At 43.3% G+C, this 70,134-nt stretch overlaps 4 protein-coding genes across 5 annotated transcripts in view; 1 reads left to right on the top strand and 3 right to left on the bottom strand.

The window, feature by feature from the left end:
* ATP5MG (ATP synthase membrane subunit g) overlaps window positions 1-2,948 on the bottom strand; it is a 7,182-nt gene extending 4,234 nt beyond the window's left edge. Inside the window, exon 1 of the mRNA XM_032868625.1 lies at window positions 2,816-2,948. Coding sequence (XP_032724516.1) covers window positions 2,816-2,867 — 52 coding nt within the window. The 5' untranslated portion in view covers window positions 2,868-2,948. The remainder of the gene's footprint in view (window positions 1-2,815) is intronic.
* Window positions 2,949-9,467: 6,519 nt separating this feature from the next.
* On the bottom strand, window positions 9,468-48,366 carry UBE4A (ubiquitination factor E4A). The gene is made up of 20 exons (XM_032868619.1): window positions 48,255-48,366; window positions 41,634-41,795; window positions 36,868-37,041; window positions 36,190-36,302; window positions 35,010-35,162; window positions 34,326-34,485; window positions 33,872-34,074; window positions 33,476-33,667; window positions 32,240-32,573; window positions 31,162-31,282; window positions 28,615-28,919; window positions 26,793-26,925; window positions 25,613-25,800; window positions 23,020-23,120; window positions 22,791-22,904; window positions 18,627-18,801; window positions 13,676-13,856; window positions 13,109-13,256; window positions 10,856-11,013; window positions 9,468-9,719 (listed from the first exon to the last, which is right to left on the bottom strand). The coding sequence occupies exons 2-20, from the start codon at window positions 41,752-41,754 to the stop codon at window positions 9,590-9,592; spliced, it is 3,204 nt and encodes a 1,067-aa protein (XP_032724510.1). The 5' UTR covers window positions 41,755-41,795; window positions 48,255-48,366; the 3' UTR covers window positions 9,468-9,589.
* A 5,334-nt stretch (window positions 48,367-53,700) lies between these two features.
* CD3G (CD3g molecule) lies at window positions 53,701-62,252 on the bottom strand. Of its 2 annotated transcripts, none has more exons than XM_032868621.1 (7): window positions 62,135-62,252; window positions 57,093-57,116; window positions 56,406-56,627; window positions 55,676-55,807; window positions 54,997-55,040; window positions 54,519-54,602; window positions 53,701-53,880 (listed from the first exon to the last, which is right to left on the bottom strand). In XM_032868621.1, exons 1-6 carry the CDS (start codon window positions 62,187-62,189, stop codon window positions 54,537-54,539), a joined length of 543 nt encoding a protein of 180 aa, XP_032724512.1. In that variant the 5' UTR covers window positions 62,190-62,252; the 3' UTR covers window positions 53,701-53,880; window positions 54,519-54,536. The 2 variants fall into 2 exon arrangements, with proteins under 2 accessions (XP_032724512.1, XP_032724513.1); XM_032868622.1 differs by having other exon boundaries at window positions 54,523-54,602.
* A 1,296-nt stretch (window positions 62,253-63,548) lies between these two features.
* CD3D (CD3d molecule) lies at window positions 63,549-67,497 on the top strand. The gene is made up of 5 exons (XM_032868624.1): window positions 63,549-63,763; window positions 66,011-66,223; window positions 66,660-66,791; window positions 67,089-67,132; window positions 67,352-67,497. Exons 1-5 carry the CDS (start codon window positions 63,709-63,711, stop codon window positions 67,415-67,417), a joined length of 510 nt encoding a protein of 169 aa, XP_032724515.1. The 5' UTR covers window positions 63,549-63,708; the 3' UTR covers window positions 67,418-67,497.
* The last annotated feature ends 2,637 nt before the right edge of the window (window positions 67,498-70,134 follow it).

The raw sequence follows: 70,134 nt of genomic DNA, 5'->3' as shown, positions 1-70,134 counted from the left end.
GGTATCACGTACATCCTGATATGTGATTATAGCACTTCACTTTTGTAATATTCTTTCTCAAAACCCATAGCTCGACTAATCATGAGAAAAATACCAGACAAATCCAGACTGGAGAACATCTTTATAGGACACCTAGACAGGTATCTATAAAAATACTTAAAAAAACTGTCAAAGTCATGGAAAGTAAGAAAAACTGTCATTAAAGTGTTACATGTCAGAGGAATCTAGGGAGATTAACAACTCAGTACGATGTGGAACCTGGATGGGCTCCTGGAACAGGAAGAGATTAACGGTAAGATTGGTAAAATCTCAATAACGTCTCAAGTTTAGTAACCATGAAAAAAATTTAAACTCTTATGACTTCTTTGGGGAATTCTGATGATAAAGTTACTCATTTCTGTTAGCTTCTTTGTGCCCCCAGGTGAATCAGCAGATATAGTCAGTAATTTTTTTTAAACATAAACTCTCTATATATAAAAAAATAAATTCTGTGCTGAACATGGGGCTCGAAATCACAACCCAGAGACTGAGAGTCATGCTCTACAGACTGAGCCACCCAGATGCTCCTATAGTCAGTTTTTTTTAAAAGATAAGATTATGTATGTATGTATGTATTTATTTGACACAGAGAGAGAGAGAGAGAGAGAGAGTCAGAGAGGGAACACAAGCAGGGGTAGACAGAGAGAGCAGGCTACCCGTCAAGCAGGGAGCTCGATATGGGACTCAATCCCAGGACCCCGGGATCATGACCTGAGCCTAAGGCAGATGCTTAACGAATGAGCCACCCAGGCGAGCCCCCCCCCACCTTTTTTTTTTTTTTTTTGGAAGATTTATTTATTTGATACAGAGAGCGCATGGGGGAGAGAGTGCACAAGCATGGGAGCAGCAGGCAGAGGGACAAAGAGAAGCAGGCTTCCCCTGAGCAGGCAGATGCCTAACTGATTGAGCCACCCAGGCACCCGGTTAGTAGTTTTTTTTTTTTTTAAAGATTTTTTTTTTTAAAAAAAGATTTCATTTATTTATTTGACACAGAGAGAGAGAGAGAGATCACAAGTAGGCAGAGAGGCAAGCAGAGACAGAGAGGAAGGGAAGCAGGTTTCCTGCTGAGCAGAGAGCCTGATGCAGGGCTCCATCCCAGGACCCTGAGATCATGACCTGAGCTGAAGGCAGAGGCTTTAACACACTGAGCCACACAGGCACCCCAAAAGAATTAATTTTTAAGTAATCTCTACGCGGAGCTTGAACCTGCAACCCAAAATCAAGAGTTGCAGGCTCCACTGAGCTAGCCAGGTGTCCCAATTTTTATTAGACATTTAACATTCACATTTAATACACTGAATTATGTTACAAAGCAAAATATATTTCACATTTAACAGCCTGGACCCAGCTGAGTAGTTCTTTCTGAGTACTTCTGGAAGAACAACAACTGTTACTTTTAATTACAATAATACAGGAAAGAGTTTGCTTCTTAATAAAATTTCCTTTTGGTATCACTCTTCTTTTGCATTTTATTACTAAATTAGTTTGCAATCCCACCATCTCAAAAATGTGAATGCCATGCCCCAGGGGAAAAAAAATTCATCCGAAACTTAAAAAAAAATGTTGCTTCGAATCACCCACAAAAAATTGTGAAGCCACAATTCCTTCTCTTTTTATTCATGTAAAAAAGTGTAGAGCTCTATCAAAACAGGTACCGTGATGATCTTAGTAACACTGCAAACTTAAGCTCTTTAGGAAAATGTGTAAATTAGTCGACTGTGGGGTTGTGTAGGAGAAGAGGCTCAAACATTATTGTATTTGGCACCCTAAGGCCTTCAATAATCCACTGGCTGCTGATGGGAGCAAAGGAAAAAGATAAATCGATCATAGTAAAATAGGTTCAAAAATATCACATATATTCAGAAAATTCTTTCCATTCCCATTTCAGAATCAAATTTGAGTGAAAACTATCTAGAGATATGTGCTTCAACCGCTCACCAGAATATAGCACTCCAGAGAAGACGCTCCCCTCATTTTATTTCATCTCACTTTGGAAATAAAAGGGAAGAGCTTGCTACCCAGCAGACAACTGCGGTATTTCCTGACGGAAGAGGCTACTTCTCAGGGCTGTTGACTATTCAGGGTCGTTCTCAAGTACAGCGGTCTGCCAGTAAGACATCGTTTTTTTTTTTTTTTTTTCCCAAACTGAAAAGCTCCATGAATATTAACGCTAGAATGATAAAGATTACTGTTCATACACCTCCCTTTCTATGTTTGTGGGAGCAGGGATACTCGTCCACAAAGTCCAATTCCACCTAAAATTTCCATTAGATTAAAGAAGCATTTCATAATCTGGCCAGGACAGAAGGCAAAGTCGACGTTCAAAATGCATGCCTACCCCTAAAAACCTATGTAGACTTCCAGATACCCTATTTGAGAGCCAGACAACCTGGTGCGGCCGAATTTACTGTACTTTCACCTGCCTCTGCCCTCCCTTCCCCTCGTTCGGCCGCAGGGCCCTACCCTCCACACCCCCACGCCTCGACATCTAAGGGGGCGTCATGGCGGCAGTGGAGGGCGACTCCAGCCTTCCCACACAGCCCTCCCCTCCTTCACTGTGGCGGTTAGAATTCCGAGCTTCTTGAGTATACTGAGAACCCCAGCTGCAGGCCAGGCGGACGGAAAGGCTAGAGGAGTCGCAGCCTGGCCCCTGCTCTCCCCCACGAGCCCCCCAACACCGGCCGTCCCGCCCCGGCTTCCACGGGGCCCTCGAGGCACCACCGCCCGCGTCGTCCCCTCAGACCCTCCCGCTCCGGCAGTCCGCCGCCGCGCTCACCGTTCACCAGCGCCGGGGCCTTCTCCGCCAGGTTACGGACAAACTGGGCCATAGTTCCAAGCTGGAAGGTCCGTCGCCCCGGACGGCCGCTGAATGTCACCCCCCCTCTCCCGGAAGGACCCACCGCAGGACCCCGTTCCGCTTCCAAGGTCAGGCCTCCTCTTTCCGCGCCGGTCCAAAGTATTTAGGCGTCCTGTTACCTTTCCGGAATCTAGCTAGCCACATTATTGTCTTCAGCCGCGGAGGAGAAAGAGCAGATGAAAAGGTGAGGTCAGAGAACATGTGGAGAGCGGTGGACTTCGGCGGAGGAACAGGCATCTCTTGGGGCAGCCGCTCACAGAGGCCCGGGAGGCCGGCCCTCGGAGGGCGGGCGCATGCGCTGTGGGCCTCCCGTGCCGGCCTTGGCGCGGGCCGGCCCCGGAGTGCGTGAGGTGTTGGCGATTTTCTGAGAAAACGTGGGAAGTTAGGCCTGGAGGGCGTCTGTAAGGTTTTCCTAGGCCAGGACGACCGTCTTATAAGGGCAGACAGCCCAAGCATGTGGAGAGTTATGGGCAGAGCCGGCGCCACATAACCTGTCATGTGATTCATCCTTTGCCTTTCTTCAGCGGATCTTTCCTAGTCCCGATCTCCCCTTCATTTTTTTTTCCCCGTCTAAAGCATTTTATTTTTTAATTTATTTTATTTTTTATAAACATATTTTTTCCCCAGGGGTACAGGTCTGTGAATCGCCAGGTTTACACACTTCACAGCACTCACCATAGCACATACCCTCCCCAATGTCCATAACCCCACCCCCTCCCAACCCCCCTCCCCCTCCCAACCCCCCTCCCCCCAGCAACCCTCAGTTTGTTTTGTGAGATTAAGAGTCACTTATGGTTTGTCTCCCTCCCAATCCCATTTTGCTTCATTTACTCTTCTCCTTCCCCCTTAACCCCCCATGTTGCATCTCCTCTCCCTCATATCAGGGAGATCATATGATAGTTGTCTTTCTCCGATTGACTTATTTCGCTAAGCATGATACCCTCTAGTTCCATCCATGTCGTCGCAAATGGCAAGATTGCATTTCTTTTGATGGCTGCATAGTATTCCATTGTGTATATATACCACATCTTCTTTATCCATTCGTCTGTTGATGGACATCTAGGTTCTTTCCATAGTTTGGCTATTGTAGACATTGCTGCTATAAAGATTCAGGTGCACATGCCCCTTCGGATCACTACGTTTGTATCTTTAGGGTAAATACCCAGCGGTGCAATTGCTGTGTCATAGGGTAGCTCTATTTTCAACATTTTGAGGAACCTCCATGCTGTTTTCCAGAGTGGTTGCACCAGCTTGCATTCCCACCAACAGTGTAGGAGGGTTCCCCTTTCTCCGCATCCTCGCCAGCATCTGTCATTTCCGGACTTGTTAATTTTAGCCATTCTGACTGGTGTGAGGTGGTATCTCATTGTGGTTTTGATTTGTATTTCCCTGATGCCGAGTGATATGGAGCACTTTTTCATGTGTCTGTTGGCCATCTGGATGTCTTCTTTGCAGAAATGTCTGTTCATGTCTTCTGCCCATTTCTTGATTGGATTATTTGTTCTTTGGGTGTTGAGTTTGCTAAGTTCTTTATAGATTCTGGACACTAGCCCTTTATCTGATATGTCGTTTGCAAATATCTTCTCCCATTCTGTCAGTTGTCTTTTGGTTTTGTTCACTGTTTCCTTTGCTGTGCAAAAGCTTTTGATCTTGATAAAATCCCAATAGTTCATTTTTGCCCTTGCTTCCCTTGCCTTTGGCAATGTTCCTAGGAAGATGTTGCTGCGGCTGAGGTCGAAGAGGTTGCTGCCTGCGTTCTCCAGGATTTTGATGGATTCCTTTCTCACATTGAGGTCCTTCATCCATTTTGAGTCTATTTTCGTGTGTGGTGTAAGGAAATGATCCAATTTCATTTTTCTGCACGTGGCTATCCAATTTTCCCAACACCATTTATTGAAGAGGCTGTCTTTTTTCCATTGGACATTCTTTCCTGCTTTGTCGAAGATTAGTTGACCATAGAGTTGAGGGTCTATTTCTGGGCTCTCTATTCTGTTCCATTGATCTATGTGTCTGTTTTTGTGCTCCCCTTCATTTTGTATCGGGATCGGAGTCCAGTCCCTCTAATTCCCTAGTGAGTCGCAAGGAACTATGGAGATGGGAGCAACAAAACATTTACTGAGGGAGGGCCTCCAGTATGCCAGGCCTTTTGGAATTTAAGAAAGCCTGTGTTAGGCAGTGTCCCCCATTTAAGACTGGGATTGATAAATGGCCACATAGCTAGTGAGGGGCAGAGTTGGGATCTGACAAGATTGCAGTGTAAACAGGTAAGAGGCGAATGCCCTTAGGAGTAGTGGTGATCTGGAAAGATTTCTAGGGAAGACGTATAACAGAACAGCTCTGTACTACAGGGTTGAAACTTTAATACGACTGGGAGAAAAGATTTATCTAGGGAAGTGGCATTTGATGTGAGAAGCATAATTATAAGTAATGTACCCTGGAGAAGCCTGAGCAAATCTGATTGATGAGATAGTCAGGTGGAAAGAAAAATTGGGGGTGACATCAAGGAGCCAAGAGCATCGTTTCAAAGGCAATGATTCAGGTGCCAAGTACTCCAGAGAGAAGTCACATTAAGGCTGGGAAAGTTAATTTACCAATATGGAAATATTAGCTACAGCAGTTTCCGAAAATTAGGATAGAAGCCAGAGTATGTCTATAAAGGACTGTAAGTCGGAAAACCAAATAAGGGGTGATTGTGTGGGTCAGTCCTTAGGCATCTGACTTGATTTCACCTTAGGTTATGATCTCAAGAGTTGTGCCATGAGCCCCCCGTTGGGCCCTGCGCTGGGCTCAGCCTGGGCATGGAGCCTGCTTAAGATTCTTTCCTTCTCCCTCTGTGCCCTCCTCCACTCAATAAGACCAAGTAAGGATGTAGAACTTAAGGTGGACGCTGAAGATAGAGAAGGAGGATTGATAAAATATCTGAAGAGAGAAGAAAGAAGATTGGGGGGGATTAGTCTTGGAACCGTGGGGCCTCTTCACAGATGGGATGATGGGAGAGAAATCTGAAAGTGGAAATTCTGAAATATGTATCTTTCTATTTAAGTGGAAGACAAGATCTTCAGTGAAGGTCAGAAAGATTGGCAGAAAGGTTCAAGTTTGGATTGGTGCGGAGTTTCTGGACACACAGGGTTGTTGGGCAGTGTTAGCAACCACTGATTTGTGGTCACAGCACTCTAAAGATTGTGTCATTTTTCTCCAACAGTGGTCTACAGCTTGGATACTGGAACAGAAAGGAATGACTGGGTCAATCTAAACTGAAGTCCACAGGGAAAGGCTATAGAAACTAGGGGCAAGACAGGGAATGTGGGGGCACCTGGGTTGCTCAGTGGGTTAAAGCCTCTGCCTTCGGCTCGGGTCATGATCCCAGGGTCCTGGGATCGAGCCCCACATCGGGCTCTCTGCTCAGCGGGGAGCCTGCTTCCCCCTCTCTCTGCCCGCCTCTCTGCCTACTTGTGATCGCTGTCAAATAAATAAATAAAATCTTAAAAAAAAAAAAAAAAGGCAGTAAATGTTAAAAAAAAAAGGGAATGTGATAGTGAATGATTAAAATGAAAGACCTGGGGTTTAGGCCAGATAAAGAAAAGCGAAGCTGGACGTGAACCGATGAGGAAAAAATATGCCCAAACACTCTTCTGCGTAACTCGGGTCCAGAAGCCTGGTAAGGGAGGTTAGCTCGGCCGGGCGACCCACATTTGATACCACCTTAAAGAGAAGTGAATTGGTCAGAGTCCTCTCAAATTTCTGAGAAACTGCCACTAGCTTTTCATACTGTAATGAAGGAAGTGATAACAAAGGTTGTAAGTCATGTGTTCATTTATTAAATACAAGCTTTGAACAAACACCCCCAGGCAAGTTTGACAAGAAGTAACCTTCCTGGAATGTTTCAAAATACAGTTATGTTGATCAAATTTTATTTCAATCAACCTTTTTGTTGTTTTATTTTATACTTTTTTTTTTGGTCTAGGTTTTCCTGTGTAGCAGTCAGAGCATGTGCATTATTTCCTCACATGACACCAACAGTGCAGCATCAGCCTCTCTGGCTTGTAAAGGCACCCAGTAGACTTAGGCTCTGGGCAATGGCTGCTTAGCAACCAGCATCAAATAAAGTAATGAAGCTTTTGTAGACTGTGATACCAAATAGCAACTGGCACCTTCACCTGCACCATTAAAAAACCTTTAATGTTTGTTTTTACATATCCATTACAAACTATACTAAAAAACAAAACACCCAACAACAACAACAAACCAAGATTGCTTGATAAAGCCTACTTAAATAATTTTCCAAGTTGAGTTATCACCCTCTTGATAAGCAATACCAGAGCTGATAAAGAGTCTTCATTTTCCTATCATACTCCAGCAAAGCCAACACATGAAACTGGGTATATCAGAAAGTCTGCTCTAATAGATTTAGAGCTGTTTCTGAGTTCCAGGTAACAAAACATCTCTTTAAGCTTCTAAGCGCATATACACACCATGGTGTACACCAAGATGATAATTTTTTAGTCTCATTTTTGGGATGTTCTTAAATTACTTCAAGGAAAGAAAAAAAGGCACAGAGGACACTTGGTTTCCTTACCAACAGTGGCCTTAAGCTATACACTTGCCTTTGTGATGAGTTTAAAGATACTCAGCAGCATTAATGGTGCCGTAGCCATTCATAAAAAGTTTCAGGGAAAAAAAAAAAAGCTTGCCAGGAAAGGCTTACAATCTGAAGACCACAGAAGTAGAATACAGACACAGATACAAGAGGCAGCATAGAGGTTGTTAACTAGAAAGCTGCTGAGAACAGCTGCCTTCTGAGGTTTTGTGCCCATTTTTCCTCCAATTTCCTCCTATAAAACTCTGGTGTTTTCCCCACTTAAAAAAAAAAAAATGAAAACATCCCATTAGATTGGGTTTGGAAGATAATTTTAAGTAGACAGAAGCTATTTTATACACAGTTCATTCTCAGAAAAGTAAAGGAGAATAATAAATATGAAATGAAGCTCATTTTAAGAAAATAAACAAATCCTGGTAACCCAAGCCTTAAAGGCCCAGGTGCACATTGAATTAGTATCTTACATTTCGGCATTTCTAAGAGTCCTAGACTCCTTTTTCATTTATAAGCACAGCAACAGGCAACATCTACTTTATACCTAGTGTGGGATGCCCTCTGATGTGAGGTTTTCCAAGTGATGCCATCAAAAGCACATTAAGGACTGCTTATAGCAACTCGTGCTAGGATATCCTAAAACTACCATCTTACTTGAAAGAGGCCATGGTTAAAGATGAAAGTGCCCCTGTTTCTAGATCCTTTCACTTCCCTTGTCACTTACGATATCTTTAGGCTTACAGGGATAGCCACATAATCCAAAAGAGAATGTGCCTCACTTAGCAGTTGGTAAGCTGTGCAACTGAGTAGGGAGTACAAGCTCAACTTGCAAAAGTGGGGCCCATCCGCCTACTAACTCCAGGGGGCCATGTGGATATTTAAAACAGCTGTGGACAAGGTTGTGCTCAAATTCCTACTTTATTAATTGATGACCTAAGGCTGAGTTAGACGCAGCTCTTGGAAGTTAGGTCACAAGCCCAAACAAACATTAACTATATACATGTTATAGTCTCAGAATTTTGTCTAGAGTGTGTCAGTAAACATGGCCACACAATGCATACATCTTACTATGGAAGAGACAATATAAAGTTGTACTCAGTTTACACTAGACTAATATAAAAATGCACATGGTGTCTATATATACTGAAATATATTGTTGATAACAGTGTCTCAAAATGACATCTTTCATAGTTACAATATTTGTTCCCTAACTTTTCCACTCAAGCCTAGTCCTTGTGGCAACAGATTTCCATAAGATAAAGAGGGCCAAACAGCCTTCTTTTTTCTTTCACCTCAAAATTTTCTGAATTATCAAATATTCACGTTTGTCCTACCAATCCTAAAAATATTACGAAGCTAAGTTTTTTGTGGTGATGACAGCCCTAGGGGAGAATGTTTGTCCTCCACTGGATCTCTGAGTGATGAGATAATGCAAAATTAAATACTACCAACAGAAACTGCATTAAGATTCCTTTTTGAAAATCTCATCTATTCTATTCAAAAGCCCACTCAAACAAATCAAGGTATCTGCTTTTGCGTGAAAGGTTATTCTGTAATATAGCAGAACTGTAACAAGAAAAGGGCCGACATCCAGGTCACGAAGACCAGTAAATACCTCGATGACACAGGACTTTCTGATGGTGTCAGCTGTCACCAAAATATGTGACATCATATACTTAAAAGCTGGGCTCACCAAAGGTATTTGAGCAGTTCTTGACAGAGCAACAGTAAGGTGGCAGAAGGTTTAATAGTTGAAGTTAATAAAACTTAAGGAAGGAAAAGAATGAAGAGTAGGAAGAGAGAACAAAGGGTACAACTGAGTGGTCATTTCTAAACTTGGTGCTGCTATAATCAGCATCATTTCCTGCAAGCCAGGAGAGCATTGTAAAATTCTTAGGAATAAATCTAAATTATCATAATTTCAGCAAGAGCAGTTCTCTAGTTAAAAAAACAAAGAGAGAGAGAGAGAGAGAGAGAAAGAAAGAAAGAAAGAAAGAAAGAAAGAAAGAAAGAGGGAACGGAACCAAAAAGAGAGAAACCACAAACGATTGCTTATCTACATTCTGGGGTTGGTTGTTTTTGGTTTGTTTAGTTCACAGTATTTATTCAAGTTGCTCCTTTTGTTGTTGTTTCCTCTCTGCAAGCCACCGTTGGATTTTTTCTTTTAGTTCTGTGTTTGGCCGGATCTGGTCCATGGTGAGGGGACTACGGTTAAAGGGATCGGTTTGGTCACTGGGACAGAGAGAGAGAAAGGGAAAGTGGTTATTTCTGTAAGTTCGAACCGCCAAAGCCCAAGCTACAAAAGCGGGCCCTTCTCCCTCTGAGAAGCCAGACGTGCTGTAAGTCTGAGTCAGGCGCTGCCTTGAGGTTAGAAAGGAGGAGAGGAGATAAAGAGTGATTCAGGAGGTTCCTAGGTTCTGCAGATTATTTCGCTACTTTGTCTCTCTGTTCCTTAACAAACTTGATTTTCACATTGCTACTTAGATCATACTTGGTTGGATTGCAGAAAGCCTGCACACTCATGTCAGCATACAGAGCTGCTGGTAGTGTTACTGACAGTCTCTCAAACAGTCTAAGGTGTTAGGGGATAAAGCTTTGGAGAATGACACCTGATTTAGTTAGCTGATTGCTGCACAAGTAAACGTAGATTATGGTTTCCTGACAGGTAAGGGGGTTTACAGTATACTTCAAGAGCTGATTCTATCTTCTATCTGTATCCTGAGGCCACAATAAAATATAAATTTTCGCTGACATTTTGGAAAAGACAGACTGCCTACTACAGCATTATGCATGTAGTGAATGCTTAATACCAAATACCACAAAGTAGAAAATTCCCTTTTGCAATGTTTAAAAAATTGTATTCCCTTAAATTTGGGTCAACTTATAGAACTTCATTTTAAATAGGAAGAGCTTCTCAGTATCCATGTCAACCTAATGCAGCAGGCCCCAGCTGGACTCGCTGGCCACCGTGGCTGAGTGAGACAGCAGCAGAAGCTGGCTTAACCTATGCATGATGGCTACAGCGTACACCGGACTTAAACAAAACAAACTTCTCATATTTTTACACCTTAAACATAATTAAAACAAGTTCAAGTCTTCAGGTTGCCATAATTTATAACATCTGATAGAAATGATTTCTTCAAGGAAGGAGCAGGTAAGGGGTTAGGGCCACCATTTCTCAACAAAGTGTCTTGTTTTGGATGTTTAAATCCTTAACAGTCAACTGATATACCTCTCCCAAAATGCCTCCCTAACTCATTTATAAATCAACAATATGAATCACATCCTGGGTGTATTAGGAACTGGGGAAAAAGGAGAGCAAACACACACGTCTATTGTCTTGAGGCTGCTCTTTGGGGCTTGCATACCTGAGCAAATGTCTGGCAATGGTGGATCTATCCACAGTGACTCTGGAGGATGGCAGCACCACAGGGTCAGACATGAGTGTGCTCATGATGGGATCCAGGAACTCATCACAGGCATCTGCGTAGGTCTCCTCCTCCTGTTGCTGGAGGTCAGCTAGAGACTAAGCACAAACAACTGGTCATTAAGGTGAATTCACAGAGCAGCTAAATTCCAAATACTCAGTGACTATAACCTTAAAAGGCCATTGAGGACCCTTTAGAGTAACAATGGCAATTCTCAGCCTTTTTTTAAAAAAAGATTTTATTTATTTATTTGACAGAAAGAGACACAGTGAGAGAGGGAACATAAGCAGGGGGAGTGGGGGAGGGAGAAGCAGGCATCCCCCTGAGCAGGGAGCCCGAAGAGGGGCTCGATCCCAGGACCCTGGGATCATGACCTGAGCTGCAGGCAGCCGCTTAATGACTGAGCCACCCAGGTGCCCGGATTCTCAGCTTTATTTTCTAAAGAGGCAAAGGACGTTATAAAAGAAAGCTGAGCATTCAACCCCAACTCCCAAACCTCAGTGTGGCTCAGCGGCTGGCAGTCATGACCAGAGATGGGTTTAAGTGTTAACAAAGAAATGTATCACACACAAGATCCCCCCGGCAGCAGTCCTACTGTAAATGTCATCACTGCAAAAGGGACAGTGGTAAGAGAGTTATTTGCAGAGTCACTCATGCAGTCAGTGTATGAAAAGCAGCTTCTGCTTTTAGGTACAAACAGGTATGGGAGGAGTTTAAAAGTAGCTTCAACATTTTGATCCCTTCATGACTCTAGTTCCTCAGGGACCCATCTGGCTAAGCTCTAGGCAAGATGGAGCTCAACTCAATAAAAAAAGTAGTTCAGTGAAGGGAACATGCATGTTAACAAAGAAGGTTTTCTTTTTTTCTTCTTTTTTTTAAATAAGGAAGGTTTTCTATTATTAGAGCCTGTGCCATGATTTTTCCTTCTTTGTAACTAATGGAGCTCTGTCAAACTCCACCAAAGGGATTAGTTGAATATAAGACAGTATTTTCATCTACAAAATATATTACTATTCTCATATAAGCTAACTACTAACTACAAATATAATGAACAAAGAAAATCTAGGGCGCTTAGGTGGCTCAGTGGGTTAAGCCTCTGCCTTTGGCTCAGCTCATGGTCTCAGGGTCCTGGGATCGAGCCCCACATCGGGCTCTCTGCTCAGCAGGGAGCCTGCTTCCCCACCACTCTCTGCCTGCCTCTCTCTACCTACTTGTGATCTCTGTCAAGTAAATAAACAAAATCTTAAAAAAAAAAAAAAAAGAAAATCTACACAAATCAAAAGACTAAAAACAACTGATCTTGAATTCTATCTGAAAAAATTCTGCATTAACAATATAGATTTTCAAGTCTATTGGTAACACTGTGCAGAAAAGTTTTCATAGAAACAGTCTACAAAAGGCTGTATATTCTTCTCTCCTAGTAGAAGCTTCTTAAATCATTTTCTGTTCTTCCCTTTCACGTTGAAAAGAGAATTAAGAATATGGCAGTGATGATACGATGATATGATATGGTGATGGATGGAATTCTTTAATTACTGTCTTGTAAACCTGAAACTAACACTGTATGTGAACTAACTGGAATTCATCTTTTTTTAAAGGTTTTATTTATTTATTTGACAGAGAGTGAGAGATCACAAGTAGGCAGAGAGGCAGGCAGAGAGAGAGGGAAGCAAGCTCCCTGCCGAGCAGAGAGCCCGATGCAGGCCTCGATCCCAGAACCCTGGGATCATGACCTGAGCCCCAAGGCAGAGGCTTAACCCACTGAACCACCCAGGCTCCCAACTAAGTGGAATTCAAATAAAAACTTTAAAAAAACTCCCAAAACCCAAATAAGGCAGTTCTAGTTATGCATGAAGCAGGAAGAATCATCCGTTTATATTTACTCAAGGCAATACCCCCCCCTTTTTAAATTTTATTTATTTATTTAACAGATCACAAGTGGGCAGAGAGGCAGGCAGAGAGAGAGAAGCAGGAAGCAGGCTCCCACTGAGCGGAGAGCTGGATGTAGGGCTCAATCCCAGGACTTTGGGATCACGACCTGAGCCGAAGGCAGAGGCTTTAACCCACTGAGCCACCCAAGCGCCCCAAAGCAATACCCTTTTTACCCCTTGAAATAGGGTAACCAGCAGAACAGTTGAGTGAACACAGTGATTTCTACTGAATAAGTTAATAAACAAATCCTCCTTGCCTTACCTTGATTCTCTCTGCTAAGTTGCTGAAAGCCACAATCATATTCCCGGGCTTATTTATTTTCTTGAGGACTCGGACTGTCTGTGCAAAGAGAGTTGGGGAATAGGAACGTCCATCCTTGGGCACCGTAGCACAGAAGTTCTCCTCATCCCTGGAAGGTCAGCATCAGAAAGAAACTGAGCATCAGAGGAAAGTTCCTGAGGAACAAGGTTCCCCATCACTTACATGCCATCAATGTTCTTTTGATACAGAAAGATTTCTTCTAATTTTTAGGAAGGAAGTCTATCAAGTATTCTGTAACCTTAAAAAGAATACTGTTTTTCTAAACACTGGTTACAAGTAGTAAAGTTTACCTTTGCACAGATATAGGCAGAATGCTGAAAATTTTAAACAGTGTCCCAGAGGTCAAACAAAATTTCATGATTAAACCTACGTAAAATTCTTTCATCAACCAACTAGAAATGAACCATTTCTTTTCTATTTCCACATAATTACCAGTCATTCCATTATCCAAACCCCAAATTAAAACATCAGCATTCCCTCTGGCTTGCCCAATTAAATCTCAGGTACCCAAGATTTAAGTAGATTGTGCAGATATCTGATACGAGCTGCTGGGGTTTGAAGTCAAATTCACTGAAGTCCTTGACTTTTAAGGCCCCCATCTTGGGGCCAACCAGGTGCTGCAGGAAGTAGTTCAGCATGGAGATGATGCGCTCAGCCAGGAAAGGATGCACAAAAAGTGATTTGATCTCTAGAAAAAAAGGCAGTCTATGAAAGCTCAACCTATATGCCATCTTTTACTTATTATGTCTTAATGTTTCACTTGGAGACCTCTGGGGAATATTTTAAAAATTATGTGAGTAATACATTTTCATTGTAGGCATGTCACAAAACATTGGTGAGCAAAAACAAATTATCAAACTACCACCCAGAAATAAACACTGTTAACATTTTCAAATACATCTTTCTAGCTTTTCTGTCCATATTTACAAACATGCATATTTTTAAAACAAAATGATGATCGCATGTATATATTCTGTAACTTACTTTTTCATTAACCATATCATAAATATCTCACCATTTTGGTAAATATACGTCCCTGTGTGACAACATGACATGATAGCAAGTGGCTGGCCTGACGTGTCTATTTAAATTAATTTCAAAATTCAGTTCCGTAGGCACACTGACCTCACATCTCAAGTGTTCAATAGCCACACATGGCTAGTTTCTACAGTATGAGTCCAGATTTATAAGCTTTTCCATAAGACAAAGTTCTGTAGGGTAGCAATGATTTGTACTTTTTAAAAAGAATTTTCCTCTTCTTCCTCCTCGATTTGCATTCTTTTTAATGGCCACACAATTTCCAAATATGTGTTACTTATCTTTATTGCTAGACATTATTTTACTGCTAGCATTCTATTATAAACATCTCATATCTATTTACACAAGATTTTATTTTTTTAAATTTGTTTTTTGAAGATTTTATTTATTTGACAGACAGAGATCATAAGTAGGCAGAGAGGCAGGCAGAGAGAGAGGAGGAAGCAGGATCCCTGCTGAGCAGAGAGCCTGATGAAGGGCTTGATCCCAGGACCCTGGGATCATGACCTGAGCCGAAGGCAGAGGCTTAACCCACTGAGCCACCCAGATGCCCCGAAAGATTTTATTTTTGAGGAAACTCCATACCCAGCATGGGGCTCACACTAACAACCCTGGGATCAAGAATTATATGCTCCACTGAATGAACCAGCCAGATGCCCCACCATTTCACTAATTAACTTCACTATGTACATATTTTGTAGACTTATTACTTCCTTACAATGATGTTGTAAGGAATTGCTAGGGCACAGGACATAAACTCCAAAAATTAAAAAAAAAAAAAATTAACACATGCCTTGTGTTGGTAAGTTAGTTTTAGTCAGTCTATTGACTCCACTACTGACGAGAGTTTAGCTCATATTTCCTGTCCTTCTCTTCCAAATAGAAATCCTAGTATCTAATCAAATCTTTGGTTAAATAATTTAGTTTATGTCATGAAGACTGTAAAAATATCACTCACAGCAGAGCCACAGAGTATCCTAATAATTACATATATAAAATAATATATATACTAAAAAAAAAGGATTTATCTATTTGAGAGACACAGAAAGAGCAGGTGTGAGAGTGGGGGGAGGGGCAGCGGCAGAGACTCTTAAAGCCGACTCCCCACTGAGCACTGAACCCAATGCGGGGCTCGATCCCACAATCCTGAGATCATGACCTGAGCTGAAACCAAGAGTTGGACACTCAACCGAATGAGCCACTCAGGCACCCCGGTAATATATATACTTTTTAATGTAACTTTGTAAAAATCTGTTTGCTTATTTTCAGAGTACCAATCACTAAATCTTTCTAACCTCTCCACCAGAAATGTAAAACTCTCGATAGAATTTTTTTTTTTTTTTTTAAGATTTTATTTATGGGACACCTGGGTGGGTCAGTCAGTTAAGCCGCTGCCTTCAGCTCAGGTCATGAGCCTGGGATCGAGTCCTGCATCGGGCTCCTTGCTCAGTGGGGAGCCTACTTCTCCCATTCCCTCTCTCTGCCACTCTACCTGCTTGTGTTCTTTCTCTCTGTCAAATAAATAAATAAATAAGATCTTAAAAAAAAAAGGATTTTTTTTATTTGATACAGAGAGACACAGAGGGAGAGGGAACACAAGCAGGGGGAGTGGGAGAGGGAGAAGCAGGCTTCCCACAGAGCAGGGAGCTCGACGTGGGGCTCTGTCCCAGGACCCGGGAATCATGACCTGAGCTGAAGGCAGACGCCCAACGACTGAGCCACCCAGGCGCCCCTCGATAAGATCATTTCTAACAGTTCTTACTTTTTGGAAATGCTCCTTCTGGAAGCTCCCATCTGTCACTCCAGTCTGGACTCCTTGCTCTATCAGCCTGTTGCATGGTGGTCATACAAGCTCCTTTTACCACCATCCTGGACACTTTGTCTCCTATGGGATTCCACCTTCCTCCTCTGGATTTACTCTCTCACTTTGATGGAATATATATATATATATATATATTTTTTTTTTAAAGATTTTATTTATTTATTTGACAAACAGAGATCACAAGTAGGCAGAGAGGCAGGCAGGGAGAGAGAGGAGGAAGCAGGCTCTCTGCGGCGCCCCTGGTTTATATCTTTTTTAACTTCTCAAGGAACGGTACACTGGAAGTAAATCTGATGCCTTCATCCCTGAAAATGTCCTCATGTTCACCTTCAAACAGAAATGACAGTGAGGGGGCCCCTGGGTGGCTCAGTGGGTTAAAGCCTCTGCTTTCGGCTCAGGTCATGATCCCAGGGTCCTGGGATCGAGCCCCGCATTGGGCTCTCTGCTCAGCAAGGAGCCTGCTTTCCTTCCTCTCTCTCTGCCTGCCTCTCTGCCTGTGATCTCTGTCAAATAAATTAAAAAAAAAAAAAAAAAGAAATGACAGTGAGGCTGGTTATAGCATTCTGGGCTGAAAAACTATTTTCCATGAGGAGTGTGCTCCAGCTTCCAATGTCACTGTTGGGAAAATCAAAGACATTTTATACTTAAAACACTGGACATCAGCTGACTTTTCTCTGGGACATTTTAGGGTCTTCTCTTTACCTTGATTTCCTGAAATGTCACAAAGTCACCTCAGAGTGAGAGTTTAAAAGGTCCTTGTGCCAGGCACATTGTGGCACTTTCCAGTTAGAGGCTTTTAGTCTTTGAGAATTTTTGGTATTATTTCTTTGATAATTTCCTCCACACCATTTTCTCATTTTGAGACTTTCTGGATTGATCCTTTGTTTTCTTATCCTTTCCATTTTAATTTCCATCACTTTTTCTTTCTTTCATGGAAGAGCTCCTTCATGTGATCTTTTAACCCTTCTACTGACAGGTAAAAATTACTTAAATTGTATTTTCAGTATCCAAGATCTCTTTCTTGTTCTTTGAATAGTACCTTTTATTGCCTCTTTGTTCTTGTTTTATGGATGCTAGATCTTCTCCTATTCCTCTGAGATTATAAACATCTCTTAAAAATGTTTTCATCCAGGGATCCCTTGGTGTCTCAGTCAGTTAAGCCACTGCCTTCGGCTCAGGTCATGATCCCAGGGTCCTGGGATCGAGGCCCGCACTGGGCTCCTTGCTCAGCAGGGAGCCTGCTTCTCTCCTTCTCTGCCTGCCACTCTGCCTGCCTGTGTGTGCTCTCTCTCTCTGACAAATAAGTAAATAAATAAAATCTTAAAAAAACTTTTTTTTTTTAAAGATTTTATTTATTTATTTATTTATTTGACAGAGAGAGAACCAGAGATCACAAGTAGGCAGAGAGGCAGGCAGAGAGAGAGGGAGAAGCAGGTCCCCCGCTGAGCAGAGAACCCGACGTGGGGCTCGATCCCAGAACCCAGAGATCATGACCCGAGCTGAAGGCAGAGGCTCAACCAACTGAACCACCCAGGCACCCCTTAAAAAAACTTTTTTTTTTCATCCAATATCTGTGTTTCGTGTTGGAGGATTTCCTCAAATGTCTGGTGATTCTTGGTTATCATTTCATATGTAATCAATAAAAAATTATTAACGAAATATTTTACTTCTTAAAAAAAAATACTAAGTCTTGGGGCACCTGGGTGGCTAAGTGGGTTAGGCCTCTGCCTTTGGCTTGGGTCATGATTTCAGGGTCCTGGGATCGAGCCCTGCGTCGGGTTCTCTGCTCAGCGGGGAGCCTGTTTCCCTCTCTCTCTCTGCCTACTTGTGGTATCTCTCTCCATCAAATAAATAAATAAATAAAATCTTTAAGGTCGTGATCTTGGGGTCCTGGGATCGAGCCCTGCATCAGGCTCACTGCTCAGCGGGGAGCCTGCTTCCCCCTCTCTCTCTGCCTGCCTCTCTGCCTATGTGATCTCTGTAAAATAAATAAATAAAATCTTAAAAAAAAAATGCCTAATAACCACATGTGGCAAGTGGCTACCGAACTGGATACTGTAGCTTGAGAGGGAGTACAGGTAAGTGTCTTTGATCTACCATATTTAACCAGAGTTCAAGAATGTTTTTCAGGTTAATACACACTACACACACACAGACACACAGACACACACACACACACACTCTCCCCCAGATATATTTATATGGCTAACTTGTTCTCAAGAAAAATTACACCAACTTATGCTTTCTGGCAAGCTCTGTGAGGGTGAATGTTTCTCATTTCAACAGGCATCTTCTTTTTTATTTTAAGTAGGCTCTGTGTCCAGTGTGGAGCCCAACGCATAGTCTAATGTGGGCTTGAACTCATGACCTTAGATCAAGACCTGAGCTGTGTGATCAAGAGTTGGATGCCTGACTGAGCCACCTGGGCGCCCCGGGCATCATCCTTCTTGAAGCTTCTCTAGTGGTTCATTTCCCTCTCAGATTGTGTAGAATACTATTGCCAGAGTCTGAATTCTTAGTTTCAGCTGGGCTGATCCCTCAAATGAAGCAGATCTTGACCACTGGATTTTTTGGGAACACAGTGCTTTGTGTCCTTACCTGATGTCAGAAAGGCAAGGGTACCAATTGTTTCATTGGACATGATGTTATGGAAACGTGCCAACTGTCCAAACATCTGTAGGCCGGCCTCCTTCTCTCGGCGGGCTTCTGGAGTCAGACTATCCCATTCACCTCGGTCTTTCTCAATCTGTTGAATCTTTATCTTGCTCAAATACTACGGAAACCAGAGGTGAAATGTATCAGAGAAGAGAGTACAGTTGAAGAGAAGATGATATTTCAGTGGTTATATTAATTTTTTAATTTTTAAAATTTATTTATCTAAGAGCGTGAGAACAGGTGGAGGGACAGAAGCAGAGGGAGAGAGATCTCAAGTAGATTCTCTGTTGAACGCAGAGTGTGATGTGGGGCTCGACCCCACCACCCAAGACAAAATTAAGAGTTGGATGCTCAGGGCACCTGGGTGGCTCAGTGGGTTAAGCCTCTGCCTTTGCCTCGGGTCATGATCTCAGAGTCCTGGGACTGAGCCCCGAATTGGGCTTTCTGCTCAGCAGGGAGCCTGCTTCCCCGCCTCCCTGCCTGTCTCTCTGCTTACTTGTGATCTTTGTCTGTCAAATAAATAAATAAAATCTTTAAATTTTATTTAAAATTGGATAAAAAGGGGCGCCTGGGTGGCTCAGTGGGTTAAGCCTCTGCCTTCGGCTCAGGTCATGATCTCAGGGTCCTGGGATGGAGTCCCGCATCGGGCTCTCTGCTCGGCAGGGAGCCTGCTTCCTCCTCTCTCTCTCTCTGACTGCCTCTGCCTGCTTGTGATCTCTGTCTGTCAAATAAATAAATAAAATCTTAAAAAAAAAAATGGATAAAAAGCTGGATGCTCAACCAACTAAGCCACCCAGGTGCCCCTTAAGCCGTTCTATTTATTTTTATTTTTAATTCTTTTTATTTTATTTTTTTTTTAATTTTTTTAAGACTTTATTTATTTATTTGACAGACAGAGATCACAGGTAGGCAGAGAGGCAGGCAGAGAGAGGAGGAAGCAGGCTCCCTGCTGAGCAGAGAGCCCGATGCGGGACTCGATCCCAGGACCCTGAGATCATGACCTGAGCCGAAGGCAGCGGCTTAACCCACTGAGCCACCCAGGCGCCCCTATTTTTAATTCTTTTAAAAGATTTTTATTTATTTATTTGACAGATAGAGATCACAAGTAGGCAGAGAGAGAGAGAGAGAGGAGGAAGCAGGCTCCCTGCTGAGCAGAGAGCCCAATGCGGGGCTCGATCCCAGGACCCGGAGATCACGACCTGGGCCGAAGGCAGAGGCTTCAACCCACTGAGCCACCCAGGCGCCCCAGCCTTTCTATTTAAAATCTAGTTTGTTTTTATTTTAATTAAAAAAAAAAAAGATTTTATTTATTTATTTGTCAGAGAGAGAGTGAGCAAGTGAGCAAGCATGCACAAACAGGGGGAATGGCAGGCAGAGGGGGAGGCAAGCTCCCTGCTGAGCAAGGAGTCCGATGTGGGACTCCATCCTAGGACCCTGGGATGCTGACTTGAGCCAAAGGCAGATACTTAACCAACTGAGCCAACCAGGCATCTCTAAAATCTAGTTTAGTAACCAGGAAAACCGGGGACTATGTAAGAAATGTGAGCCTTTATTTCTCAGCATAGGGCTGAAGTTCCATATAGATTTGTTTTACTCATTTGTTCCATGTGAGTATTATGGTCTCTGAAATAGAAAAGAGAATACATAGTATTGTGTCTGAAATCCAGGCAAAAATAAACAGGCTGAAATGAAAAAAAGGGACAAATCCTTCTTAAAAAATGAAAAACAACAAAAACAACAAAAAACAACCCATAAACCTCCAAAAGTCCCAACAAAACCAAACCCAAAACTGCCTCTCAAAAAACAAAGCTCTATCTAATATGCAAGATGTCTGGAAGGAGAAGCATAAATATTAAAAACTGTCTACTTCTCATCATTCTTGCAGTCCTATGACAATGCCATCTGGTGTCATTCTTTGTATCACAGAGCTCTTGCTCAGAAGGGTCTATTTATTACAGGACTTGCTTGTGTTTTCTATGATAGCCTATCTAAAATCAAGAAGTATGGGACTATGAAAAAAGCAGGAACTCTCCTCACAGATTAAATACAAGTTACTGGGGTGCCTGGTGGCTCAGCTGTTAAGCATCTGCCTTTGGCTCGGGTCATGATCCCAGGTTCCTGAGATCGAGCCCCACATTGGGCTCCCTGCTCAGCGGGAAGCCTGCTTCTCCCTCTCCCACTCGCCCCTGCTTGTGTTCCCTGTCTCCCTGTGTCTCTCTCTGTCAAATAATAAATAAATCTTTATAAATAAATAAATAAATGTATGTATGTATGTATGTATGTATGTTACTGGGGGACTGCAAATCAATATGAGGAACTTGTGGCTGTCCCACAGGCCACCTGCATGGCTTACCTGCCTCATGTCCCTTTGGGCCACTGCCTTAGCTTTCTTACACCAGTCACCAATAAGGGAACTTTTCTCCTTAAGATTTTTTTTTTATTTTTTTAAAGATTTTATTTATTTATTTGACAAAGAGAGAGAAAGCACAAGAAAGCAGAGCAGCAGGTAGAGAGAGGGGGAAGGAGGCTCCCCACTGAGCAGAGAGCCCCATTCGGGGCTCGATCCCAGGACCCTGGGATCATGACCTGAGCTGAAGGCTGAGGCTTAACCCACTGAGCCACTCAGGTGCCCCTTTCTTAAGATTTTTTATTTATTTATTTGACAGAGAGAGAGAGAGAGAGAGAGAGAGAGAGAGAGAGCGCGCGCGCACAGCAGGGGGAGCAGTAGGCAGAGGGAGAAGGAGAAGCAGGCTTGCCGAGCAGGGAGTCTGATGCGTGGCTTGACCCCAGGACCCTGGGATCATGACTTGAGCCAAAGGTAGACGCTTAACCAACTGAGCCACCCAGGCACCCCAGGGAAGTTTTTTTTTTTTAAAGATTTTATTTATTTATTTGGCAGAGAGACACAGTTAGAGAGGGAACACAAGCAGGGGGAGTGGGAGAGGAAGTAGCAGGCTTCCCACGGAGCACAGAGCCCGATCTGGGGCTTGATCCAAGGACCCTGGGATCATGACCTGAGCTGAAGGCAGACGCTTAACAACTGAGCCACCCAGGCGCCCCCTATGGGAGTTTTTAATATGAGCAAGAAGCAGCTCCATGAGGGACGAGTAAGGGTATGATGCACTGAAGCTGATGACAGGTACCCAGGTGAAGACTTTGGGAAACACACATTTCAAATGTAAAGATCTGAAAGCCTACGGATAGGTGAAGAGTACTGGTGACCTGCAGTGTTTATATGAAAAAATAACCAAAACCAGAGATTTTTTTTCAAGTAGTGGCACAAAAATCGGAATCTTTCAGGAACGGGATAAGAATCATTGCCTTAGTGAGTCACTGTTACTCATGGGTTGGGATGGAAAATGGTTGAAAGTCATTGACCAAACGCGAGGTCTTAGGATTTCCTTCTGTGCTGCTAGCATGATTAATCATGCTGGTTTACCTTAGTTTTAGCTTTCTTTTCCACTTTTTTGCCAAAATATCACCCTCATTTATGAGCCTTCAATGACCCTTGATATTGGGTCTCTAATGGAATAATATCAACCTCTGTAATGGCAAGGTTCATGGTACATTACTTCTCATAAATTTTTGGTGTCCAAACTGGTACTATGGGCATAAAGATTGGTCTATTCTTTTTTTTTTTTTTTTAAGATTTTGTTTATTTGAGAGACTGAGAGAGCACAACTGGAATGGCAAGGGTCAGAGGGAGAAGCAAGCTCCCCACTGAGCAGGGAGCTTGATGTAGGACTCGATCCCAGGACCCTGAGATTGTGACCTGAGGTGAAGTCTGACTGAGCCACTCAGGTGTCCCAAGACTGCTCTATTCTAATTTGAAGGTAAAAAGTATGTATTTATTATTTGATAAGGGCAGTTAAATCTGTTCTAAAGAATTTTTATTTAAATATTTTATTTATTTGTTTGTCAGAGAGAGCGAGCGAGCACAAGCAGAGGGAATGGCAGGTAGAGGGAGAAGCCGGCTCCTCACTGAGCAGGGAGCCCAATCCAGGACTCAATCCCAGGACCCTGGGTCATGTCCCAAGAGGAAGGCAGACGCTTAACCAACTAAACCACCCATGGATCCCTAAAATTTTTTAATTTACTTATTCTTACCTGTATGGCTTCATCCAGGAGGAAGATGGCATCGTTCATCAGCAGGTTAAGAAAGCGGAGGAAAAGCGGGGGATTCATGGCTTCTAAATTCTTAGAGGCATAGTCAGCCAAATCCTGTTAAGTCCCAGCCCAAGACAAAACCATTTTAGTACCGAACCACAACTCACTGGGGCTTATCTGAAGTAAAACTCAGAGAACTCAGCTTTGGCTTCACCAAAAACTCTCTCACCTTAATGCTCTCTCGATAGGTATCTGTTCCCCACATGTACCTTAGGATGGGATACATGGGACGTCGGTAATTAAACTTCTGTTCAAATTGATGGGGGTCTCCTGGAATAGGGTAAGAGCAAAAACCCAGAAAAGGTGGTGCTACTAGAGAAAGATAAGAGTTTATTCCTGGGAAGCCATTTTCTTTTATTCTGAATGTGTCAAGACTACTGGTAAAATCTGCCCTGGGAGTTTACAAAGGCCCAGAATGATAGCCAAGTATTTACTTATTTCCTTACTGACAGAATAAGAGGGAGACAGACAGGGGTGCCTGGGTGGCTCAGTCAGTTAGGCATCTGCCTGCAGCTTGGGTCGTGGTCTCGGGGTTCTGGGATCGAGCCCCGCATCGGGCTCTCCGCTCAGCAGGGAGCCTGCTTCTCCCTCTCCCTCCGCCTCCTCCCCACAGCTTGTGCTCTCTCACAAATAAAAAAATTAAAAAAAAAAAAAATTAAAAAAAAAAAAAAAGAGGGAGACAGACATAAAAGATGCCACATGCAGAAAAGGACAAGGACCAAGTTGTCCACTAAAAGCCAGGGGAAACAAATGCTTCCATATCCAAATGTAAAGTCTTATCGGACTCTGAATGAGGCCTCCAAACTGACCATTGTGGCAGTGACAGCCTGTGCTGAACAGGATATTGAGTAACCTCCACGTTCCTCATAGACAGCATTCCAGCTGCAAGATGAACTGGCTCTTAGTTACTCTGAAAAATCAGGTCAGGGGCTAAAAACCTGAGGCTTATACTGTTTTGACCAATCAAAGGAACCGCTCCATCTTTGTAGCCTGGGTCATACAATGAAAGTAGAATATGGGATTTGGATTCAGAATATATAGGTTTTCCCTTTAGCTCCACTTATTTCAAGTCTCTTAATATTTTTTAACTTCTACTTGCTCAGAAATAAACCAGGAATTAGAATCGCATGTAAAGGGTTGAAATGGTCATATAATGAGATAACTGCAGTGATTCACTGTGTGACTGTATATGTATTAGGAAGATTTACACGAACTATCTCATTAGTTGTCACTTCACCTTTATAGATGAGGACACTAAGGCTCAGAAGTGAGCAAGTGACAAAACCAAGACTCAAATAGGAAAGGCACTCAGAACAATGTTAAATATCTCTTTAAATGTTAATTGTATTTATCACCGGATGGTAGGACAACTTTTTTTAATTTAGAACATCTCTTTTAAAAGGGGTCTTGTATAAGTGCCTAACATATATTATTTACTGGTTGAGATGGGGTACAGTTTACTTTTGATCTCAGGGTGGTGAGTTTGAGCCCCATGTTGGAGACAGTTTACTTAAAAAAAAATAAATAAAAAAAGATAGGGTGCCTGAGTGGCTCAGTGGGTTAAGCCTCTGCCTTTGACTCAGGTCATGATCTCAGGGTCCTGGGATTGAGCCCCGCATCAGGCTCTCTGCTCAGTGGGGAGCCTGCTTCCCTCTCCCCGTCTGCCTGCCTGCCTACTTGTGATCTTTCTGTCAAATAGATAAATAAAATCTTAAAAAAAAAAAAAAAGAAAGAAAGAAAGAAAAAAGAACTGTCCCACTATTCAGCAATTTTGAGGCAGATAAAAGTAAGTACTTGGGGTCGGGGTGACTAGGTGAGTCAGTTGGTTATGACCTTAGGGTTGTGAGACTGAGCTCTGCACTGGGCTCTACACTGGTGTGGCGCCTGCTTAAGGTTCACCCTCTACCTCTTCTCCCGCCCCTCCCCAACCCCCACTAAAAAAAGAAAAGAGAAAAAAGACATAGGTTGTAAATGAACAGGGTACTTTGCTAGAACATAATTAAATCAAGCATGTAATAAAATTGGTAAGAGTATGTGGGTCTTTTTTTTCAGATTTATTACTTTTTTTAAATTAAAGATTCTTTTTATTGTCAGAGAGAGTGTGAGTGTATGCACATGCACAAGCAGAGGAAGTGGCAGGCAGAGGGAGAAACAGGCTCCCCACAGAGCAAGGAGCCTGATGTGGGACTCGATCCCAAGACCCCCATGATCACAACCTGAGCCGAAGGTAATCACTTAACTGACTGAGCCACCCAGGCATCCCCATAGATTTTATTTATCTATTTGAGAGAGAGAGAGAGAGAAAGAGAGAAAGAAAAGCAAGAGTTGAGGGAGGGACAGAAGGAGAAGAAGCTGATTCCCTGCTGAGTGGAGCCTGACATGGGCCTCCAACCCAGGACCCTGAGATCATAACCTGAGCCAAAGTCAACTGCTTACCAACTGATCCACCCCAGGCAACCCCCACACCCTTGTTTTTCTTTTTGAGGTGAGACAGAATCAACCTGATTCTACCACTTAGTTGTATGACACAGACAAATTATCTTTTCAAGCATTCATGTCCTTGTATATGTACAACAGGGATGATGCAGTAAAACTTGCCAGATGGTGACAAATTAATGAAACAATGTAAGAAAAGCACTTAGCATCAAGGCTGGCACATAGATATTCCATAACTGATGGCTGATGCTATTTTTCTGACATTAAATACTAATCAAGCTAGGGGACTCCACTAGGATCTGCTTCTCAGTTCTGGACTGCTTTACCTGTAAACTCAATGTCCACAAAGACCTTGATTAGAGCTTCTGCAAGGTGGGGTGCATAGGGAAAGTTGCAGAACACACGTTTCCGGTGGAACACACTGGTTACCAAGGGATTTGGTGTCTGGTCCAGGTGGGGCATCACTGCTTCCAATACCTCAGCCAGTTTGGCCCTTAGGTGAGGATTCTTCATTCTGCACAAAGGACAGAAAGCCAGTTGAGCAGGTAGAAAAGTTAACTCTCAAACTGATGACTATTTTCTCCACATGAGGAGCCAAAACACCCTCTACCACTGCTGGAAGAGAAAAAAGGGTTCTGTCATGTCCAGGCTGTCAGTTTCTGTGGGTAATGTAGGGTACAACATCATTCAACTTTTGAGATCACAGCTGGCCAAGTATGAGGATGAGTACTCAAGTTTCTCAATAATGTCTAGCCATTCTGTTTACTCTTCTATAATAATCTACTGTTTACTGCTTACATTCCCTGACAGTTTCATTGAGGAGAAACCTGCCTTTCTAAGCTTCCTGAGGGCCAGGGTCAGGCCACAGTTCTTCTACATTACTGACGCTGGACAGCACGTGTGCCTAATAAATCCTGGTTGACTCATGACTTCTCACTGGGTCTGCTCAGCTCAGGGAAGGACTGGCTTCTACCTACTTCTCACTGACACGGCTCAGGGCATTGCGCATCATTCCATTTGCACACACGGTTTCCTTTGGCCTGACACCAAAAACGCCAGGGAAGCAACTCTACAGGTCAGAGGGTATCTCTGAGAAAGGGGAGCAGAAGCTCTGAATGAGAAGATGAGATCTGAAAGCATTTACCTGTGTTTACTGCTCATGCAACTCAGAACATTAAGGGTAAACTTTGTGACCATACAGAACTGGCTGCACTGGTAAGGTTTAGGCATTAAGGTAACTATTTTAACCAGCCACTTGCAGTGGAATTCCCACTGGCTCTCTCACAAGCACGTTCGGATTCTTTGTAGGCAAAGTCCTTGGCTTGTTATGCCTTTCAAGATGGGGGATTTCTGGCTACCCCCGAGCACGGTCAGGTGATTCATTAGTGTTAACCCCACTTCTGAAGGCAAGCCCTTATGATTCAGGCTTGAGTGTTCTTGGTTGAGAAGTTTTCTGAATGCTCTGCACCTCTAAGTGGTATCAGAGCCAAGCTTCCAACACCTCACCTTTCTATGCTTCCAGTGAAAATCGTAATAAAGTGAAGAACATGTTCTAGGGAGTCGGCAGATGTCTCCAAGATGTCATCAGCAAAGCGGCGGAGAAAAATGAGGAAATCGCCCAAGTTATCTGCAAAAAATTCTGAAAAAGAAAACATTTACTGCAATTAGTGAAGCATCTGACTTTCTGTATTAAGCAATATTGAAATTCCTCCCTTTTGCTCTACCTAATGAAGGTTAAAAAGTCCCAATGTCTTGTAGGTACCAAGAATGGAGACAAGTTCATAAATGCAGACTCTCCTTTAAAGATAAGTCAATTTTTCAGGGCGCCTGGGGGGCTCAGTCATTAAGTGTCTGCCTTCAGCTCAGGTCATGATCCCAGGGTGCTGGGACCGAGTCCTGCATTGGGCTCCCTGCTCGGTGGGAGGCCTGCTTCTTCTCCCACTTCCCCTGCTTGTGTTCCCTCTCTTGCTGTGTCTCTGTCAAATAAATAAAGTCTTTGGAAAAAAAAGGAAGGGTAAGTCAATTTTTATTTCTATCCAATTCAACATGAAAACAGCAGAGACACAAAATACTGTTCACACACCAGTGCAACTTAAGAAGGTACACTGATAGGGGCGCCTGGGTGGCTCAGTGGTTAAAGCCTCTGCCTTCGGCTCGGGTCATGATCTCAGGGTCTTGGGATCGAGTCCTGCATCGGGCTCTCTGCTCAGCAGGGAGCCTGCCTCCTCCTCCTCTCGCTCTCTGCCTGCCTCTCTGCCTACTTGTGATCTGTCTGTCAAAAAGGAAAAAAAAAAAAGGTACACTGATAGACATTCATTTCACACTCAAGGTTAACTGTGTATTAAATAACCCTTTAGGTGGATAAAGAATCTTTAACAAAGATGAATACATTAGATGACTCTGGTCATCCATCTCCAGGATGGTCCTCCAATTGTCTTTGCTTCCTGGTATTCATGTCCTTGTGTGTCCCTCCCTACACTCTCCCAGAGGATAGGCATATAGGAGCAATGGTATATTATTTCCATGGTGAGGTTATAAAGCCTATAGCTTCCTTGCTCTCAAGGAAGCCAGCTGCCATACCATGAACAGTACTAGTGAGAGATCTGTGTGACCTGGAAAAGAGGCCAGTAAACAAATGAGGTCTGCCAACAACCACATGACCTGGCTTGTAAGCAGATCCTCCAGTTCTGGTCAAGGCCTCAGATTCCTGTGGCCTTGACCGACAGCTCGGTCACAGCCGCACGAAGAGACCCAGAGGCAGAACCATGCGGCCAAGCCACTCCTGGACTCCTGACCCACAGAATACGTGTAAGACGACATTTGTTTTAGGTGCTACATTTTGGGATGATCTGTTATTTAGCAACAGATGACCAATACGGTGATCAAGAACATATAACCTGATTTGGATAGACAGCATCTGCCTACTCCTCACCGACAAACCTACATACACAATCTCCTTAACCAACAGGGGATCATAGTTTTTCTTCCCCTGAAGAAGAGCACAGGGAGAGTCGGACAGATAAATTTAGAAGACGGACAATGGAAACAACATTAATGCTAAAACTAACAGCTCTGAAAACCCTGGCTGCACTTAATCGTTTGAGGATTGTTTTCTGATACACACAGAAGTGGGGACACAAGGCCGAGGAAAAAGCTGTTGGTTCCCCCATCCTTTGACCAGTAGATATTATCTATAAATTTGAGATATTTCTCCAAAAACAGTTGAATGATCATTAAGGATGTGTACTTTGACGGTTAAACTTCCGAAGTGACCCCATGAAACTTAGCTAGCTATAAATAGGCAGTTCCCAAGGAAGAGCCCTCTTACCTGGCACATAAGCCAAAGAGCTGTAGCCATCTGGCAAAGGAAAAGTTAGCTCGACTGGCTGTGAGCCCTCATTGCCTATGGCCAGCTGGACGAGCAGAACAGCCATGGACACCTGCAAGTTGAGACAGTTCTGCAGCATCTGGGGCTCCGTCATGGCAGTCTTGGTAGAAAGGTAGATGGTCATCAGCCGTTCAAACTGCTCACGAAGGTTGTCAGCGGCAGGGCTAGAAGTTTGCTGAGCATCTCGCCAGGCAACCTGCAGCCGATGCAGGTTCTGGTTGATTTTTACCATCTGATCATGCAACCTGCCCCCAAGAAAGAAGAAGAGACTGGGTCAGGAGGCTCATACAGGACAGCTGAGTACAGATCGTTCCAGAGAAACAAACCCTCATTTATTTATTCTAGTATCCTCTTTCACGATATAGGGAGCTGCGATTGTGGTGACACGGAAGGCACTCGCACAGCTTACTGACAGGACAGGGGCAGGGTTATAGCTCTGGGAAAACGTCACCAAGTATTTGACATAAATGACACTAACTATAAATAGCAACCTTCAGATGAAAGCACCATCCAGAGACCAGTAGCTTTCTTGAGGAGGGTGTAGACTGGGCTGTTACCATGTAAAATAAATAACGATTAGACAAAGTACAAAGACAGCCCAACAGGATAGTCTGACACTGCACAGTTGCAATGATTGTACTTGGGTATATTATATGGACAGTTTTTCTACGGTTAGTTGAGAACAAAAGCTCGAGGAGAAGGACTCTAAGTTAGTAACGACCACATATAAACTGGTAGCCACCTGGGATGCAAACCTAAGAAACAGCTTCCAGTCCTTTGTTGTTCAATACAAAAATTACATTATTTTTTACAAAGGGTCAGCCAAATGTTCTCTAATGAAAGGAAGCCCTGTAATTCAATGTTACGGATAGTTGTCTCTATGGATACAGTCCAAAGTCATCTTCTTTGGCCCTGTAGACAATGTCTACGGTTAGCAAGCCAATATGGGGAGTCTAGATGACACTCATTTCTACGTCTGAATGTCGGTGGCTGAGCAGGTTAAACATATGCTGTGTTACCTATTGTGTCATTTAAAATGTCGATGACTGGGATAGAAAAACTAATAAAGACAGAATTTCACTTTTCTAGAAATTCACCGAGTTTTAAAAAATCCTCTGTGCCAATGTAAATATCCTGAGAAGACATTAAAAACTGCTATTCTCAGTACCTCTTCCTAAGGACTGTACCAACTTTCTTTTTTTTTTTTTTTTTAAGATTTTATTTATTTATTTGACAGAAAGAGACACAGCGAGAGAGTGAACACATGCAAGGGGAGTGGGAGAGGGAGAAGCAGTGCTGAGCAGGGACCCCGGTGTGGGGCTCAATCCCAGGACCCTGGGATCATGACCTGAGCTGAAGGCAGATGCTTAAGGTCTGAGCCACCCAGGTGTCCCTGTAACAACTTCCTTATTTAAACTTGCAGTCATGATCAGCTAAACCAGAGGACAGAAACAATCACAAAATGGTGTGTGGCCTGCCAGAACCAGAACTCTAGTTCTTAAATTTTCACGCTTCTAGAATCCTTTTGATCTTTGATACATAAATCTTTTGTGGTCCTACTGATCTTATTGGTATCCCTGATAAACATTTCATTTCTTCTTCTTTTTTTAAATTTATTTTTTTATTTTAAAGAGAGTGAGAGAGAGTGCATGCGCGTATATGCTCGAGCCCCAAACATTTCTTTAATTTTGTCAGTTTTGTCTCTGTACCATAGACTAGAGCTTGGTCTTTTTCATCAAGAGTAGTAAGTAATGAAAATTCAAGAGCAGACAGTGAAAAGTTAAAAGAATTCCACTTTCACAGATCACAATAGGAAGATAGTGATTTAAAAATTTGCCAGTTTAGGGGCACCTGGGTGGCTCAGTCGGTTAAGCGTCTGCCTTTGGCTCAGGTCATGATCCCAATGTCCTGGGATCGAGTCACACATTGAGTTACCTGATCAATGGGGGAATCTGCTTCTTCCTCTCCCTCTGCCTGCTACTCCCCTTGCTTGTGCTCTGTTAAATAAATAAAATCTTAAAAATTTTTTTTGCAAGTTTGGGGGCCCCTGGTGGCTCAGTTGGTTGAGTCCAACTCTTGATTTTAGCTGTAGTCATGATCTCAGGATTGTAGGATGGAGCCCTGAGTCAGGCTTTACGCTTAGCGGGGAAGTCTGCTTGAGGATTCTTTCTCCACCCCTCCCCGCCCCTTCCCCTGCTCTCTCTCTCTCTCTCTCTCTCTCTCTCAAATAAATAAATCTTTTAAAAAATTTTCATGTTCAGTGGACAATACTAGTGTCTTTAATTTTAATTAGTGTAGCAAGTAAAAAATGAAAAGTAAAGTAAAGTAATCTGGACAAAAGTAATTCACATGAATATGACAAAGTGCATATAAAACCCCATTCCTTTTAGATCCTAATGGGAGCCTTCAGAATGAAGTGAGGCTCACTTTCAACCTTTTGGTTTGTAACCCCACGAAATAGTTTTTGAAGGACATCAGAGCAGTTACCTGTGAAATCCTAAGTACAAGGTATACTCGGTCAGGACAAGGTTCTCTGTCACAAGGTTGTAGTTCTGGGGGAACTTTGGCTCCTGCATAGCTGGGATCAAACAAGTCTCTTTGTCCAAACCTCAAAGAAGGTAAAAGGAACAGTAAATGACTCGCCCCAGACTTTTGTCCTGGGTATCCAGTGTCCCTTTATTCTAGCTTAACTTCCATACTGCTACAATGAGAGTTTTTTTTGTTGTTTTTCTAGTAATTTCTTTTTAAAAACAAATGTAGGAAACACTGTCGATATTGCCAAGTGATAACAGTGGATCATCTCTACCTATTTGTGATTTTCCAGATTTATTTCCTGTTGACTATGTATTGCTTTTAGGACTAGAAGAGTCATAAAACAGAGGAAATACACCAAAATTAAGAGGAGTTCTTAAATTTTTTTTTCAAGAATGATTCACTTTGAGTGACTTGTTTTTTTCTTTTCACTTCTCTGCATTGAGTTTTCTCCGAACTGGCCCCGATATTTTTCCTCCCTAGACTCATTTCCTGCCAATTCCCATACTCCTTTCCCACCTAGCACTCCCACTGAACTTCTCACTATTCCCCAATAAAGCCTTTCACGGCTTTGTATCTTTGTACTTTAAACCCAACTCATCTTTCAAGACTCGGCCACAAAGACTTCCAACCTCTGTAGAATTTATTATTCACTCTCTCCTTTGTGCCCCCATTGTTTAGCCCTATATGTATTATGATTATCTATTAATTTATCTGCTTTCTTCTGGAGGCTTCGGGTTGAAAGACAAAACAGTGACTGTGCTTTATTATTTTTAGAAAGAATGAATCAATCAATACCCAAAGGCTGCTAAATTCAGAAAGAAAATCTAACGAAAGCACAGTATCTAAAAATTACCATTTTAGACATCTGTCTTCTTAAAATTTATACTAGCTTTGCTTTTTGCCTCGTCTTGAGAAAGAGGCACCTTTGTGAAAACGGATAAACGTGATGTCTTAGATGTTACACACACACATACACATATGAGCACGCGCGTGTGCACACACCATCTTGAGAAGCCCAGTTCCCCCCTACCTCTCATGTGCACATTTTTAATTTTTCGTTCTTCATCATTCAACTCCTTCAGGGCACAGTAAGTGGGGTTAAAGGTGAGGAGCCGAGAGGATCTGGGTTTGCAAAACGGCTGGCATAGCTTCAGGAGAGCAGCACCCAGATTCAGAAAGAAGGCATCCGAGGCATACATTTGGAAGAAGATTTCTGGCATCTGATTGGCCCAAATCTTGGTGCGGCCCGCGTTTGCATGCAAACAGTTTCCAAGCCAGGACAAGATACAGTGTTTGGTTTCTGGAGAGAGCTGGAGTAAGTTCTTCAGCATCTGGTAGATCTTTTCATGGAACTGAGCCATGAACTGTTTAACCAGAAAACACAACCACAGAACATTCCAGTTTCACAATCCTCATATTTGTTTCTCCCAAACCTTAGCCACTGGCAATTTCCAAAAATATCCTAATCCTAATCTTCTCTCTCACTCTCCCTTTGCTTTATACCCCGGTTCCGATTAAAAAATTTTTTTTTTCTGGGCATTTATGAGAGATTGATTCCCCGACGAGCTGCCAAGCTGCAGACAGCATTTACACAGCTTTACAGGTCAGTAAATTTTTGTCCGCAAAGGGCCAGATGATAAGTATTTTTGGCTTTGCAAGCCATATGCTGACTGTGGCAACTACTCCAACTCTACCACTGTGGCATGAAATCAAGCCATAAACAACATGCATATGAATGGCCAAGGCTGTGTTCAACAGAACTATTTACCAAAACAGGTGGCAGGCCGGATCTGGCCACTGCAGTGATTTGCCAATTCCTGCCTAAATGGGTCAACCATTTACGGCCTCATGTTGGCCAGACCTCTGCTAGAATTCTCACTAAGAAGCCCAAATGGAGAGGACGTTGGTGGAAGGAAGAAAAGGAAAAAAATTCGGTTTATATGCTGGAGTTCAGTTGGAAGATTTTAGGAGCCCAGGTTGTAAGAGACAGCTTGGTGTCAACAGCAGGGGCTGAGGGGAAGTGGCTGGGCCCCAGCACAGGGCAAAGAGCCGCAGCAGCTTATTCTAAAACTGTGCACCGGCTTCTCCTCTGCCCTGAGCCTGGGCTGAAAAGAGGACAATTTCTTTACGTGATTACAGAAGAAAGCCAAGCAGACTGATCTGCTTCCCCAAAGAGGCTCAAGCGGCCTTATCTGCATCTGCTTCCCGAGGAAACGCGACTTCACCTAGGATTAGGGGGCTGGGAGACAGTGGTAAACAGTTCCACCTGATGGATGTTGGCCTCTTGCACTTTGATCTCCTGGGGACTGGAACGAGATGGATTCAGGAAGTAGCCATGATTTTCTACTACACCTGGAGTCTTTAATAAGCAGGAGATATTCAGGATTACTCCCAGCAAGGTCTTCTGGTACATCTGCCCATTGCTAGGGTCCTTGGGCTGAATGTACTCTACAAAAACCTAAAGGAGAAAACAAGTCCTACTTATTCGTCTGTATGAGGAGATAAAGGTAGTGGGGTGAGAAGATCTCAAAAAGTTAAGTCCATACAACAACCAATGTATCTTTTTTTAATTCAACAGGTAATATTACAGCACATTCAGGACAGGGACCCATAAAGCATTAAACCTCCAGTGCAAATGCGTATGTACCACTTTCAAACCTACCTTTGCCATATCCTTCTGCCTAGTGAAATAGAGAAGAATATCCAGATATGCATAAAACAGGATCTGACAGAGTTCTAGATCTTTTATTCGGCCCAATAAAATATCAAACACTGGAATCATGACTTCTGGAAATGTGCGCACTTCCTCATCCAATATCAAGGCTTCAATGACCTCTTCGAGAAACTCAGTTACATCTTCAAAATCTAACAGATGACAAATGAGAGGAAAAGAAGCTTGTGGTGATTTTTATATGCTTTTACACGCAGGCTCTCTACCCTTCTCACATTTCTGATAATTCTACTGGTATTCAACCCCAGAGGTCAAGATATGAGCTCTCTTCCTTAATTTGTACTTCTGGAACCATAGTGGCTCTGAGGCTTTCTAACGCAATTAAAGGACTTTTAAATTTGGGAACCAAAATGTAGAAACTCAGAGATGCTGCTTATGTACTCACGGGCTCCTTGGATGGCTTCCAACATCAAATCTACCAGCTGCTCATGAATGTTCTGGTCAACATAGATCTCTGGGGTGAGGAGGACTGTTCGGGTATTGGACACGGTGAGGTTCCGGCACTGCACTGCAAAGGGGAGCAAGTTCTCTGGAACTTTGGTAATCTGGAAACAGAATGGAGAAGAGAGGGGAGAGTCTAGCTCTATGACCTGAACAAGGGTGACCACAGCAAATAGAAGGAAAAAGACAATGTATCCCAGAACATTACTGCTGTCCTGTGGATGCCTGAAAATTCATATGAGTTCATTCTTTGGTGTTAAGAATCTCCTACCTGCTAGAATTCTTATCCTGAAGTGACCAAGCTTAGCGCACTCTGCTATTTACAGCTCAGTGGAAATGAGTCTATCATACCTTTTCCCCCCTCTCCCCTGACCTTTTTTAAGAGTATGACTTTTTCAGGTTTGTAGGAGAATAGGAGGCCCTGGTTAACTGGGGAAAGGGGTAGATCCCAAGCCACCGAAAATACAAACGAAAACTTTTGACAACTCATAGTGCCTCTGATTTCTAGTTCCCGCTACATTATGGTGTATATAAACTGATATAAAAGACACTCCTCCAACTCTCTGGCTTCCATGTTAAAGTCAAACCCAAGAGTACCACACAGTTCTCAATGGGAAATATTCCTTACCTCTTCCTTAGCTCTTTGGAAGCAGGAATAAAGGTAACAAAAAATGTGCCTCTCCCCCGCATCTCGATCAGCAGAGAGATTCAACGTCGTAGAAGAAGTCATGTTGATCAAGTGGTTGCCCGGGTCCTGAAGCAGCAAGCGAGCGAAGACAGCCTTCAAGAAAAGCAAACAAACAAGACACTAAACCGCTACAAAGTCAATCTCAGGACATCAAGATGTAGGTCATTTTGACAGAGGTTACTGCCAGAGTCACAGGATGTAGAGTGAAGGGGGAATGTAAGTTCCGCCCTTACACTTTAGAAAATATTAGGTATATAAACATAACTATATGTATTGATCCTTGAACTATATGGGTTTGACATGGATATTTTTTCAATAAATACAGAACAGCACTGTAAATACATTTTCTCTCACTTCTGATTTTCTTTGTAACATTTTCTTTTCCCTAGCTGACTTTATTGTTTCTTATCCATAAGGCTTCCTGGCAACAGTACGCTATTAGTTAAAGTCTTTGGAGAGTCAGAAGTTAGGTGCGGATTTTCGACGGACCCTAACCCCCATGTTGCTCAAGGGTCACCTGTACAGTTCTCCCAAATAGAGTTCAAGCTTCTAGTACAGCCCTAGCATACATACAGTAGGTATTAAAACAGTATTTGCTGAATGGTGTGGAGAATCTGCGATTGAACTTATACATGGAATTTACTCCTCTGTGTGACTGCTGGCCTTACTCAGACTTATATGAAGATATAAAGATAATTTAAACACATAAAATTAAACTACAAGTTGTCAAGTGTCTGTCCTACTGAAGTTTTATTTCTTTAATGTTCATTAGGCACTTACAAGGTAAAACACAGTTTTGATTTTGGGAAAGATATAAAGACATGGGCCTTGCCCTCGAGAACTAAAGGGTCTGACAGGAGAGATAAAACAGGTACATAGAAAAAGGCCACTACATGTGACAGAGGTGACAACTGCCATCCGAGAGGCACAGATAGGTCACTCCAGGAATTCAGATATGTGGCCATGGTAAATGAGAAGATCCCCAAAGAGGAACACCACAGACAATGTCAAGAGATAGAGTTACGTAAGCAAAGTCGCAGCTGGAGAAACACGAGCAGGGCTCAACTGCATGGCTAGTCTGTGCTGAAGGCACTCTTGAAAGGAACATCAGAAATGGTACCTGCTCCACATTGTTCATATCAAGCCAGTCTTGATCTTCCAGGTCTACTGCCATTTCTTCCAAATACACACAACGGCTGGGGATGCCATTCCCACTTTTCAAGCTGGGGTCACCTGGGAAATGATTTTAATCTGGCAGGTTAAGGATAATGCTTCTGTCTTACACAGACAACCGATCTCGACAGCATTTCTCTTGAACTCCAAGTCTGACTCAGGTAGTATCAGGGTAATCTTGACACACAAAGCAGTATCTAAAGACTTAAGGTTTTTCAAAGAGTCAAAGAGCATGTCAGGTTTTGTTATAAACCTAACATCATGAATCCCAGACATTAGCACCTACTTTGGGGTCTAACCACAGATAGGACATAGAGGGAAAACATGACCTGACACCTCGTCGGGCTCCCGTCTAAATGTTCAGTCACCTCTGAGAAGAAAAAGGATTTGGCTACCACTCGCATTTCCTTTTAAGGTGGTAAAGGCAAGGAGCTATATGGTCTAGTCTGTACCAAAATGGTAATCAAAGCTGCACCTGTGTCTAAAAACTACTTTTAGGTCACATCCACAGGGAGTACAGTGGGTTTGTTTAACCATAAGATACAATAAGTTTCTAAGAGCAAGTTCCTCGCCCAAGCAGGAAGGGAAGAGTAATGAACAGACCGGCTCCAGGTCTGTAACTCACTGTTGTCCAGAGTAATGAGGAAGATCCTTTGGATCATGTGATTGATGTTGAGTTGTTCGCATATTTCCTGCTGTGAACGGAAGGAGCGGCTAATCTCAGCCACAGAGTAATCAAATTCATCCAGGCTTTCTGACACACTATTATCCGAGTCATCTGGGCTAGCCGGGAGTTCATCTGCCAGAAAATGTAAGCCATTAACAGTTAAACTCCTCTCTTTAAGAGAACCAAGCATACTATCAAAAATGATAAATGTTATCAAGAGAAAGATAATTCTGGATGGGAAACAAGTTAATTATCTAATTAGGGAACATCTCAAGTCAGACAACATCTTTTTTAAAAAACTGAGGTGTAACATTTAAAAAAAGACGTATAACATTCTTATTAGCTTCAGGTATACAACACAATGATTTGCTATTTGTATATACTGCAAAATGGTCAACACAATAATTCTAGGTAACATCTGTCACCATAGTTATAAATACTGTTTTCTCTTGTGAAGAGAACATTTTTTTTATAAAGACTTTATTTATTCATTTGACAGACAGAAATCACAAGTAGGCAGAGAGGCAGGCAGAGAGAGAAAGGGGGAAGCAGGCTCCCCGCTGAGCAGAGAGCCCGATGTGGGGCTCGATCCCAGGACCTTGAGACCATGACCCGAGCCAAAGGCAGAGGCTTCAACCCACTGAGTCACCCAGGCGCCCCCTGAAGAGAACTTTTAAGATCTACTCTCTTAGTAACTTTCAAATATGCAACATACTATTATTAACTACAGTCACATGCTATTCATTATATCCCTATGGCTTACTTTTTTATAACTGAAGTCTGATCCTTTTGATCCCTGTATCTACCCCACCCCGGGCAACCACCAATCTGTTCTCTGTATCTATGAGCTTTCTTTCTCTCTTTTTTAGATATCACCTATAACTGAGAACATTTGTTTGTATTTGTCTTTTCCTGTCTGACCAGTTTCATTTCACACAGGTCCATCCATGTTTTGCAAATGGCAATAGTATCCCATTGTGTGTGTGATGTGTGTGTTTGTGTGTGTCTCGTATTTTATTCATCCATTCACCCATCAACAGACACAGGCTGTTTCCATGTCTTGGCTATTATAAAAAATGCTGCAACAAACACAGGGGTGCACAGATCTTTTCAAGTTAGTGTTTTTGTTTTCTTTGTGTAAATACCCAGAAGTAGAATGTTGGATTATATGGGAGTTCTATTTTTTTTTTTTTTGAAATATCTCTATAAATTTTTTCCTTGTGGGTCCACAAATTTTTATTTTCTCCCAACCGTTCCACGGGGGGGGGGGGTTCCTTTTCTCCACATCCTCACTGACACTTGTTATTTCTTGTCTTTTTGATAGTAGCCATTCTAAAAGGTATGAGGTGATACCTCATTCTGGTTTTGATTTGCATTTCTTTGATGATGAGTGATGCTGAGCACCTTTTTGTGTACCTGTTCATCAGCTATATGTCTTCTTTGGAAAAATGTCTATAGAGATCCTTTGCCCATTTTTAAACTGGATTATTTGTGTGTTTTTTCTTTCCTTCTCTTGAGAGTTGTATTGGGTAACATCTTAAGTACAGGATTTTGAAATCCCTGGCTGTAAATCCCACCACATTTTACAAACCAAAAATGTTATCCTCCTACTCCATTTTATTTTTTCACTCCATACTACCAAAAATAGCAATATTGCATTCCCTATAGAATCTTAGTGAACACAAAATTACCTGTAATAGATCAATATGCCTTTAATTATTTTAAATATATGGCTTTTATTTTCTGATTTTAAAGAACACATATATTTGAATAATTCCAAACTGTATAGGAAAACATAATATAAAAAGTCTCCTCTGAACCAATTCCCTATGGACAACTATGTAAGTTAGCAAAGTGTTTCAGACTTTTTCCCCACCTTATTCTGGTGCTGTTTATTGCTAGGATTTTCAGTTAAAAAAAGGGGGGGGGAATCATACTATATATACTGCTTTTCAGCCTGCTTAATCAGCACTGGGGTGCCTGGGTGGCTCAGTGGGTTAAAGCCTCTGCCTTCAGCTTAGGTCTTGATCCCAGGGTCCTGAGATAGAGCCCCACATTGAGCTCTCTGCTCAGCAGGGTGCCTGCTTCCCTTCCTCTCTTTCTGCCTGCCTCTCTGCCTATTTGTGATCTCTATCAAATAAATAAATATTTAAAAAAATAAAATAAACTTAATCAGCACCAACATCCTTCCCTGCTAGGTCATTTATAGGCCTACCTCATTCTGTGTAATGGCTGCACTGTATTGCATTGTATTGCACTGTATGCACACACTCTGACTTGTGTAGCTACTTCTCAACTGATGAACATTGGGGCTGTTTCCAATTTTTCATGATTTCGAACACTACTGCACCGAATAAAACTCTTTTTTGTACGCCTGTGTAAATATCTCTGTAAGGTAAATTTGTAGAAGCAGAACTGCCAAGTTAAAGAGTTTGCACGTTTAAAAGTTAACATTATTACCAAATCATCCTCAGAAAGACTGCTCTTATTACAAACCCCTCAGCAGTCTGAGAGAGCACCTGCTCAAATCCTCACAAATTTCATAAGTAAACATATCCCCGTATTACTGGGCGGGGCTCCAATTGTTAGCGAGACTGGATTTTTAAAGTCATTTGATTGTTGCATATAAACTGCTTATCTGAATCTTTCCTCCTCTAATTTGTTACTATTTCTTTTATTGATTGGATCTCTTTACTTCTGTAAAAAGCAACCTTGCCTTAGGAGATCGTAGGAGGAAAAGGGGAGTGAGGAATAGGAATTATAAGGAAATGGGAAAACATGATTTATGAGTAGGTGGCTGAGGGAAATTTTGCTACATAGATGCTTAGTTCCTATCGCTCTCGGGGTTCAGAGGAGAACTTAACTATACAGGAGTTAATGGGACAGAATGCTTGTCCTTCTGGCTGTCAGCAGACAGAGCTGCCTCTCGGAATGGAACTGATGCTGAAGGGGTACAAGCGTGGTGCTGTTCACCAAAAGCCACATGCGTGTGCATCTGCTTCTCTCTACTGACAGTGATTATTCTGAAAGGCCAGGTAAAACACTCAGAGGTTAAGAGCTGCTTTAGTATGGTGAGTTTAGTCACTGTGAAACTCAACACAGGAGGCCAAAGGTTTTGGCAGAGTTCTAACTGCTGGTGGAAAACAGGTTAGACCTGGTGGCATGCTAAACTCAGTGTAAACAAACTAAAACGAGGAGAAGCCAAAATAGTAACAGGAACACATGTACCTGATTTATCTTATCCCCCGGCTTGGTGCCTGCAACGCTCCCAACTCTAACCAGCCTGAAGTCTGCTGACGGCCAGAAGGACAAGCATCTGTCACTCTACTCCTATACGATTAAGTTCCCTGCTGAACCCTGAAAGCGACAGGTGCTAAGAACCTTTGTAGCAAAATTTCCCCCAACCACATACTCATAAATCACGTTTCCCCATTTTCTTATGCCCCTTTTCCTCCTACGATCTCCTAATGCAAGAATCTGGAAGAGATTTCAGACGGAGACCCAGAGCTGCCTCCTTCTATCACGGTAGAAAGTCAACGTTACATATATTCCCCCCTTGCTTCATCATCACCTGTCCACTACTCATCTGTCTTGCCCTTACCTCCTTTTTATTCAGTCCTGAAAAAGGAGCAAGGCTACGACTTAGCTATGTATAGCAGTACTTACAAAATAAACAAAATAAAGGGAAAGCACAAACATTTCTCCTTTCCAAAAAATACTATTATTCTCTTCAGAGGGAGAAAGGGAGCAATTTCTGGCTTGAAAGATCGTGACTACCCTCCAAAGACTCATAAATTTGAGAAACACCATCCTAATTCCTCTAGCCTATATGTCTTCTCACAGGAGGAAGTTAGACCCGATCTTAATTTTGGTCCTAAATGAGGAAACCCAGTTTTCTGACTAGTGAGATATTACTGATTTCTTTTTTCACATTAAGGTAAAGGATCAGATTTTCTTTCCTTTTTAAAAATTTTTTTAAATTTTTTATTAACATATATCGTAGTATTAGCCCCAGGGGTACAGGTCTGTGAATCATTAGGCTTACACACTCACCATAGCACATACCCTCTCCAACGTCCATACCCCCCTCCCCCCAGCAACCCTCAGTTTGTTTTGAGAGATTAAGAGTCTCTTTTGGTTTGTCTCCCTCCCGAAGGATCAGATTTTCTCAGAAAGCTGTTCTAACAGCATTATGCTATGAAAGGGGCCACTCCATGGAATACAAGAGGTATTTTGCTTGCGATCAACTCTGAAGCACAAAGCTTCAGAACAAATTTCACTTCCTTGTCTACCAAAAAGCCAAAACGCTTTTGTAATTCTTCCTTTTAAACATCTGCTTTCTACAGCTGCATGTAACCTGCTTTCTACACCTATGGCTACAACCTCAGCTTCCTATGTTAAAAAGATTGATTGAAATGAGCTTTTGCTAGGTGATTTTTAAAATAAACAGCTCGACAGGATTGGGATCATGACTAGCATCTGTTACTATGGAACCACCTGTTATCTGGTCCCCCCAGCTGGCAGGGGGGTGGGGGGGGTGGGGACAGGACCCGAAAACAAAACAAAGAAGAAAAATGAACAAAACCCCCAATTTATGCCCTAAATGAACAAAAAACCCGACCTGTGCCCCCAGGTCGATTCCAATTGCAATTACCGACCCTAAGACTTCACTTGGGAAGACCCTAATCTAGGTCATCTCCGCTGCTACTGGCTCCCCTACTTACCAGACTGCTGCTTCAGCTGCTCTTTTTGGATTGCCGCAAACTGCTTGGCATCAGCCAGGGAGCCAAAAAGAGCAGCAAAGGGGTTACTTGAGATGTTGTTGTTATTCTCCTGGTCTGTCATTTCACTTTAAAGTATCCTCCATGCAGACCTAGGGGGAGGGGCTGCAAAGAGGACAGGTATCAGACACAGGTATCAGGAGGGGCGGATACCACGACAGCTGGGATTATACCTACAGTTGGTTCCTTCCCCATTTCGTGAACACAACGCATGTAAAAAGGCTCTGGGTAAGACCTTCCAATTCCTGTTCCAACATTCAAGGCATTTTTGGCAAAATGGTTACAAACCCACCAACTGGATAAGTTGGCCTGATTTGGGGGTGGCTAAAACCAAAAAGCTTTAAAAATGTTCAAGCTGGAGGGACGCCTGGATGGCTCAGTGGGTTAAAGCCTCTGCCTTCAGCTCAGGTCACGATCTCAGGGTCCAGGGATCGAGCCCCAAGTTGGGCTCTCTGCTCAGTGGGGAGCCTGCTTCCTCCTCTCTCTCTCTGCTTGCCTCTCTGCCTACTTGTGATCTCTGTCTAATAAATAAATAAAATCTTAAAAAAAAAAAGTTCAAGCTGGAATGCATTTATCTGTTGACACGTTTCTATCTGCCATACCTTTAAAAAACAGGCTAACCAGAAAGAATTACTGCAGTCAATGAGGGAACTCATCTACTCATTGTAACAACAATGTGGCATTGACTGAAAAGTAATAGCTTAACAGCTACACATTTCTTGTAAGTCTCTAGGGCGGCCGACTAGCTCTCATGCACCATGAACATAAGATGGCACTTGCTTCTAGGACTTAATACTGCAGCCAGGAAGTCCTCAGCTACATATAAACTGTAAGCCTACATCAGACATGGAATGGCAAATCAGGACAGGAACCTAATCAGCAGCGTGTTGTGGGTTTTAAGTATGTATTAGGCAATTTACCTCTACTCCGAGGCTTGTAACAATTGAGATTTCTTCCACTAAAAACCAAATGGTCTTTGCTTAATTCTAGATTTAATTTCTTTCTTTTTTTTTTTTTTAAAGATTTTATTTATTTATTTGATAGACAGAGATCACAAGCAGGCAGAGAGAGGAAGGTAAGCAGGCTCCCCGCGGAGCAGAGAGCCCGAGGCGGGGCTCAATCCCAGCACCCGGGGATCATGACCCGAGCCGAAGGCAGAGGCCCTAACCCACTGAGCCACCCAGGCACCCCCTAGATTTAATTTCTACTACTTATCTGATTTTTTATAATACTGCCGACACACACAAATTCCTTTTTAAATTAAATTTAAATTTTTTAAAGATTTTATTTATTTATTTGATAGAGAGAGATCACAAGTAGGCAGGGAGAGAGGAGAAGGAGGAAGCAGGCTCCCTGCCAAGCACAGAGGCCGATGCGGGACTCGATCCCAGGACCCTGAGATCATGACCTGAGCTGAAGGCAGAGGCTTAACCCACTGAGCCACCAAATTCCTTTTTTAAAAAAATTTTATTTTATTTTTTCAGTGTTCCAAGATTCATTGTTCACACACCAAATTCCTAATGTGGAACAGGAAACAAGCAGGTATCTACCTCAAAGGTATTTTAGCGGAGCTGACTGCATTTGCACCCCTCTGATTACATTTCCTCATTCAAGCGCCAAGGGGACTCAGAGGCCCAAGGGGATGAGTGCATGAGTGGAGTGCCCTGAAAGCTTTCTCCCCTTCCTGAACTTTTAGGGCCACAAGCACAGAAATACAACCCTGAAAAGGGTGGGGAAGAGACAAAGGGTATGAATATTTGGCTCACAAGGATACTGAACTGCTAAAAGGACAGAGGCCTTAAAGAATGGGGAAGGGATATGAAGGAAGGAGAAAAGAATTTTTTGGGTCTACCTTTAATCTCCTGAGATAAGACTCCCTACAGAATCGTATCAACAAAAGCTAATGCAAGTTGGAAAAGTTACCCTTATTTTTTGGAGGAAGAGAGACTCTAACACTTCTTGACAATTCTGAGACACCTCCACCAGTTGCTTCTTGCTCCTCGGTTGTGTTTTCTGCGTAAGAGCTAATGGTTAATTATCTGTACTTAGGCATACAGTCTGGTCTCCTCTCAGCATTGTTCTGGGCTTTACTGCTTAAGGAAATGAACTATTAGCTGTTGCTCTATATATTTTATTTTTTGCAATGCATAGTTTAGTAAAGCTTAATAATCCAAAAATAAAAATAGCACATTTAGTACTGGAATTCACAACGCTCCTTGAGAGGACTTTCCCCTCACTTAACCACTGCATAAACTTAACTGTTACCCCTAGTTCACGTAGAGACGCTAATAATTGTCTCATTGTTGGCTGATCACCACCCTACCTCTAACCTAAGGTACCCCAAGGTCCAGAGGCATGCAAGAAGTATAGTGAGCTCTTGTCATTTTCTGTCTTTGAAACATCCTCTTTTTTCAATGTGACACCCTACATTTTTCCTTTGGGGATCCATCCCATCCTCTCCATGTGTTCAGAAGAGGATGGCCTCACTCACTAGCTCCAGGAATGAGCATATAAATCTGGCCTGGCCAAAAAGAACGCATCATACTCGGGCCAAAGTGACTGATTGAGGAGTGGGCACAAGACCCTAACAAGGCCTATCAGAATCAATGAACACCCAGCTTCAGGCCTTTGGCTGAACCTACAGAAAAGGGAACTATTTTTCCCTGCTTGGTAAGAAAGGGTAAGCAGGGTTAAGAAATAAACCTGGAATTGCCATCTTTCCACCATCTAGAAGAGGCCTAGCCCCAAACTAAGTCAAGATAGAGGAAAACAGTGTTGAAAAGAGAGAAAAGAGAAAAAAAGAGTCCTATAGTTATTAAAAAAAAAAAAAAAAAAAAGCCAACAGATTTCCCCATATTGTGTTAAGCCAGTTTGAATGGGCTTTTAAAAACAGCCTGAGGGGCACCTGGCTGGCTCAGTCAGTAGAGCATGCAACTCTTGATGTCGGGTTTCTAAGTTGGAACCCCATGTTGGGAGTAGAGATTACTTAAAAATAAAATCTTAGGGACGCCTGGGTGGCTCAGTAGGTTAAGTGACTGCCTTTGCCTCTGGTCATGATCCCAGGGTCCTGGGATTGAGTCCTGCATTCAGCTCCTTGTTCAGCGGGGAGTCTGCTTACTTACCCCTATGCCTGCTGATTCCCCCTCCCCCCGCCCCCGCTTGTGTGTCCTCTCCTTGAGAAAGAAATAAATAAATAATCTTGGGGCACTTGGGTGGTTCAGTGTTAAGCCTCTCCTTCAGCTCAGATCATGATCCCAGGGTCCTGGGTTTAAGTCCTGCACCTGGCTCCCTGCTCAGTGGGGAGCCTGCTTCTCTATCTCCCTATGCCTCTCCCTACCTCTTTTTTGCTCTCTCTCTCTCTCCTCTCTCTTTCAAATAAATACGTTAAAACAAACAATACAAAGGAGATGCATTATCTGCACCTCTACAAGAGGTAGAAAGGAAGCAAGGTGAAAGTCAGGAATACAGAACATATGAAAAGATAGACTCCTAAGACTATCAAGACAAATAAACAGGATTTATGATAATAAATGGCATTATTTCCTCCTTTCTCAATATTACACTGTTACATTATAAAAAGAAGTTGGGGTGCCTGATTGGCACAGTCGGTTAAGTGTCCAGTGCTTGGTTTCAGCTCAGGTCATGATCTCAAGAGTATGAGACGGAGCTCCATGTCAGGTTCCACACTCAACTGTAGTCTGCTTGAGACTCTCTTTCCCTCTCCCTCTGCCCCCCCGCTGCTGCACGCACATGTGCACTCTCTAAGACAAAAATAAATCTTAAAAAAAAAAAAAAAAGAAGTTAGCTTCCCATTACATTTTTTTTTTTAAAGGTTTTACTTATTTATTTGACAGGCAGAGATCACAAGTAGGCAGAGACAGGCAGAGAGAGAGGGGAGGAAGCAGGCTCCCCGCTGAGCAGAGAGCCTGATGCGGGGCTCGATCCCAGGACCCTGAGATCATGACCTGAGCTTAACCCACTGAGCCACCCAGGCGCCCCTTCCCATTACATTTTATAATAGGATTTATAACTTCCTACGTTGTATTCCTAAAGCAGACCTCTACCTTGCTAGACAGTAAGCAATTTGAGTACAATTTCATATCTGATTAGTTTTTTTTTCTGTGTCTGGAATTATATATCACAATCACAAAGTCCCAAATAAATCTTTATTAAATGATTTAATCTTACATGTCATTACTCCTGACCTCCTTTGAAGGCATCCATGATCCTACTTCAAGGTAAGGGCTTTACTGTGTGTCTTGGGTTGCAGTAGCAGGTCAAGCTTCTGGGTCAGCCACTTGAGGCTCTTTGGTATCTCAGGGTGTGTAGAATAGAGAATGGAAATAAATCTCTTGCCATCTCTGCTATATGTCTTTTTGAAAAACAAAAAATTTCTGCCTACCTTACTAAGTTTATCCTTCTCATATGAACTTCAAATCTGTGAACAAACTACTTTCCTAGTCCAATATTGTGTAACCACTTATGGAAAAGTTTCACAGAAAAAGGGAAGAATGATCACTTGATGGGAACCTTTGTGGAGATGTCAGTATAGATACGTTCGATGGTCTCACAAATGTAACAGTACCTAGATATCACCCACTCCAACAGGTCTGATGAAATGGAAGCCTGATTTTTTTTTTTAAATTATGTATTTATTTATTTGACAGAGAGGGACACAGCAAGAGAGGGAACACAAGCAGGGGGAGTGGGAGAGGGAGAAGCAGGCTTCCCGCTGAGCAAGGAGCCCGAGATGGGGCTCGATCCCAAGACCCTGGGACCCATGGCCTGAGCCGAAGGCATATACTTAATGACTGAGCCACCCAGGTGCCCCAATATTTTGTCTGTTTTAATATTCAATGTCACCAATTACTTATAATATCTTATTTTCCACTGCCATACAGAGATACAGCACCATTCTGTTGTCAGTCTTTGGGATGGTGCCACCATCAAACCTTAGGAGCTCTTGGATTTGATTACTTTAAAAAAAAAGATTTTATTTATTTATTTATTTATTTGAGAAAGAGAGAGAGAGAGAGAGATTGCACAAAAGCATGAGCCAGGGGTTGGGGGATGGGGAGGGCATTGGGAGAGAGAGAAGCAGGCTCCCCTGAGCAGGGAGCCCGAACTGGGGCTCCATTTCAGGACCCAGAGATCATGACCTGAGGCAATCTGACACTTAACCAACTGAGCCACCCAGGCGCCTCAGAGTTGATTCCTTTTTAATATGTCCTACTTAAAAGCACATTTCACTCTGATATACTCACTGCAACGTTTTACATCTACAATAGCTATTTACTTCCAGTCCTACAAAATCCTCTCACCCTCCCTACTGCCATTCACTCTTTTGTTTATGAACAGTACTAATCCCTAAGGACCATTGTCAGCTCTTAAAGAGGAGCACACAAATGTTTTAACATCAGACTTGGTATTACTTTTAGGGAAATACGTAGAATACTTCGTAAAATTGGACTGGCAAAATCATGCTCTAGTGAATCATGCTTTTTTTTTTTTTTTTTAAAGACTTTATTTATTTATTTGACAGACCGAGATCACAAGTAGACAGAGAGGCAGGCAGAGAGAGAGAGGGAAGCAGGCTCCCTGCCGAGCAGAGAGCCCGATGCGGGACTCGATCCCAGGACCCTGAGATCATGACCTGAGCCGAAGGCAGCGGCTTAACCCACTGAGCCACCCAGGCGCCCCTGAATCATGCTTTTTAAGGTCTCTGTCCTGGTGAGATATTAAACCAAGAAGGAATTAAAATGTTTTCAATGTTATATGTTCCACCTCAAAATTCTTTCACATCTGGCTAGAATGGTAACAAATCCTAACAACAGATCAACAAGCTAGAAGGATCTCCTCAAGACAAAAAGCCAACAGCATTCTTTCCGGGGTCCCATTTTATCTCAGGAGGGTTCCCATAGGAGACCAAAATAATGAGACTAAACGAGTCCTTGCTCTGGGAGCAAAAAACTGATTCCAAAGAGAAGACCCATCAAATAGAAGCTCCTGAGCTGCGGTTACTCAATCTTATCAGTGTCCTCCACGACCTACTGGTGAGGGAGCACGAAGCACAGTGCCAGGACAGTTTTGAGTAGTGAAATGATCACCTGCCTTAAGAAATGTCAATATCTTGCCTTATGTATTCAACTGGTTTCACTGCTGCGAATCGTGCTTAATTCCACCTTCTCTGACATATGGCTGTTTGTTTACGCTTTGCATTTCATCTCTCCAGGTTCCATAAGGGATTCCTGGCAAGGAGGGAGACCCACCCACTCGGCGCTCGTTCTAAGGAAAGGAAGTCAAAGATAACGCAAGGCCAGCATTCTGGCCTTTTCCTGGAGGGGAATGGCAAAAGGGGTAGAGGTGCCAGAAGCTGGGGCACCGTAAAGGGGTCCCAAATCAGAAAGGGTCGAAGTTCACGAGGGAGAGGGTCAAGGGTCAGGAAGGCACAGGAGAAGCAATTTTGGAGGCAAGAGTGCAGAGACTTGGAGTGGCATTCAGCTAGGAGAAGAAAATCTCATCGCAAACTCAACGATCCCCTCCCGTCAAGCTATTTCCTCTTACCAGAGCCTGAAGGGCCAGCAGCGACGACACGACAAGTCTCAGGGGCCGAAGGGTTCCCACTTCCGACTCGGCACGGCAACCGGAACTTACGTCATGATCAGGCGCCGGGCCTTGTGGAATCTCATCCGGGCGCCGGAAACAGGGTGTGCCCCTCTGCGTTGGGAACTGGCGCGCAAACACCTCCATAGCGCACGCGCTGGCTGACTGGGCGGGGCGGAAGTGGCCGGAAGTGGCCTTGGGCTCCGGCCGGGCGGGTCCGGGGGCGGGTCCGGGGGCGGGTCCGGGGGCGGTGGTTGGTTTGGAGTTTGGTGAAACACTAGGCGGTTTTTCAAATCTGGTGTATTGCAAGGGGCCATGACTTGGTGATCCTGGGCGCTGCTGGCAACCTCTGTGGGCTTTTGCTTTCTATTTTTCCCTCCAGTGACATGCCTTTTTGAAGCAGGTTCTGTTACTCTTCATAGATTATCATTATCTCTGAGGCAACAGCAACAAGAATAACAGCAATAACACTAATAGAAAGTTTCGAGCTCTTATTAGGTGTCAGGCAGTGTGCTAAGATATGCTAGCGTTGGCTTTCAGTTTTATCTGTGAAGGGGTGGCAACATGCATGCTACAAGGTTACTTTGAGGTATACAAAGGCAGTGAAAGCAGCATACTTTTCAAGAGAGCAAGTGAAGATACAATTTATAGAATGAGACCAAATATTTGTAAATCACATGTCTAATAAAGGATTAATGTCCAAAATATATAAAGAACTTCTACAACTCAACAACAAACCACAGTGTGATTAAAAAATGGGCAATGGACTTGAAAAGACTTTCTTTCAAGGAAGATATACAAATGGCCAATAAGCCCACGAAAAAGATGCTCGGTGACACTAGTGCAAACTGAAACTGCAATGACATAATACCTCACGTCCTTGAGGAAGTCTATTAACAAAAAAATTGGAAAATAAGTGTTGGTGAAGAGGAGGAGAAATAAGGAACCCTTGGGCATCGCTGATGGGATTGTAAAATAGTGCAGCACTTTGGGAAAATTTTGGTGGTTCCTCATATAGTTAAACTGAATTACTGTATGATACAGCAATTTCGCTTCTGGGTATATACCACAAAGGACTGAAGGCAGGGACTCAAACAGATATTTGTACATCAATGTTCATAACAATGTTATTCATAATAGTTAAAAGGGGGAAACTAATCAAAATGTGCATTGACAAATGAATGGATAAACAAAATGTGGTATATACATACAATTGACTATTATCTAGCCTTAAAAGAGCTGAAATTCGAATACATGCCACAACATGGATAAACCTTGAAAACATTATGTTATATGAAAAAAACCAGACACAAAAGGACAGATACTGTATGATTCCACTTATATGTTATACCTGGGATAGGCAAATTCATTGGGATAAAATAGTAGAATAGAGGTTACCAGGGTCTGGGGGAAGGGAAGAATGGAGAATTATTTTTTAATGAGTACAGAAGTTAAGGTGATGAAAAAAGTTCCCGAAATGGTTGTGGTAATGGTTGCACAGCATTGTGATTGTATTTAATGCCACTGAGTAGTACACTTAAAATATTTAAAATGGTAAATTTCATGTTATGTGTATTTCGCCTCCCACCCATCTATACACCCACACACAGCACTGTGCAATCTTTGAATTCTTGTCTTATTCCAGCATTATGCTAGTTTCTGAAGATACATTAGTAAAAAGTACACAAGACTTTTCCTGCTTGGAGCTTACAGTCTCGTGAGGGTGGAGTGGTAACTTAAAATTAATGGGCATGGAGTGCCTGGGTGGTTTAGTCGCTAAGTGTCTGCATTTGGCTCAGGTTTTTGTCTCAGGGTCCTGGGACTGAAACCCACATGGCCTCCCTACTGGGCAGGAATCCTGCTTCTCCCTCTCCCACTCCCCCTGCTTGTGTTCCCTCTCTCACTGTCTCTCTCTGTCAAATAAATAAATAAAATCTTAAAAAAAAAAAACCCCAAAATCAATGGGCATAAGAGGGATAATTCAAAAAGTAGTTCTGGAATGACTGGGTAGCTATGCAGTGTGCAAGTTAGTATGTTAGGCCTTTACATTAAAATTAATGCAAGATGGATCATTCATTTAAATGTATAAAATGAAACCATAAAAAGGTCAGAGGAAGTCATAGGAAAACTTTTTAAAAATAATAATCTTTAGGGACGCCTGGGTGGCTCAGTTGGCTGGACGACTGCCTTCGGCTCAGGTTATGATCCCGGAGTCCCGGGATCGAGTCCCGCATCGGGCTCCCGGCTCCATGGGGAGTCCGCTTCTCCCTCTGACCTTCTCCTCGCTCATGCTCTCTCTCACTGCCTCTCTCTCAAATAAATAAATAAAATCTTAAAAAAAAAAATTAAAAAAAAAATAAAAATAATAATCTTTAAAAAAAAGATTTTATTTCTTTATTTGAGAGAGAGAATGAGCAGTTGGGAGTAGCACTTCCCACTGAGCAGGCAGCCCAATATGGGGCTGGATCCCAGGACTCTGGGATCATGACTTGAGCTGAAGACAGATGCTTAACTGACTGAGCCACCCAGGTGCCTTGAAAGAAAAATCTTAAATTGGGGAAGACCTTTCTAAATAGGAAACAACCTAGAAGCTGCAAGAGACCAGTAAATTCTACTATATGCAGGTAAATAAAATGTACACAGAAAACCAATCATCATCAAGTCAAAGAACGAATACCAAAATTGGAAAAATATCTGCAACTAATATCACAAACAAAAGATCTAGTTTCCCACATATGTAAAGGGCTGTTGCAAGTCAATAAGAAAAAGATAAAAGAATATGACCCTATATATCATGAGAAGGAAAAACACATGGTTCACTTCTATTTTTTTAATAAGGAAAACATAAATTAAAACTATACTGAGATGGCATGTTTAACTTTTTTTTTAAAGATTTTATTTATTTGTCAGAGAGAGAGAGTACACACAAGCAGGCAGAGAGGCAGGCAGAGAGAGAGGAGGAAGCAGGCTCCCTGCCGAGCAAGGAGCCCGATGCGGGACTCGATCCCAGGACCCCAGGATCATGACCTGAGCCAAAGGCAGCAGCTTAACCAACTGAGCCACCCAGGTGTCCCAATGCCATGTTTAACTTATCAGATTGGCAAAGTTCAAAAAATACGGAGCAAAAAGCACTCTCAATTATTGTAATTGGGAGTAACCTCCATGAAGTGCAATTTGTCAATATTTAATAAAATTACAAGTGCAAATACATTATGGCTTCCAAATCTCATTTATTTGTATTTGTCATGAATTGTCCTAAGTATGTTCAAAATGACATCTGTCAGCAATAAAACTATGAAACTTTCGAAACTATAAAAGGAAGACAGGAGAAATCTTTGTGACCTTGGGTTTGGTAAAGATTTCTTAGGCATGATACCAAAAGCACAATCTATTAAAAAATGGGTAAAATAAGCTTCATCAAAGTTAAAATATTCTGGCTTCAAAAGTCACCACGAAGAGAATGAAAAGATAAGCCACAGACTGGTAGATGTATTTGCAAATCATATATGTAATAAAGGACTTGTATTCAAAATATAAAAACCTCTTTCAATTCAACAGTAAGACATACAAACAACCCAAATTAAAAAAAAAAGATTTAAAATAGACATTTCACCAAAGATAAAAGAATGGCGGACAAGTATATGAAAAGATGTTCAATAACATTAGTTATTAGGGAAATGCAAATTAAGGTACAATAAGATACCATTTTATACCTAGGAGAATGGCTATACTAAAAAAAAAAATAAGGTAACAAATATTGGTGAGGATTTGGAGAAATAGAAACCCTCATCCATTGCTAGTGGGAATGTAAATGGTACAGGGAATTTTAAAAAGTTAAACATAAATTTGTCATACAACCCAGCAATTCTTCACTCCCAGGTATCAACCCCAGAGAAATGAAGACGTGGGGTCCACAAAAAGACTAGCATGAAAATGTCCAACACATTGTATAATTAACAGCATATTGTATGATTCCATTTATATGAAATGTACAGAAAAGGCAAATCTGACAGAAAAGAGATTGATTAGTGGTTGCCTGGGGCTGAGATTGGAAACAGGGAATAACTGCAAACCAAACAGCAGAAGAAATCTTAAGAGGATGAGGTTCTAATGATTATGGTGATTACACAGCTGGGTAAATTTTGTAAAAGTCACTGAGAACAGGGAAAATCTCTTAAAATGACTGAATTTTATAGCATGTAAATTATATCTCAACACAATTATTTTTATTTTTATTTTTTAAATATTTTATTTATTTAACAGGGAGAGACACAGCAGAGAGGGAACACAAAGCAGAGGGAGAGGGAGAAGCAGGCTTCCATCTGATCAGAGAGCCCAACCAGTGGCTCACGCCCAGGACCCTGGGATCATGACCTGAGTCACAGGCAGATGTTTAATGACAGAGCCACCTGGGAGCCCCTATACAATTATTTTTATTTTTATTTATTTATTTTTAAAGATTTTATGTATTTATTTGACAGAGATTACAAGTAGGTGGAGAGGCAGGCAGAGAGAGAGAAAGAAGCAGGCTCCTGGTGGAGCAGAGAGCCTGATGTGGGGCTTGATCCCAGGACCCTGGGATCATGACCTGAGCTAAAGGCAGAGGCTTTAAACCACTGAGCCACCCAGGTGCCCTTTATTTTTATTTATTTTATTTATTTTTTATTTTTTTAAAAGATTTTATTTATTTATTTGAGAGAGAGAAAGCATGAGAGGGGAAGGGGTCAGAGGAAGAAGCAGACTTCCCGCTGAGCAGGGAGCCCAATGCTGGATGCGATCCCAGGTCGTTTAACCAACTGAGCCACCCAGGCACCCCCTATAAAATTATTTTTAAAATGACACTTATACAACGTTGGTCATTGCAGCATTGCAAGAGCAAAATATTGGCAGCAATATTTTGTCTATCCATGGGGGGGTGATTAAATAAATCATAGCGAGTCTATGTCATGTGGTTGCATTTAAAAAAGACTGCTTTACTTACTGATATGAAATAATCTTAAGGTTTATTAGGTGAAAAGTGCAAGATGTATAGTATGACACCATTTGTGTGAAAAATAGGGAAGGGAAGAGTAATGTGTACTTAAGAGTGCTTATGAAAAAAAAGAGAGTTTGCTCATGTATGCCTAGAATACCTCTGATTTAAATACCTATATATTTACCCTATAAAGATACATAAGAAACTAGTATATTGTTTGTCTCTGGAAAGGACAACTGAATGGCTGGGGATGGAGGTGGAGGGAGACCTTTCATTGCATATTTGAACGATGTAAATTATGACATACAGAAAATAAATAAAAATTAGAAGTTTAAAAAGTGATATTCAAATAGAGGGGGTTATGGGACCTTTGCAATTTTCTTTTACAGGAAAATTACCTCCCAATAGGTGGCGCTCATGCAACACTATACATATTTTTACTTTCCTTTTTGTTTTATTTTGAGAAAAATCCATATTTGCTCTGATGGACTTTCTTCTCCATTTGTCACCTTTGGGAAACTTGAGTCTAGAATTAGGGCTGAAAGTCTCTCCGCTAGGAGTGTTCCAAAGTGTAATGCCATGTTTCTGGGATCTATCCAGCATGGAGAACACCTGGATTGAAAAAAAGAAAAACTGGGATTGGTTCAGAAAACCAAATAATGCTTGGGTCCTGTTTTCTTGATTGAAACTTGATTGATTGAATCAGAACTCCTGATTGCTTGATTGGTTGATCGAGAGGTTAATAGAGGTCAGGGGTTTGTAATGAATGCTGATTTTGCCCTGGGGGAGACACTTGAAATATCTGGAGATATTTTTGGTTGTTACATCTGGGGGTACTACTGGCATCTGGTGGAGAGAGGTCAGGGATGCTGCTGACAACCCTACAATGAACAGGATAGTCCCCTCACGACAAAGAACTATCAGTCACCTACCCTCCCCTAAGCTTATAGCTTCTTGGAAAAAGGAGATAGGCTTGGCAACAGATGGGAAGGCAGGTAAAAGAAAGGTTTTGTTTTTTAAGAGAGAGCAGGCGCTGGGGGAGAGGGACAGAGGGAGAGGGAGAGGGAGAGGGAGAGAAAGAGAGAATCTTAAGCAGGTTCTGCGCTGAGCACAGAGCCCAGTGCAGGGCTCAATATCACAACCCTGAGATCATGACCCAAGCTAAAATCAAGAATCAGACACTTACCCTACTGAGCCACCCAGGCGCCCCAGAAAAGGTAATTTCTTAGAACTGGTGTAGAAGGACATACCTACTTTGAGTCCTGAGTTCAATTTTTCCTCAATTGCTTTCCTTGAAGGTGGCCATATTGGTCATTTTCCCGATCCCTGAGGGGCTAAAAAGAACAGCACAGTCATAAACTCATTTTCCCTCCTCATCTGTGAATTAATTTGATGCACATTTATTGAATGCTTTTCGTGTGCAAGGCTTTGGAGTGGGTGCTTCACGGTCCTGGGGATGGAAAGAGGGCAAGGAGGTTGGAGGCTCTCTGTATACAGTTTCTTTGTGTGTCCCTCTCCCTGTTTCTTCAACTTTTTCTCACTGGATCCAGACCTTAGTCTCTCTCAACCTTTCTCTTCATTTCATCCATTCTACCCAAAGTGTGACTATGTAATCAACCTTTATGCCCTAAGCAATTCCTTATCTGTATGGTCTCCTCTGAATAACTTGTCCCCCACCCCCAAATTGTACTATCAATTATAGTAATTATTCATTCCCCCCTCCCTTACCTGGTAAAGCTGGTCATTGGACAACAGAGTCTGCTTGTCTGAAGCTACAAAAAACAAACAAACAAAAAAACACAAGGTAGGCTAAGAAATTGGGTTATATTCACACACTGGAGTACTAAATAGTAATAAGGGTGAGTGAACTACAACAAGGTGGAAAGATTTCACAGGCATGTTTTTTGACTAACAGAAGCACACACACAGGAGTACTTTTGTATGAGTGCCTTGACATAAGGAATGAAAACAGGCAAAATTAATCAATGTTGTTACAAGTCGGGATAATACTGGTTTTGGGGGATGGGTAGAAGCTGGAATTGACCACAAGGGGGACATCTAGGGTGTGGGTAATACTCTCTTTCTTGAACTGGGTCTTGGATTCATGGGTGTGTTTGCTTGTTTAGCTGTATGCCTGCCATTCATGCATGTTTCTTTCTGTAGGTCTTAGTTCAATTAAAGAGTTGTTTTTTTTTTTTTTAAATTCAGAGGAATTGGAGGAAAATCAGAGGGAGGTGGTTCTTGAGACAGGTAAATATGCTGTGAACACAACAGGGTCCTTTTCACCCAGATGGGCTAGATGTCAACACGTGCCCACCTCATCTCTTCTATTGGGTCTACTTTGGTAGGAAGGAAACTGAGGGTCCCCGGTGGTCTCATTTCTCACTGAGGAACATTCTTTTTTTACCTCTGGACTGGCGAACTCCATCCTGTCCAGCAATGAAGTAAACCCCGACAGCAAGGAAGAAAATGCTGACGATTTCAGCGAAGACAAAGCTGGATACAGTGCCTGCGTTCAGGTCAATGCAGTTCTGACACACTATGGGGAAAGGGAGGGACAAGGCGCCTTCAGGGTGTGAAAGTGGTTCTCCTGAATCTTTTTCTCTTGCCTACACGTGCTAATGCCTCCACCTAGGGTAGCAGACTCCTCTCTCTGTGCAAGGTATGTTAGGGGAATTGCCTGGGAAGATCCTGGGACTAAACATGCAACACTTCCTGATATCCCCCCACCCCCCAGGCATTCTGGGGAAACCTATAAAGTCTGACCATCAGGAAATATGTGAAATAGAAGGAAGATCAGATCCCCTTCTCTGTGGTCATCTGCCTTCTACATTTCATTGCTGCTCACCTTGTAATCTCCTCTGTCTCCCTGAACTACCCCAACTCAGTTTATATGAATGGATGACGGCTCCAATCCATGGCTGCCTATCCAGAATTAAACCAGGCTTTACAGGACCAGGTATGCTTTTCTAAGAAGATGAGGGAACTGTCTTGTTATATTCAAAAAGAGGCAAGCTGAGATTGAGAGAATGAGAACTGGTTAGTGTCTATCCCCACACTCACCAGGGATAGGAAGCCCACCAGATTAGCGAGTACTGCTTAATTAGATAACAAACAAACCAAAGGGGATTACATACTTCTGTAATATACTTGGAGTGGTTCTGAAAAGCCCTCTGATCCTTTACACTGATATATCCCTTGAGGGTCCTTGATACTGCTTCCCAGATTCAGCTTAGTATTAGTCGAGGAATTTTCTTGTTTCCCATCTTTAAACCATGTGATCTTTGTGTCTTTTGAGACACAAATCAGAAGTACCGAACCATCTTCTCGATTGTCATCCAGTTTTACCACAGGAACTTCTGAAAAGGGAAAAGTCATCGTCTGTTAAGGATCGTTCCTCTGAAATTTTCCCTGCCTCGAGGTATCAGGACAAGACCATTGTAGCGGCTCTTCTCAAACTTTGATGTGCACATGGTTCACATGGGCAACCTAGTGAGAATTTCAGATTCTGCTTAGTAGTTCTGGGAAAGAGCTGAAATGGAGCATTTCTAACTTGATGCCCGTGGTGTTGGTTCATGGGTCCCACTTTGAACAGTGCCTAGCTGCTGGGGTCCTGTTTCTACTCCAAGAATTAGAGAGCTAATTGCTTGGCTTCAGGAAAGCTGCCCAGAAAGATCATGACTGGCCAGTCGTTTGGTTGACTGCCATTATTACCCATCATCCCATCCCTTCTGTCACTCAGTCCTATAGGACTACTAGTGTAGGAACCATATTTCCATGAATTTCCTCAGACTTTGAGGATAGAAAGAAGCCATTCACACTACCTTGTTTCTTCTCGGCTGTAGTACCTATAGAGACAGAAGAGAGACAGAGGATTAGCTGGGTATAGAATTGTCCAGATGCCCTGAGGTAATCATTTCCTTGGTCATTCAAGGCCAAGATAGATATCCTAATGTAAGAGTGGGCAGTATCTATACTTACCTCCCTGGGTTGTAGCCTAAATCACCAAACTGAATTCAAGGTATTGTATAATAAAGAATTTGTCTGGTCTTTGTCATGGATTCCTGGGAAGGAGTTTCTAAACCCTTGGAATTTCATGAGTGATAGGAGTGTCTGTGTTATTCTTGGTGGGCTTATTTATTTATTTATTTTTAAAGATTTATTTATTTATTTATTTGCGAGAAAACATGAGAGAGCATATGGTAGGGGGAGGGGAGAGGGAGAGAGAGAGAAGCAGACTCCCTGCTGAGCATGGAGCTCCACTCGGAGCTTGATCCCACAACCCTGTGATCATGATCTGAGCCAAAATCAAGAGTTGGACGCTCAACCGACTGAGCCACTCAGGTGCCCCTTGGTGGTCTTTTGGACCATACATGAATTTGTGTTATGAGATGACTCAGGATGGGGCTGGTCAAGACCTGTGTAATCTGGAATCTGAGCCTTGGCTGAGGAAGGAGCTGGAGACTGAATTCAGTCACGTGGTCAACAATTCAATCAATTATACGTATCTCGTGAAACTCCAGTAAAAACTCAGTGGAGGGGCACCTGTATGGCTCATTTGGTTAAGTGTCTGCTTTTGGATCCAGTCAAGATCCCGGGATCCTGGGATTGAGCCCCACATTGGGCTCCCTGCTCAGTGGGGAGCCTGCTTCTCCTTTTCCCTCTGCCTGCCTCTCCCCTGCTTGTTCTCTTTCTCTGAAAAATAACAAAATAAAATCTTAAAACAAAAACAAAAACTCAGTGGAGGGGCCCATGTGTGGCTCTGTTGGTTGAACATCTGACTCTTGGTTTCAGGTCAGGTCATGATATCTGGGTGGTGAGATCAAGTCCCGTGTTGGACTTTGTGCTGGGCACAGAGCCTGCTTGAGATTCCCAACCTCTCCATCTATTCTCCCACTGCTCCCTCTTTCTCTAAAAAAACCCCCCAAAGTCAAGGGAAATAAAATTCTCAGTGGAGCTTCCTTGTTGGTGAATGTGTCAATGTACTAGGAGGGTGATATATTCTGATTCCACAGGGAGAGGGCACAGGAACTCTGTGTTCAGGGCCTTCACAGACCTTACGCATCTCTTCATTTGGAAAAATGCTAATTTTATTTTTTATAATTAAACTGTAATAGTAAAGGGGCACCTTGGTAGCTCAGTCATTAAGCATCTGCCTTCAGCTCACGTCGTGGTCCCGGAGTTCTGGGACTGAGCCCCAGGTTGGGGTTCCCTGCTCAGTGGGGAGCCTGCCTCTCCTTCTGCCCCTCACTCTGCTCATGCTCTCTCTCAAACAAGTAAGTAAGTAAGTAAATAAATAAATCTATTTTTTTAAGATTTTATTTATTTATTTGTCAGAGAGAGAGAGAGAGAGCACAGGCAGGCAGAGTGGCAGCAGAGGCAGAGGGAGAAGCAGGCCCCCTGCTGAGCAAGGAGCCCGATGTGGGACTCAATCCCAGGACGCTGGGACCATGACCCGAGCCGAAGGCAGCCACCTAACCAACTGAGCCACCCAGGCATCCCAAATAAATCCATTTTTAAAAACTTGAGCTGTAATAGTAAATATGTGCTTTCTTGAGTTTTGTGAGTTGTTGTAACCAGTTGTCAAATCTGGGAACCCTCCAGGTTTGTACCCAGTTTGTCAGAAGTTTAGGTGGTATAGGAACCCCTGAACTTGTGCCTGGAATTCAAAGGGAGGGCAGTCTTGTTGGGCACAGTGCCCTTGACCTGTGGGGTCTGATGTTAATTCTGGATGGTTAGCATCAGAACTATACAGCAACATACATCAAAGTATTGCATGCATGGTCTGGAATGCTCTGCTTTTTTTTTAGCAGCTAAAACTCCATCAAAAGTGGGTTTACATGAACTAAAGGCTCTTTGAGTATGTCTAAAATCCTCAGCCTTGGTAATCCATTTTTTTTGTAGAAACCCTGGACGTCCTGGGGTGGGGAGTAGCTATTCAATAGCCTTCAAATCTGTCTCAAAACTCAAGAGTAGTGGAGTTGCGTTCATTGTTGTACTACAAAGAAGTAGCACCAGAATTCAGTTCAATTGGATTGAATGCAAACATTTACCACATATGCTGACGTACCTGACGTGATTAGCTGTGTGAAAGACAGGAATGGCGATACAAAGAACTAACTTGTTGCCTCCAAAGAGTTTACAGTGAAGCAGGAAAAATAAACACCGATGTAATTAACATAATAGAATATAAAAATTATCTTTAGTATTCATGCGAATGCATTTGAAAGGGGCTAGAAGCTATTGATTTTGCCCAAGAGTCAGGGACAGGGAAAACTTAACAGAGAAAGTGACATTTGGTTGGAACTTGAATGATTGGGAGTTTGCTGGACAGAAAAAGGCATCCTGGGGAGAAGGAGGAGCTGAGCAAAGACACAGGTTGGAAAAGAACAGAGAGGTAGTGTGTCTAGAGGTGGAGTGTATGGTGGGGACAGATGAAGCATGAATCAAAGTATGAAGGGAAAAAAAAGTATGGAAACAGTTGGAAGGAGTCAGCTGTTTTAGAACTTCTTGCAAGACTGAAATGGTTATTAATTGTACTTAACAGAGTTTGGAACATGGTAGCTTTATATTTGTTGAATGAGTGCATGAATGGATGAATGAGTGAATTAAAAAAAAAAAGGCAAGGCAAACAGTTAAGCAGATTTCTCACCAGTGGCCCTCCTTGACCACCTGATCACCATGGGAGGGACAAAGGGACCCCTTGTTCTAACTCAGATTCTATAGGAGAGAGGGTCCAACTGATTGCTAACATCCTTTAATTTTGCTTCTGTGAGTCTTCTTTCTTTTTAGGATTTGAGTGCTCATGTAGCCAAATTTCCTAGGCTGACTGGTAAGAGGACAGAGCCCATAGGAAGGAGGGATCATCCAAGTTCACACAGCTCACTGGTGGCTGCTCTGGACCCAGAGTTCAGGTTTCCACTGCTCTTTCTGCTATATCTAGCTGCTTTACACAGGCTTTCAGCCCTGCCCCTCCACGTGTGGTCTTCAGTGGCTCTTCTCCCATTTCCTGCAGAAATCATTCTAAACTCTCACTGTTCTCCTTGAGTCCCCCGCTCAGGAACAACAAGCTCAGTTTTAGCAAGTGGCATCATCTGCCACTTAGGTCATTGAGAACGTAGATGTCATAATGACCTTCTCCAGCTTCCCTCCCAACTACACACCTACCTATGGCCAAAGCCATTTGCACTTCCTCTCTCTTGCCTTCTCCTCTGCGTCCTTGACCCCACTCTCGACTCCATCCTTTCAACATCAACTCCAGGAACTTGCTCTACTCTCTGTGTTTTCCTTTAGCCTAGAAATGGGCTCACATTTCTCTCACACTCAAAAATATTTCATCTTAGATCCTATGTCCTTTTCTATTTACCACTCAAACTCTCTTCTCATCCAAACGTCTCTTTTTTTTAAGATTTTATTTATTTATTTGACAGAGAGAAATCACAAGTAGACGGAGAGGCAGGCAGAGAGAGAGAGGGAAGCAGGCTCCCGGCTGAGCAGAGAGCCCGATGCGGGACTCGATCCCAGGACCTTGAGATCATGACCTGAGCTGAAGGCAGCGGCTTAACCCACTGAGCCACCCAGGTGCCCCTCATCCAAACATCTTTAAAGACAGTCCACACTTGGTACTTTATCACCGTCCTCATCTTCTATACACTTCCATTCGGTTTCCTCGTATACTACTCCAGTGAAAGGGTTATAAATCAATCGTGGCCTTTATTTTGTTAAATCCCACAGACTTAAACTTTTAAATATATTCTTCTGTCAGCAGGAAGTCTCTATAATATTTCATTATTGGTGATTCTTTCCTTTTGGAAGTTCTCTGCTCCCTTGGTATTGCATCATCTGATTATTCCAGCTCTTTGATCATCCTCTTATCTCTTTTGTGAGATGTTTTTCTCTAACTACCCTTTATTTATTTATTTATTTATTTATTTATTTATTTTTAAAAAAGATTTTATTTATTTATTTGACAGACAGAGATCACAGGTAGGCAGAGAGACAGGCAGAGAGAGCAGGGGAGAAGCAGTCTCCCTGCTGAGCAGAGAGCCTGATGTGGGGCTCGATCCCAGGAATCTGAGATCATGACCTGAGCCGAGGCAGAGGCTTAACCCACTGAGCCACCCAGGCGCCCCTCTAACTACCCTTTAAAGGTTAATATCCCCTCGGTTCCATCCTCAGGCCCTCTTCCTCACATCTCACGTAGTCCTTGTATGATTTCAGCAACTTTTGTGTTTTCCTCAGCATGTGGAGAACCATCTCTAGTCCAGATTCCAGGCATCAACCCAGGTCATCCACTTCCCATTGTTTATGCCCAACAGAATATTCATCCAGGCATCCTATATTGTACCTTACACTTAGTCTAGTGACACTGAAGCTTCTCTCTCCAATTAGACTATAAGCTCACTAGGGCAGAAGGTTCTTATCCTTCCTTATATCCTCCTAGCCTATCATGTAATAGGATCTCACTCCTATTTGTTGACCTGTTGGCCCTATGACCAACTGGGTGAGTGCTTTATAGGTCTCCCCCTAATTCCAGCTCTGAGTTAAGGAACACACACTTTTTCTTTTCAGGTCCCCAGCCTGTGCCCTTTTGGGCTACATTCAACCTAAGATGGTGGCATCCGGGTCTTCCCTCTAGCCAGTAAAATCTGCTATTTTCATTTCTTAAGAGACAAGGACCCCATCTCTCCCACTGGACACTGCTTCTCTCTAGTAGAGAACAATAAGAGGCTTCATTTTGCCCTTCTTTCTCAGAATTCTAGTGTGACATCTGAGGTAGCCTTGAGGTTAGAGAAACCAATACCCTTTCTTTCCCGGTAATGATCTCTTCCCCTGAGCCTTTCTCCAGACTACCAGAACCCCGTACCTTGAAGAAGAGTGACAGCCAAGATGAGGCCAGCCAGATGCTTCCCCGGCTCCATGTCAGTCTCTGTCTTTCCCCTCAAAGAAGCACGAAGCAACTCCCAGCAGCCCGCCAGCCTGTAGAGAAGCTTGTCTGGCTCCGCCCAGTACCGCTCAGCCTGGGGCCCCTGAGAGAAGGCTCGAATCCAGAACCACCACCCTCTACTTCAAACGTGGGCAGAGAGGGGCCTCAGGAGGTCTGCAGGTGCATATGTATCTTGCTTTCTGTGAAGGAGTAGAGAATGGGAGGACGTGGGAGGGAAAGGGAGAGAGGACTGCTTCTCCATCTCAGAGACAGCTTGCACAGAAAAACCCCTTGGGTTCTGGGTAGGAGATGGGCCCCTTTCTTCATGAGAGGGGTAAACATCTCTGCTACCGCTTGTTGCTAGGATGTCAGTTGGTTGCTAGAAACTCATGAATTTAAGTGAGAAACCTCACGTGCTCAAGCCCTTATTCAGGCATTTTTCACTGCTCTTTGGAGACAAGATCATCAAAAAGGGGCCTGCCTGGATGAGAATAGGTAGGACAATTGGAACAAGACAAGCCATATATTTCCAGGCACCAGAGCCTGAACTGAGTTTCCAGGATCTTAGGCCCCCGGCTCCCTCAGTGGGTCCATCAGTGAGTCAACAAAAATCTATAGAACCTCTCATTATGTGCCAGGCACAAGCCAGGTGATAGAGATACAGAAGGGAGCAAGACATGTGCTATCTCTGCCCTCGGGTAAATTACAGTCCGACTCCAGCAGTGTAGAGAGTTTGGATCCCCATAGGCCACAGGAGAGAAAAGCCCACTTGTCTCCTGGTGAGTCAATCATATTTAATAACTGTCTCTTATTGAGCAAATATGGTATCTCATGTACCATGCAAACTTTTTGTCTGAATCCTTATTGGCATATGGAGAGAATTAGGCTCTGAAAAATTCCATGACTGGCCCAGGCCCAGTGGGTAGGCAGTATTGGAGCTGGGATTCAAACGTCCAGTTTAAAAGCTACTTAGTCTGGTGTCCCAGGCTGTCCAAAGAGGACCTTGGGCGGGCGGAGTCCCAAGAAAGACCAGAAATGGGAGGAACCTTGCTGGTATGGCTTATGGGATGGGGCTCACAGTATTTCTCAAGGGTTTTGAGAGCTGGCAGTTTTCAGGGGGTGAGTAAATGTAGTTACACTGTTGACAAAAACTCTGAAATTACTGTTTTACATCAGTGACTTGGGAAAGAACATCCTAAACCTTCTTTTACTTCCTAGAGGTCTAGACAACATTTTCCACATTCTCTGCTCTCTCTTCCACCTCACCCCCAAGCTCAGTGCTCGGAGAAAGAACCATTTGCACCTGCTTCCTTTCTACCCCACCCCCAGTCTGCCCCTGCCCTGACAGTCTCCTCTGATCACCGGCAGAGAGCAGACAGATAGGCGTCTTCTGGTTCCTCCCCCACTCCTTTACTTTTTCCGGATACCCATGAGTCAGTTGGAGGAGGGTGTCTTTCACCCTGGCGGATAGTTCTGTGACCTGGGTCTACCTACTGAAGGAAATCTGCTGGAAAATGGAACACTGTAGGTTTCTGGCTGGCCTGATACTGGCTGTCCTTCTCTCCCAAGGTAAGGCTTCTCTAGGTGATGAGGACATCTTGGAGAAGGGACGAGAGAGGAACATTTGCACCTGGACTGGGCTCCACGTAAAAGTCCTTCTCAGTGCTAGCTTCACTTTACCAAGAAGAGTTGTCGAGGAGAGTAGGGTTGGAATGTAGTACAGAGTTTGGGTTGGGAAACAGGCTCTTGGCTTTGAGTCTAGCTGGGCGTGTATGTTGGCCTTGAATGCCTCTCTAAGAGCCAGAGATCTGCAGGAAATGTGCAGTCTGCAGGGGCCTGAGCCTAGGGCTGATAAGGGAACACTATTTCTTCTAGGACAGAGAGGCTCTAGGATCTAGTACTTTTAGTGATTTGGCCATCATTTGTCACCATCAGGAGCCATGACCCTGTACTCAGGGGGATGCTTTAACAGAAAGTTGAGTTTAGGTGGAGAAGGAAGGAGGGCAGATCTGGGGTCGTAAGATGATCAACTCATCTTGGTTCACCTGGTTTTAAATTTTTTTTTTTTTAAGATTTTATTTATTTATTTGACAGATAGAGATCACAGGTAGGCAGAGAGGCAGGCAGAGAAAGAGAGGAGAAAGCAGGCTCCCTGCTGAGCAGAGAGCCCTATGCGGGGGGCTCGATCCCAGGACCCTGGGACCATGACCTGAGCCGAAGGCAGAGGCTTTAACCCACTGAGCCACCCAGGCGCCCCCCTCACCTGGTTTTAAAACCGGTAGTGTCTTGTCCCAGAAACCCCCTCAATCTCAGGCACCTGGGACGAATGCTTTGGGACATCCAGGATTTCCAATGGAAACAGATCCTCATGGAAGGCATGATTATAAGATGTGATATAACCTTGGCCTGCGTGAGACGCACAAGAAACAGCTCTTTGGGGGATTTTCCAGAAGATGTTTTGTATTCAAGTTGGTAATGGAATATGAATTCAGGGAAAATCTGGACTCCACTTTTCCCTGGGATTGGAGATACAGATTCTCATGCCTCTGTGGGTTGTGGAGGTGTTCTCAGTCAAAACAGTTCAGTGGATCTAGAAAGGCCCTGTGCATACCTCCAGCCCTCAAACTCCCTATAAGCCTTGACTTGTGTGACACACCAAGAATGAATTTGATAAAACAATTTTTTCTACCTCCTTACCCATAAGCAAGGGTAGAACAACTAAAAATCTTTACATGGGATTTGCCCAGGCTCTCCTTCTGGATCACTGGGATGGTAATCCATACCAGCTTCTCTCCTACCCCAACCATCACTAGTCCTAAGAAAGACGTTAGTGATGAGAGTCCATTTCTCTTGGTAGCTATGGGGGCAGGGGCAAAGTGGGAGGGAAGAGGATGAGAAGCTGAAGTGGGAGGGTTATAGATGGCTGGGATGTAGAATTAGAAGCTTTGTTGGAGGGGCACGTACGTAGCTTAGTTCAGCGTCTGCCTTCGGCTCAGGTCACGATCTCAGGGTCAAGAGATTGAACCCTTCATCCAGCCCCTTGTTGAACCCCTCCTTGGGCTCCCTGCTCAGCAGGAAGGCTGCTTCTCCATCCACCCCTCCCCCTCTCACTTTCCCCCTGCTCCTGATCTCTTTCTCTCTCTCAAATAAATAAATAAAATCTTAAAAAAAAAGTTTTGTTGGAAAACAAATGTGGACATCTCCAGCCAAGGAACAGTCTTCTGCATTTCCATATTTCTTGAATATTTCAGCAATCTATACTCCCCTTCTACTTCTTTTTTTTTTTAAGATTTTATTTATTTATTTAACACAGAAAGAGATTACAAGTAGGCAGAGAGGCAGGCAGAGAGAGAAGGGGAAGCAGGCTTTCAGCCAAGCAGAAAACCCGATGGAGGGCTTGATCCCAGGATCCCAGGACCCCGGGATCACGACCTGAGCCGAAGGCAGAGGCTTAACCCACTGAGCCACCCAGGGGCCCCTCCCCTTCTACTTCTAATCAGTGGTCTGAACTCCTTTCCAGGAAGGTTCTTAGATCCAGTTGGCTCCATGATTTCCTCTTTGGCTCCATGTCCATCAGGGTCTGTCCTCTGCTGGGACTGAATCCTTGCATCCTTCCTGGCCCCTGTAGTTCATGGGGAGCCTCCCAAAGCCTTTTTCTTGTGACTTCTGTCTCTCACACTAGAAACCATAAATTGTCCTAGACTTAGAAAGTGGTCCTTTTTAAGTACAAACTCAGCAGAATAAGGCATCTGCTGCAGACCAAACAGCTGGCTGCAGTCATGGTTGGGTTTTGGGTTGCTGTTGTTTTCCTCGTAGGGAGCCCCTCCAAGATAACCGTGGAAGAACTTGAGGACATGGTGTTCCTGACTTGTAACACCAACATCACATGGTTGGAGGGAACATTACCATTACAACATGGTAAAATGTGGAACTTGGGAAAACGCAACCTGGACCCACGAGGAATGTATATGTGCAAGGAGACAGATGAACAAGACCACAAAACACCTTTTACGCAAGTATATTTTCGAAGTATGTGCCTTCTGGACCCTCTGGATATGAGAAGCTTGTAGCCAGAAAGGACCATGCTGGACCAACCTGTTCTCTAAACAAAGTGGGGGTCCCTCTTGTAATGGTATGAGCCAGACTTTGGAGCTTAACTAATGGAAAAAAAAAATAGCAGGGGCCTTGGGACTTAAGCAGTAGAGGCTGGGTTGGGAGAGCGGTTTGGCCCTGCAGCCTTGTTTGCATTCTTACAAAGCTGGTACTGCTTCTTGGCTCCTTTTCAGGGATTCCTTGGGATGAAGGGCGGAGGTGGATGTAGCAAGGGTATCAGCAGGCCTTTCTCCAGGGATCTTACTGAAGTTTGGGTCCTGGTGTGAGGTCCCGGGGTTGCCCTACGAGGCAGAGATGGTTCCCTGGTCTTGAAGGCTCTCCAGTTCTCCTCTCATCTCCGTCCCCCCTGCAGTGTGTCAGAACTGTGTGGAGCTGGACTCAGGCACCCTGGCTGGCATTGTCATCACTGACCTAATCGCCACTCTTCTCCTTGCTTTGGGAGTCTATTGCTTTTCTGGACATGAGACTGGAAGGTTCTCTAAGGGTAAGTGGAAGGGACAGAGTGTGCGTTCATGTGTGCACGCGTGCACACATATGTTGTGGATGTGGGTGTGAGTGCGGACCTGCAAAGAATGGAGCTGGCAGTGGGTTGTGTCTCCTCCTGGAGTCACTCTTGCAATCTCTAAGGATTCCTAGCTCTGGTTATTGGAAGACTTGTGCCCATATGGCCCATGTAGACTTCTGAGGGTACCACCAGCTGCTGTCCTCTTGTTGTGTTCATGGGATCTCACTGTCCCCTCCTCCTAGGCCCTTGATGACTCTTTTCCCCTGTTTCTTCTAGCTGCTGACACTCAAGTTCTGTTGGAAAATGACCAGCTCTATCAGGTGAGCTGTGGGGGGGAAAGAGACATGAATGGGAGGGGCATGGGAAGGGATGAAGAGGCTGTTGCTAGGTGTTCTGTGTACGGATGAAGGGTTCTAGCAGGGAACTCATCAATGGCAGGGCTGGAAAACTCAGGCATGAGCTCTCATCTCTGGGGCCTACTGGGGTCTTCCCTGGGAGAAACTGACCCTGCCTCACTGATTCCCCTTCTCACCTCCTAGCCCCTTCGGGATCGGAATGATGCTCAGTATAGTCATCTTGGTGAAAACTGGCCTCGGAAGAAGTGAACCTGACACCAGTGGCTTATGGGAGTATCGACTGTACCTTCTTCCCTTACTCAGCCAATAAAGATGTCTTCTCTCACTCAGCAGGTGCCTGGACTTTTCGAGGCTCTCGGACAAGGCATGAGAGTTGTCTTGCCTTGGCTGGACCCTTGCCCTCCCTGCCCACCTGTGTCCTTCCTTCGTTGCTTCCATTCCTCCGCCCCAGATGGACAGTGTGATGGGCTGTCTCCCACCCCATTCTGGCCCACTGGTGTTTCTGGCCTGTTGGGCTTCCTGGGGGCGGGGTCGGCTCTACCACACTCTCTCAGCTACTTGTTGCCTCCAGCCCCTATTACAACCCCTGAAAGGCTTTGGTTTCCTCACCACAGTTGAAGGCGATGTTTACAGACCCAGCCGCACTAAAGTTTCCATGACTTCATGAGCAGAGGAGGTGGAAACATCAAGGGCCAAGAGATCAGTTTTTATCAAGACTTGGAGAGCATGTGTGACCAAGTCCCACTTCCACTAAGGGGCTGGCCTTGGCTTTATGACCCCTGTGGATTGGTAACCACTAGCTGTGAGGAGATTGTCCCATAAGCCCATTAGGGACCCTTTCCTCCTCTGTAGAAGGTACCACTCACCTTCCTCTCCTCAGAATCTGTCCCTGTTCTGCCCCTGCCTTCTGCATGATAAACTAATATCAGAAACTCTTCATTACCCCTCTTCACCCACTTGGAAAGCTGGAATTGGAGAGTGGACAGGAGCTTGGGATATTTTCAGTGGATGTCGTGTTCACTAGTGGGTTGGTGGTGGTTCTGAAGCTTTGGGAGCCTGAAGGATTTATTAAAAACGTAGACACTTGGGCCCCACTCTAGGCACCTAGCCCTCAGTGGATTCTGAAGCTGCCCCCATTCAGAGTCTCCAGTTTTGAGGAAGAGCTGAGGCCATGGATGCTTTTGTGTCCTTTACGCTGTTCCTGTCTACCACAGGGGCAACCCCTCCTTTTGTTCTGTGAGCTACAGTAACTGAAAGATCTTCGGGACAGTTTCATAAGAGTGGGACTTTCCAAGACCAGGGTTCAGAAAGAGGGAAAGAACGAACAACCACACAGCCAGAGATCTGGATGATTCTGCCCTCCATCTTTGTGAGCTATACACAGATGCTGATTTTGTTTGAGACTATGAACTTCCAAGGTACACATGCTTCATTCATGGTCATGACTTCTTTCTACCCTTTACATCCCTAGGACTGTAGTCCTCTGCAGCCTGCCTCCAGCTTTCCATATAGGATCCCTCCACCTCGGGCAACTTTCCGGTGACATCTACCCACCCAGTACTTATCTCCTTCCCACACCCTGCACACTTCCCTTCACCTTGTAGTCCTCGTAGGCTCTTAGATTCCCCTATACCTCTCACCAGTTCTCACCATTGCACGCACCTGGGAATCTCCAGAGCTCCTGATTATCTTGGGCGAAGGCATCAGGACTTTCAAAGTGGCTTAAGGTGATTTCGTCATGAAGCCGTGATTGAGAAAGCTGCCCTAGCCCTTCTGGAAACTTGTGTCCCTTTGGTTCTCGTGTGTGTGTGTGTGTGTGTGTGTGTGTGTGTGTGTATAAATGCCTATTTATTATTTATATTGATATTGATATTTATATTGATATTTATATATTTTTAAAGTAAACTCTACCGCCAATTGTGGGGTTTGAACTCACAGCCCCAAGAATGAGCGTTGCAGGCTCCATTGACTGAGCCAGTCAGGTGACTGTGTGTGTGTTTTAAGTTTTTTTAAAAAATTTGTTTACTTGTGAGAAAGAGAGACAGAGAGTGCAAGCAGGGGGAGCAGCAGGTGAAGGAAGAAGCAGGCTCCCCATTGAACAGAGAGCCTGATGCGGGGCTTGATCCCTGAACCCTGAGATCATGACCTGAGCCGAAGGCAGATGCTTAACTGATGGAGTCACCCAGGCATCCCTCTTTTTTTGTGCTTTTAATAAATAGCTTCACTGGGGTGCCTGGGTGGCTTGGACAGTTGAGTGTGCGACTCTTGATTTTGGCTCAGGTCATGATCTCAGGGTCGTGAGATTGAGACCTGTGTTGGAGGTCGACACTCAGTGGGGAGTCTGCTTGAGATTCTCTTCCTCTCCCTCTCCCTCTGCCTCTCCTCCCTACACACACACACTCTCTCTCTCTCCCTCTCTCTCTCAAATAAATAAATTAATTAAAAAGTAAATTAAAAAAACAGCTTTACTGAGGTAAACCTATATAAATAAACTACATATATTTAAAGTATACATGTGATGTTTTGTCATATGTAATACCTGTGAGACATCACTGCAATAAAGGTAATGGACATATCAACACCTTGAACAGTTTCCTTGGGCCCCTTCGTATGCAATGCCCCCCTCCTTCCTCTCCTTACCCCTCAACCCTCCAGGCAACCACTGATCTGCTTTCTGTCATTATAAATTAGCTTTTGTTTTTCTAGATTTTTATGTAAGTGTAATAATGTAACATGTACTCTTTTTTGGTCTGGCTTCTTATGCTTCCGCATAATTATTTTGCGATTCATACATTTTACTAATATTTTATTCCTTTGTTCTGCCCAGTAGTATTCCACTGTATGGATATACCACAGGTTATTTACCCATTCACCTGTTGATATTCTTGTGGGTTATTTCCTGGTCTGGGCTATTACAAATAAAGCTGCCATGAATAGTCACATATAAGTTATTGTGTGGATGTACG

This window comes from Lontra canadensis, unplaced genomic scaffold, assembly GCF_010015895.1.
Source record: "Lontra canadensis isolate GAN:19392208 unplaced genomic scaffold, GSC_riverotter_1.0 scaffold36, whole genome shotgun sequence".
Lineage (NCBI taxonomy): Eukaryota > Metazoa > Chordata > Mammalia > Carnivora > Mustelidae > Lontra > Lontra canadensis.
Note: the sequence above shows the minus strand (reverse complement) of the source record. Positions and strands in the feature narration are given on the sequence as shown.

What these genes read in the sequence shown, in the direction of transcription:
- CD3D (XM_032868624.1), top strand. Translation starts at nt 63,709, where the DNA reads ATGGAACACTGTAGGTTTCTGGCTGGCCTGATACTGGCTGTCCTTCTC. An exon ending in GGCTGTCCTTCTCTCCCAAG is followed by an intron (nt 63,764 to 66,010) that starts GTAAGGCTTCTC and finishes TTTTCCTCGTAG; the next exon opens with GGAGCCCCTCCAAGATAACC. An exon ending in GACTGGAAGGTTCTCTAAGG is followed by an intron (nt 66,792 to 67,088) that starts GTAAGTGGAAGG and finishes TGTTTCTTCTAG; the next exon opens with CTGCTGACACTCAAGTTCTG.
- CD3G (XM_032868621.1), bottom strand. Translation starts at nt 62,189, where the DNA reads ATGGAGCCGGGGAAGCATCTGGCTGGCCTCATCTTGGCTGTCACTCTT. An exon ending in TACAGCCGAGAAGAAACAAG is followed by an intron (nt 56,628 to 57,092) that starts GTAGTGTGAATG and finishes TTCCCTTTTCAG; the next exon opens with AAGTTCCTGTGGTAAAACTG. An exon ending in CCAATGACCAGCTTTACCAG is followed by an intron (nt 54,603 to 54,996) that starts GTAAGGGAGGGG and finishes TGTTCTTTTTAG; the next exon opens with CCCCTCAGGGATCGGGAAAA.
- UBE4A (XM_032868619.1), bottom strand. Translation starts at nt 41,754, where the DNA reads ATGACAGACCAGGAGAATAACAACAACATCTCAAGTAACCCCTTTGCT. An exon ending in TTGTACTTAGGATTTCACAG is followed by an intron (nt 28,920 to 31,161) that starts GTAACTGCTCTG and finishes TCTTGGGGGCAG; the next exon opens with GTTGCATGATCAGATGGTAA. An exon ending in CCTATCGAGAGAGCATTAAG is followed by an intron (nt 22,905 to 23,019) that starts GTGAGAGAGTTT and finishes GGGACTTAACAG; the next exon opens with GATTTGGCTGACTATGCCTC.